Raw genomic sequence first — 72089 nt, 5'->3', positions numbered from 1 at the left:
CATGAAGAGAACGGTGGCGGCTACTTCTCCGTGTTCGGAAAACGGAGCATGGAGATGGGGGAAAGGGGGTGTTTGAGCTGGGAGCCAGAAAACCAAACTATCCTTTCACCCTCCCCACTCAAGATGCTGTCTGTTAGGCATATGATTGCACTCTAATTATATATATAATGAAGTTGGCATTGCCTTAAAACTAGGCATGTGCTAGGAGGTTGGAGTAGGGTTGCATTAACGGAGCTCCGATCCGGATCCGGAGCTCCGAGCGGAGCGGAGCGGAAATGGGCGGAGCGGGGGCAGGGCGAAGCGGCCCACTCCGAATATGGCGGATCTGCAAGTGAAGCGGAGCGGGGGGTCCGTGCACACCCCTACTTAAAACAGCCCAGGGCAAGAGCCCTACCCAAGTATCAGCCCTGGTGGATACATACAAGCTGGAGCGTGTTCAGAGGAGGGCAACCAGGATGATCAGGGGTCTGGAAACAAAGCCCTATGAAGAGAGACTGAAAGAACTGGGCATGTTTAGCCTGGAGAAGAAAAGATTGAGTGGAGACATGATAGCACTCTTCAAATACTTAAAAGGTTGTCACACAAGCTGAAACTAGTGCCATGCCAAAATCTGTGCTCTAATTTCAGAAAAGTTTTCTTCCCTCATGAAAGAGGCTTTTATTTTTTTTCCTACCTAATTCTCAAGGCATTGTATAACTTATTTTAACTTTCTTTTGGTAGTGTTTTTGAGCTTACCTAATCATTGTGAAGTGACAGAAGGTGCTAAGTGTTATTCTTTCTATTACACATAACTTCATTGCCCAACAGTCTCCCAGGCTGCCTGCACTTCCTGATCTGGAGAAGAAGTCTCATGGGAGAAATTAACTGATGATGTTTCGCCTGGGCTTTGATTGAAGTGTAGGAAGCCAAGGCAGCTACAGCATGCTGGGAAGATGATTGTACAATGAAAGACAGGACACTAACAGATACTCCTTGGCTACCTCATAAGTAAGGTAACCGAAACTTAACCCATGAGAATTTTTCCAATTTTTTTTTCTCCTTTGTATTTTTTTTCAAAAGCAATTCATTTTCTATCAAATTGAATAAGAATGTTTGGAAAATGTCAAAGAAATTTTCAACACAGCACTACTTTTAATCAATATCATATTTTATCTCTGCTGGTGTTTTTATGTTGCTTTCTATAACTTAACAGGTTTTAACTCTGCTAGAGATTTTATGCTGCCTTTGTAGATCTCATTGCTTTTAGTATGTTTATTTTTGTTTTAAATTGTAGGGTGCATTTTGGGGGCAGGGGAAAAGGAGGTTTTTTTATATATTTTGTAAGCCATCCAAGGAAGTTATTTGAAGGTCAGGGTAAAATGTCCATACTAAATAAAGAAATATTTATTAGATGCTGTTTTACAGCATTGCACCAAGTTCCTTAGACTCTGTTGTATAAGTATTGCGAGTGGAGAAGGGAGCATGAATAAAGACAGGGGCCAGATCTACACCAAGCAGGATATGACACTTTGAAAATGGTTTGAAAACTGTATAGGGAGTGTGTCCTTGGCCCCAACAGTTGTCACTACTGGCATAAACCATTTTAAAGCAGTAGTGTAGATCCTGCCACAGACACCAGAGATTGGGGTAAACTAGGGCCTCTTTATTTAAACAAGGGAACTTCACCTCTTCCTGGATCTGCATGTGAAAGTGTGGGAATCTATTAGATTCTTTCTTCAGGCACCTAGCCTGCCAGTATAGGTGAGCCACTCTCCAAAGCCAGGAGTTGGGTAAACCCAGCCCCTCTCTTATGAGACACTTTGAAAGTGTGGGGAGACCGGCCTGCATCATCCCCACTCAGTACTACAGAGCTCCAAGTAGATGAGACAGGAGGGTCCCCAAAGGCAAACCATATCCTGACACGAGAGGGGCAGGACCTCCAGTTATGCCAATCACCAAAAGGTGCCAGTGTGCTCGCTGTCCCTATTGTAATATGCAAATTCCCATACACCCCGTCAATCTATTTACTCACCCTCCGCTAATCGCGATTCCAGTATGGAGTAGGCAAAAACCTGCGGTAGGTAAAATTCCTACTCAGCCCCCCTCCAAAGGGAGTGACTGGATAATGCCATACTAGTTAAAGGGAGGGAGGGTGGGAGCCGGAAAGCGAAAGAGGCTGAGGTACAGCAGGGCAGGCCTTTATAGGTTCTGCTTCCCCCATGCTTCATGCTGCCCATGTGTACCTTGCATGTGCAATGTCTTTCTTCCCCTCCTTCCCACCCACAAAAGTCACCCCTGTCCAAGCCGTTCCAGCTGGGCAGGCAGCAGGCTTGTGCAAATTACCAGTAGCCATGGTTATCATAATTTGTGTTACTAATCACAAGTATTAACAAGTATTCCTATATCTATTTCACAAACAGAGGATAGGTACGGTATGTTGTTGCCAAGATTACAAAAATAGCAGAGCCATCATAACTTGGAGCCATAGGACATCAAATGCAGCTTCCTCTGCAGAGGAAGATTGCTTGATTTTGTATTTGACTGTTTAAAAGAAAGAGGGAAATTCTCAGAAGTTTTGGCTCGGCATATATTACAGCTATGGAGTGTGCAGCCCCCTCTGCTTTCCATAAGAGAGGCAGACCGGTTTATGTCATCCCTTGAGATCCGGAAATGAGTGAACATGTATAGAGTAAAGTGGAATGAAAGTCACAGAGTATTTCATTGTATTGTTTGATGTACAGAACATTTATGCTTATAATAAACTTCTGTTCATGCAGCATTTGTGTGTGTGTGTGATAAAGATTAGGTTGCATAAGGGCAGTGGTCCCCAGATGGCGGGTTAGGAACGGATGCAGAGTTAGCTCCTGAGAACTGGTGGAATGAATCATCAAGTTACTGGCTCAAGTCTTGGTCAGTCGCAGACATAATATGGACCACACATTTGTAATGGCTGGATTGTAGGTTTTATGAACATTGACAGATAAGGTATAAAGAAAAAAGATATGTATATTAGAGAAATGATTTAAAATCTTAATAAAAAGGTTTAGGGAGTCAGTGACAGTATACAGAAGAACAAAGGAAGAAGCTCCCAGATAACTGATTCACAGCAGAGGCTCCAACTTAACCAGACCTCTATGAAAAATCCGTAGCATAACGGCTTACTTTCATGGAATAGCAAAAATGCTTGAAGTATGATATTTGTGTGTTTTCCTGTAATGTATAAGAAAAGAGCATGTATAAAGGGAATATTAAACAAGAGGCTGGATGTTCCTACAACACTGGATAACTGAAACATCATGAGATACTTTGCATGTGTGAATGGACCATCAAAGATGTAACCATACAGAGAAAACATGCACATCATCTGAAATACAATGGATTTCTGTATCCTCTTCCCTTCCCCCCACCCCCCTGGAGTCAATTCATACACTAAGTTGCCAGTCACCAAGTGTGCAGTAATAATTAGGTGTCGCAAAATCAAGTGACTTCACATACATGTGTGAACCATCATGCTTTCCCCACCTGCTCTCCTTTCATTGTGCCTCGTGTCTTTTTAGATTGTAAGTCTAAGGTCAGGGGCTGTCTAATGTAGGGTGACCATATTTGGGAAACCAAAAAAGAGGACACCTAGTGTGCGTGTGGGGAAGCAGCTTTCTGAGTCCTGCAGAAAGTACGTTATTCCCCCGCCACCTTAAAGAACCCGATTGGAGTGGAGGAGGGGAAAGGATTTCATTCTGCACCACCACGATCCACTCCAATTGGGGCCTTTTCTATAATGTCCACGAATGACCCACTTTCCCCTTTAAGACCACAATTGGAGCTCGGGGTGGGGGAATGATGTGCCTCAAGAAAGCATGTCATTCCCTCCTGCCATACTAATGGCAGCCTTAAAGGGGAAGGTGTGTCATTCCAGGACATTATTGAAAATTATAGAAAATCCCCCCTGACACCATGGAAAGAACAAAAACCAGGACAAATCCGGGGAAATCCTGACAGTTGGTCACCCTAGTCTAATGATTGATTCTTGTAAGCCACTCTGAGCCTTTTGACTGAAGAGACAGATAAAAATGTTTTGAAGAATAAATAAATAACTACATTTTTGATGTGCAATTAAAAGCAGCATCACACAATTACTTAGGCAATGTGCTGCTGCCCACCTGACTACAGTTCCCAAGTGGCATTGTGAGAATGTGTACGCACTAAAACATTACAGGTTAATTGTGTTTTCTTTTTATTTGAAGTTTTTATTGCCTGGATGTAAACCATTTCAAAGAGTTGGAAAGGCAGTATGTTAGATAACAAATAAATATAACTCCAAAAAGTGCTCCGATAAGTGCATCAGAAGAAGCATGCAAACTAGTGCCCCCAATTTTATTTGAGCTGATGGGGGGTGGGTGGGTTGCACATCGCTATTTATTTAAAATTATTTATAAAATAATTTCATAAAATACATCAGAGTGCCTTATAAATTGAAAATATTGTAATGAAACAATATATATTTAATATATACGTAATTTGGCCTTTGGCTGACATATTTCTGGGTGAGATGTTCAAAGTAAGGCTTTATACCTAGCTTTATTGATCTATATTTGATCTCTTTTGGGGAAAGCCAAAGGCCACAATTCATCCAACACAGGATTAAATGTATTTAAGCTCATCAGTCTTGATGGACTTAAAAGCATTTAGGCCCTTTCTACACCTAAGGGTTATCCCAGGCAAATCGAGGGATCATCCCTGCCTGCTCCCAGGATCCCCTGTGTGGCATTTGGATGCACAGGAATGATCCCGGTATGATCCTGGGGGAAAAGGCAGGTGTAGAAACAGCCTTATTTATCTTCTGGCATGGGTTTTTTTTTAAAGAGAAAAATGTATGCTGGATTTGTCTTGGGATAGGTCCAAAACAGCGCTGTTGCCATAGCCCTGGTTCAATGTTTGTTTATTTATTTACTACATTTCTATACCGCCCAATAGCCGGAGCTCTCTGGGCGGTTCACAAAATGTGACACACAGGGCCTTGCTAGACCCTGCCGGATAAGCCGGCAGGGAGGCGGGGCGACAGCGCGTTAACTTTAGCGCACGCCGCCCCGCCTCCTAGACGGCCGACGCGCAGGGACGATGGAAGCCCTGCAGCGTCGGCCATTTTTTTTGTTTTGTTAAAGGGGCCACGTGCGCCCCGAAGACTGCGGACAAGGTAAGGTTTTTTTTAAAATTAAGCCCCCTGCCCCCTCTTTCCCCGCCCTCCCTCCCCCTCTCCCATGTCGCCCTGTGCCAGCCCTCCCTCCCCCTCGTCGCCTTGTGCCAGCCCTCCCTCCCCCTCTCCCGTGTCGCCCCCCGGGATCCCCCCCTGGCCCGATGGGCACAGCGCTCAGCGCTGTGCCCAGTCCGTGGCTTTTTGCGGCTACTCGCGAGTAGCCGCAAAAAGCCACGGAAGTCGCTAGACGTTCCGCAGCCCCGGCCTCAGGCCAGAGCTGCGGAAAAGGCACGCCATAAGCAACTTCGCTTATGGCGCGTTAAGGGAGGCTTCGGTGCGGCCTGGGGCCGGATTCCTCTGTGCGTCATGTGGACGCACAGCAGGGAAAACGGCCCTCAAAGCGCGCTAAGGCCTCGTCTAGCAAGGCCCTCACTCTCATGTGACACACACTCATTACCACAGCCACACGGGGTAGATAATATATGACCTGGGTGTTCCACGCTAGTACCCACTGACACGGAACCCCCCCTCCTGTGATTTCTCCCCTCCTCTTTTGTAAGTGTGAAATCATGTAACTCGTACTTCTGCCAGATCAAGTTTAGGCATTAAGTGCTGGGTCCCATGCGACTTACCCATGCAGGAAATCTGAATATGTAAACTGGGACCTAGCATTATTACTGCCAACAATCTGAAGCCTGCAGACTCTTGGCTTCATCTCTACCTCTGCCTGTAGGGAGACCAGCTGCCCAGATTCTCAAATACTGAAGGGAACATACAAAAGGTGTGGTTAAAGCATAACTCAGATGAATAAAGGTTAGTTAAAACCATACTTCAAGGGACTGAAGGTCAGTTGGCCAGGTTTAAACTGCACCCTATGAAACAGGTCAGATGCTCCATGTGCTTCTTCTTCTCCTCAGTTTTTCAACACCTGTGAAATTCCGAAGTGTCATTATGTTCTCTCCATACCTGCCAATTTTTATTCTTTAGCATAGCTCTTTTATAGATGTGCCAAATGCTCTGTGTATATTTTTATCCTTTTAAAGACAAGCATGAAGCATGCTTTTATAACCAGTTTCCCCCCACCCCCTACCATGGCAACAGACACACATTTATAGAAACACGTGCACAGCTACAATTCAGGGTGACAGGACTCCTTCATTTTTCCTACATGAAGATAATTTCTATGTCACAAAATATTTGTTTATAGTACCCATGAAATGCAACCCTATCTGAAGACAGTGCCAGAAACTGGTGAATGTAATGCCATTTAAAAAAAAAAAACAGATCCAGGAATTTATTACAGGCCAGTTAGCTTAATGCCTATTCTGGTTAAATTGGTGGAAAGCAGCATTTTTTATCAATCATATAGAAGGACATGTCTTGCTGAAGAATCAACATGGCTTCTGAAAAGCTAAGTCCTGCCACACTAAGCCTTTTAGAACTGAACTACACAATATGCTAATTGTGCAGCATGAAGGTGAGGTTAGTTTTTCTTTACTCTAGTGTAAGTACATGCAGCCCAGAACTGTATTAGGACCACTGAACACTGGGAGAGGAGAATTAAACCCTCCCCTCCACTGTTTGCTTCCCCAAATTCTCACCCTGTGCCCGATTAACAACAACAAAACACTGGGGGGGGGGAGTAGACACTTCTCCCAGCCTTAAGCTGGAGAAGGGATGGCGAAATTTCATGAATCAAACAGTGGTTCTGATCTAAATCCCTACTTGATTACCAAAAGGTGTTTGACTTCTGAGCAAATATGGCAGTGATGGAATAAGGGAAGAAGTCCCTTATTGATGAGTAACTGGTTAAGAAACAGAAAGCAGAGAGTACGAATAAATAGATAGTGCTTGCAATGGAGGGATGTAAACAGTGGGACCATTGCTTTTTAACTTATTTATAAACCAGCGAGTTAGCAATGAGCAGTGAGGTGGGCACATTTGCTGACAACAACAAATTATTTGTTGTAGAACTAAAAGGGACAGTAAAGAGTTCTAAAAGGATCTCCAAAATGGCACTAAAATACAAATGTGGTTCAATGTAAGCTAGTGTAAAGTGGTTCACATTAGGTCAAAAAAATCCCACCTTTACATATATGATGATAGGGTCTGAGGTGACAGTGACTGAGAGGAATGTCGTGGTTGTGGTGGAAAAGCTCGATGAAAATGTAAACTCAGTATATGCCTGGCTGCATGCTCATTTATCTCTCCCTCCCTCTTCTTCCCTCTTCCCTCCGGAGAGGCACCATTCTTGCATGCGGGCATAATCAACATCAGCAAATTTATGAATGAGGCTCTTTCCTCCGTGTGGAAGGAGGCTCTGTTAACTTGGAACCCCCCAACCTAGAATCTTTTCCAAACATATGCCAAAGTTTTGTGCTAGTTTTGTGCCGCAAAGCCCGAGTTTTGTGCCGCCACCAACAGCTGTGTATTGATACTTCAAGCGGGGGTTCGTAGTTAAGACACCCAAAAAATGAACTTTGTCATAGAACCTCCAAACCAGTGCCAAAGCTTTGTGCTAGTTTTGTGCCATGGGGGAGCAGGGCAACCTTTTTTAAAAAAGAAAAAAACTTACCTGCGCGCACGAGCGTTCGTGCGCATCCACTTCTTTATTTAAAAAAACAAAAATGGGGGCGCGACGGGGCTTTCTTTTAGCTCGTCGCGCCTCACATGTAGCCTAGGGTGAGATCCCACGATATTTGCATCGTGGGCTCTCCCCTCGTCAGTGCTGGATTTTCAGGTAGGTCTAGCAAAGACCTAAGTAATGTTTAGACAGATGGAACTGCCAGCTACATCTGCCAGGCAAGAAGAAGGGTCAACTTTCCTTTCAATCATTCTAGCATATCTAGGAAAAGGTGCTTTGCACAAAGGACCCAAGAACAAAGAGGTGGATGTGTAAAGGAAGACCAATTTAATTGTCTACCAGCTACTCACTCTAATTTTTCAGCAAGCAAACAGTTTTTCAACATTCTAAATGGCACTTTACATTTTAAGGTGGCTTCAGGGTAGTCAAGCAGGAATAGCAATTATAAGAATCACAACATACATAGCACATACATTGAGTTAAAAACAATTTCATACTAATGTATGTCTGCTAGTGTAATGGGACTTTCACCCTCTCTCCTTCCCAGTGGAGCCCTCCACACTGCCCAAAAATATGGAGGTTGCGTTTGCGGGCTGTGTGGCAGAGAGGGAATCACCCCCTCCCCAATCTGTGAATGGAAGCAATTCCATCAATGGAATGAAATCATAGGATTGAATCCATATGTACCATTCATTTTTTGCCACTTTGTGAAACCTTATGGCTTATCCTATTTAGATGCCTATATGGAAACCTACATACCACAATAGAAAAGCACAATTCAAGCAAGATCAAGTGTCCCAGTGATTCTATGAGTTTATATACAAACAGACACTTGTTTGTGACATTTCTTCTCAAGATAATTTTTAAATTATTAAATGGACCATTAGCCTGAATCTTTATTAGGCAGATTCATATATTCTACTTTATCTCTAAATTAATTTGCTTTTTGACAAAAACCAACCAACCAAGCAGAACCCCATATATATCTATGGGGTATATAGATAGATAGATAGATAGATAGATAGATATAGATATATAGGTATGAGTACTTAATTGGTCAGAGATTTATGACCTTTCAACTGTTCTTTCTGCTCTGCCCTGAGTTTCACTTGTTCATCTCCATTTTGGGGCCTTTTAATCTTTTGAATTACATGATAAATGGCTCTTCAGTAACTTCATTAAATATAAATTCTCAGGGGAAGCTGGTGAAATGTTGCACTGCAATATAAATTGCTGCATTATATCTGACAGCATTGCTGATGCATCGGTATATCAGTATTTTTTAAAAAAAGATAATTAAAAATATTTCCCCAAATAGTATTGTGGGAGAAGTTTGCGGCAATATTTATTCCATCCATTCCTGGATTTTATATGTTATGATTGCAAAGCAAACTCAGTGCATAGTAAGTAACCAACTGTTCACATGTTCAGTTATACTGTACAACTAAGGGCCTATGTAGACCATTTTGTTATGCTGATGAATGTGTGGTCAGTTATCTCAGTTTTATATTGTTAGTTACGCACTCTCCATTTCTGGAGTAATGAGAAAAAATGGGGCAGTGCTATAGGGTATACTTTCCTAGGCCTAATCTACACCAAGCAGGATATTGCAGTATGAAAGCAGTATATAAAAGGCAGGAGCCACACTACTGCTTTATAGAGGTATTAAAGTGCACTAACAACTGTTGGGGCCCATTGACACATACCATATACCGTGTTCATAGTGCTATTTCCTGCTTGGTGTGGCTCCTGCCTTTTATATACCACTTGCATGCCACTTACATACTGCAATATCCTGCTTGGTGTAGATGAGGCCCTAGAATGAGAGCACAGTGGAAACTTATAGGTTGCTGTCAAACTGCTGAGTTATAATATTTCTGATGTAGTTGTCCTGTCTTCTTCCAGACCTAATTTGTGGTAATATTTGTCACTTAAAAAACAATTACAGTGTCAACCTGCTCAGCCTAGGGTGGACAATGCTAATGAGGCTCTGCATGCTACTGGCAATTTAATTAAATGTTTCCTACTTGTCTCTTCCTTTGAAAGCTACTACTACTTTTCAGCTATCACTCATAATTGTTTCTTTCACATTAACCATGAAATCACTGAATTAGCCTATTAATTATGTGGGCTTTAATTAATCATTTCCTCTTTGCAGCCAGAAAAATGTCTCATTAAATAATAATAAAAATAATAATTAATTATTTATTTTCAGTACTAACACAATCATCATCATCATTATTCCAAGTAATCATTGGGGTATTGGATTCCATACACACACACACAGAGTGAGAGAGCGCAAATTATTTCTATAGTTCTACAGGGTGCACCCTGACTACTCATAAGCCTCCAAACTTGGAGGCTTATGAGTATCCAAGGCAAAGCGAGTTTATATTTCTATAGGAGCCTGGACTACACACTTTACTTTTCATTGTTATCAGTCACTTTTTACATCAACATAATACAACGATGGGTATAGCTTGAGTTTTGAACTCAATGTTGTTTTGAAATCACATCCCCCCCCCCCCCGGAACTGCATATTTTGGCTGTGGCTGCACATTTTGTATATGCAAAAACAAAACAAATGTATCTTTGCTGTTCTAGAAGAAGAATACTGAAATTCCACTGTTGGACAATACTTTTATTAGGACCAACCAAAATGCCACAAAATGTACAAACCTTCAAGTTCTCCAGAACTCTTCACTTGGCTATGCGGTACAAAAAGCAGGGAAAGGGCAAAAATTTGGCCAGGTGTTACAGCCATGTGGTCTGCAGTTTAGATAGACCCAGTCTCAAAATGGAGATTTGCACTCTGAATGATTTAGTCAGTGGTAGGGGTGGTACCAGATGGAGATTTTCTACCACCAGAAGAGAGACTTTGCACTAACAGTTCTACAGCCTCAAATTTGGCCTCAAATGACTTTTTTGTTTTTAACCTAATGCACCACCTAAAATTAATCTTCGGCTTTGTTAATATAAGGACTGTCATTTCTCTCTGCACTTCTGCTTTATGCTATCTGAGGAGCCTGATTACAGCTGACCTTCGTGTGTTCAGAAATGGAGACTAGACATTGCTTCACCTTCCCAAAATTACATTTCATTTTATCCATTTATTACATTTTTATAATATCTCATAGCTGAAGCTATCTGGGCTGTTTACAAAAATGCATTGCTAGGTGTAATCTGATACATGCAACACCTACCCCTGACTAATTCATTCTGACTGCAAATGCCCCATTGAGAGTATTTTAAAACAATCACACTGCATGTGTTAATTGCTCACCAATGCAGTCATGACTGTGTTATCACCCAACAACATTTTATGAATTGCCAGTTAAGGTAATTATCACTGTCTGTACTTTCTGTATCTCAATTCCCTCTGTCTCCACCACCCCTCTGCCACCAAGCGTGTATAGGAATCAGGCAATTTGAAGTTAACAGCTTGGGCCTCTGATGAAGTAGACTTGGGGCTCATCTACACCAAACAGGATATTCCACTATGAAAGTGGTATGAAAGCAGTATATAAAAGGCAGGAGCCACACTACTGCTTTATAGCAGTATTGAAGTGTGCTGCAGGATGAACACTACTGCTTTATCGTGGTACTGAAGTTCACTGACAACTGTTGGGGCCAATGACACATCTACACCAAGCAGGATATAACACCTTGAAAGTGGTATGAAAGTGGTATGGTATATGTCAATGGGCCCCAACAGTTGTCAGTGCACTTCAATACCGCTATAAAGCAGTAGTGTGGCTCCTGCCTCTTATATACCGCTTTCATAGTGGAATATCCTGCTTGGTGTAGGTAAGCCCAGTGTCCACAAAAGCTTATGCCATAGTAAAGCTATTAGTTTTTAAGCTGCCACAAGACAAGAAAGAGTTATTGCTACAACAGAGTAACATAGCAAACCCTCTTGAAATTTAGTCATGTTTTTTTCAGATTTCTTAAATTTGTTTAAAATTAATTTATGATATTTTGAACTTGTTATACTGATACAGAATTGAATGTTTTATCTTATAAGCCACCTTGTAAACACTGTAGGTTTGAAAGGCAGCGAAGAAATGCATTGAATGAATAATAAATGAATAAATGCATATTTTAAAGAGATATTCAAGATCCTTTTAATTTGAAATTTCTTGCTGTCTTTTTATCATTATCTTGGTTTTTATCTGTTGGATCTGCTGGGTTTGTTTGTTTAACATTTGCTTATTGAGAGTTGCCTTGAAGCCATTTTGATAATAGGCATATAAATTCTATCTGTCTATTGATCTGTCTATGTGTATATCTAATAAACAAATATGATTGATTCTAACCAATGCTAGTGCCAGCAATCAAGCCCCAGCAAAAACCCATGTAATATTTTCCTCTTAATTTTGTGACTGGTTCAATGAGTTGCAGTAGCCCACAGCCAGAAAATAGGATGTGGTGGATGTGCATCAACCCTGGCAATCTTTGAACGATTCCTCTCAGTCACAGCAGTACCACTGGGAGGAGAAGGTGTGCAGGGCTGTGGTTCTCCAGTCCCAGGCATAGTCGGGGTCTGGGACTGGGGAATATCATCACAGTGCCCTCCAGTACTTCCTAGTGCCATAAAGCTGTGAAAAGGACCCTGAGACAATGATCAAGGTAGATCATTTGTCATTGAAGATCTACGTTTTGACATTTTCTCCGAAAAATGGAAGCATTTGGAATCTTAAGGTGATATATCAATGACCAGATGTAATTGCTTTCTCTAAAATATGGCATTCTAAATAGATCTCCAACTTGGATATATGTAGCAAACAATATAATTTATGTAGAGGCAATGAATTTGAAAAGTGAAAGAGAGTCTGTGATATATAGGTGGAATTCGTCTTCTTATATGTGACTCATTTGGGCTTATTTTCTTTTAGTAAACTTAAATTAAACCCCAAGTGATACATGATAATTGGCTGTATTTAAACACCTGCAAAGCCTATCTGTGAGATTGTGAGTAACACGGCAAATACCACAGGTTAAAGCAAAGTAGGATGGAATATTTTTTTTATTGCAGGCATAGCTCAAGTTGAAATGACGTTTCATTACTGACGACGCTGTCAACAACTTTTCAGCAATCTGTCCTATCTCTTTTCCTGTTATACAGGGAGCTTGTCTTGATTATAAAAATGTAATAAATAAATAAATAAATAAATAAATAATAAATTGATTTTACAAATCAGCATTGGCACGCAAACTGGCATACAGGTTATAGCAGGGGCGCAGAACCTCAGACATGTGGGCCAAATCCAGCTCACCTGGGGGCCAAATCTGGCCCTCGGGGTGGGGGCCAGGGCCAGCCCAAGACATTTTGCTACCTGAGGTGAACAACAAGGTGCCACCCTCTCCAATTCCATATACAAAAGCCGATTGGACTGTTTCTTCAACAGTGACAACAGAGCATCCTCCTCCACTGCATGAAGGCAGCAGGTTAGCTTAGGGAGTCACAGGGCAGGCTATTTGCTCTGTCCTCTACCATCTTGCTGGTGCCTTCCAGCCTCTGCTATCTGAGGTGACCACAGCAGTTTGCCTAATGGTAGGGCTGGCCCTGTCCAGGGTTCTCCAGAGGGCCATGCCCCTTTCCCTGGACCCCTCCCCCACCCTGCAGTCACTTTTAAAAGGTTAAAATGCTTCTCCTAAGGCTTAGTTACTAAGAGCTTTAAGATAAAATATGCTGGTATTGGTTCGGTGACCCCTTTGCCTTCGGACCAGCCCCATTTTGCCTTTATTCCTGCTCACCACTGGAAAGTAGCCCCTGAGAGCTTTTCCGAAATGGAATTCAGTTCTAGGGCTGTAAGAGGTTCCCCATCCCTGGTTTATGCAACGGCTTTTCGTATACTCTGTTATCATAAATCTCATTATGTCCGCTTTCCCCATTGATATTTGATCTATGTTTGGGACCCCTGGGTTGTGCAATTATACAGAATAGTAGTATTCACAGGTTTGTACATGCTGACCTAGAATGTAAAATTCTTCTTTATGCTGATGATCTTTTATTGTTTATTTCTAAACTCCAGGCATCTATTCCTGCTTTGATGAAACTGATTAACACCTTTGGTGATCTCTCCGGTTACTCCGTTAATTGGTCAAAGTCAGAGTTGATGCCAATTGGAGGTAGCATATTTCCTAGTGTGTTGGGTAATGGCCAATTTCGGTGGTGCCTCGATTATATTACCTATCTGGGAATGCTCATTCCAAGAGATATATCTGAATTGATCAAAATAAATTTAAATAAACTGATTAGTGAGATTAGACGAGATATAGATTGATGGGCATCGTTAAAGTTGAGCCTGTGGGCTAAAGTCAACACACTTAAGATTTATTTATTTATTTATTTAAAACATTTGTATCCCACCCTATATCATTAGGATCTCAGGGCAGCGTACAGATAAAAGCATACAGTATAAAACAACAGAGCTAAAAACAAATTAAACCATGAACCTTATACCTCAAATTCTTTATGTTATGTATGGGATTCCTTTACTTATACCTGGCAAATATTTCCAACAATTTAATGCTTTGTTTTGTAATTTTTTCTGAGGTTCTTCTCCACCTCGAATATCTCTGAAACAGATGCAGCTTCCAATTAAAGAAGGTGGGTTTGGTTTTCCAGACCTAGCTTTGTACTATCAGGCTTAACTATTGGCTTGTACTAATTTCTGGTCATCTTCTGCTCCCTCAGAACTGCCACCATGGTCAGTTCTGGAAGCCTTATGGTTAGAACCTCTTCCCAAATGGACAGCACTCGGTTCTCATTATATTAGAATAAGTAGTCCCCCACTTACAATTCTGGCTGCGAGAGAGACATGGCGTACAATACCACATCAATTACAGTTTGATCCATTCTTTCATGCAAAATTGACTATATGGGGAAACCCAGATTTAAAAAGTGGAAAGAAAGCATTTCTGTGGAGGACATCGATGGATAAGATGATTTTTACTTTGGATCAATTAATAGGCTCAGATTATGAGTTTTTGTCCTTTTCAGACTTGTGGGTTAAATATAATTTACCTGCTATGGCTCAATGGCAATACTTACAATTGCAACACGTGCTGGAATCTAGGTTTGGCCCAGCTGCTTTTACAGCTTCAGAGCCTCCAGCATTGTTAGAAACACATAACAGCTGAACTGACACATCAATCCATATGTATTTAATAGCAACAAGTAAATATGATACCCATAGTTTAAGACTAGATTGGAATAGAGAATTGGAGTGCCCTATCTTGCCTAACCAATGGACAGTTGCTTTAGCATCTGTATCTGAAGTGTCTATGGATTTCAGGTTACATCTTATTCAGCATTTTTTGTTTGTTTCTGGGTTCCACAACACCTTTTCAATAAGGGTTTCTCTAACTTGTATAATTTTTGGAGATGTAATGCTTCTTTAACTCATATGTTTTGAGTTAAAGATATGTTCTGAGTTCATCTAATGCTTCTTTAACTCATATGTTTGGCAATGCCCCATAGTTGTCCATTTTTGGGAGGAGGTTATAAGAAGGATAAACTTAGTACTGAAACAATCTATAATATGGAATAATGTGCATCTCCTCCTAAATTACCTACTGGCTTTTTGGAAGTTAACACATGGTCAGTACAGATGGATCTTCAGAGCCCTCATGAAAGCCAAAAGACTTATATTATCACACTGGAAGAACAAATTCACACCTCCCATAATGCAATGGATCAAGGACCTAATAACATTATCAACTTTTGAATGAGTGTTATATAGATGCAACTTGCAAGTGGATAAATATACAGATATTTGGTCTGATTTTCTTGAAACCGTTGTATAACCCCCCTTCCTTTTTTAACAGTACATACGATGGAAAATGATGATAATTTTGTATACACAATGTATGGGATTTTACCCATTTCCTCTTCTGTTTGTTGATATCCACAATAAAAAAAATCATAAATCTCATTAATTTCAATGGTTCTTTTGTCAGATACAAGTGTGCCATTTTTCTGTGGCTGAATCCTACACTGCTCTGGTAATGTTTGAATAACAGAATCATATGATAGGCAGACTAGACCACGTATGATCATATGGAATCACATCAGCCTTCGCCTTCCCAACATTATTGGCTTCTGAGGCAGAATCCTTCAAAGGTGAGGGTTGTTTTTTTTTAAAAAAAAGACCCTGCTTCCTCCTCCCCGATGGGCACGAAGCTCCTGAAGAGCTCTGTGCCCCATGCCTGGTTCCCGGCTCCTCATATTCACTCACAAGGAGCCAGGACTAAACCAGGATGGCTGCCCACACGTCCCGTGGTCTTGGGATGATCCCGAGACCATGGGAAAAGTCAGGATTAAAGCCACCCCAGGCCATGGCTAGACCAGGCCTATATCCCGGGATCATCCCAGGTTCATCCCTGTGCATCGAAATGACACACAGGATCCTGGGAGCAGGCAGGGACAACCCCTCCATTTGCCTGGGATAATCCTTAGATCTAGCTAAGGCCCCAGTTATGCTGGGAAAAGGGAGGGATCATCTCTCCCTGCCCTCGGGATCCCCTGTGTGTCATGTGGATGCACAGGGATGATCCTGGGGCGATCCCTGGGATAATGAGTCATGTAGACATGCCCCAGGATTGTAAATCACAGTTTGATCTTAGTTTAAGACATAACGGAAAACTGCAGTTTAAAGTGATCAGGACTGAAGTGCCAAAGCAAAGGGAAGAGGTGAGGGGGAGCAAGTGGGCCTAACACCCATTTTCCAGCCTAATAAATTATGGTTTAATAAGGAGGTTATTGTATAAAAGGCCCAATTACTTCAAAGTTTTTAGAAAAGTGTTGGGATTCAGCAAAATGTTGCAAATTCAGCACATGTACATGCCAATCTATAGAACTGCCTTCTACTGCTTCAGAACTTAGGTTCATTTAGCCCAACGTTATTTTTTTCTGACTAGCAGCCATCCAAGTTCTCAGGTCAACATCTTTCATAGCTTTGCTTTCTGAGATCCTGTAAGTGGAGATACCACTGAATGTGGGACTGTATGCATGCAAAACATAAGAGCACATCAAATTGAGAAGAGCCTTCAGTGTGGTGGCCCCCTCCTATGGAATTCCCTACCTCTGGAGGTCAGGCAGGCGCCAACTTTGTTTTCCTTTTGGCACCTCCTGAAAATGTCCTTGTTCTAGGAAGCCTTTCCTTAATGACTAGCCACGGTTCACAGTTCACCTATCATTTTACTTTTAAAAATCAATTTAAAAGTGTTTTGTTCTGTTTTTATTGAATTTTATCTTGTACACCACCCCAACATATTGAATGGTGAGCGGTATATAAATATTGTAAATAAATAAATGAATTGAGATGAGCACAGTGTCTCAACTCTTTGTTAAATCCAGTAAAGAAAATAGCAGATTTGCATCTCTGTGCTATGAATTTAGTACCACTTGATGATAATTTAGCCTCCACACTGCTATTTATTTTTTACAAGCCAGCCACGATGGATTTTTATAGCACTTTTAAACAACTCTCTCGCCCATAAAATTTATCTCAGCCATACTTTGCAGTAATTACATATGTAAAAGTTAGGGATGAAAGAATCTGTCGGTTTCAGTTTCTCTCAGTTTCTAATTTTTCCAGTCACTTTTCCACATCAGTTTGTGATTTTTTAAAAGAACAAGTCCACATGGGTCTCTGAGTGTGAGGAACCCCAGTGACGAAGCATCTCAGCCCTAGTGACAAAGCATTAGCGCACAAGTGAGTTCAGCACCTGTGCGAAGAGAAGGTAAGTGCAATTTCTTAATTATCCTTTAAATTATATCAGGATATTGTTTACAACTCATAAATTATCAGATGAAGCCAAAACAAGAATACAATTACAGTTGAGAGCTGAATACCAAAGGGGAATCCAGAAAGAACTTGAAGATCTTGCAGCCTTGCTCAAACAGAAATTCCTGAGTGGTTGAAGAGAACCACAGTCAGATATTTAAACCAATCCCAGGCTTAAAATAAAAGCAATTCATAGCTCTATATTGACAAGAGTCACTGTATAGGACGAGCTGGTGGGAGAGATATGAACAAAAACAGTACCAGCTTGCTTCAGTTTGGGCTCAACGTAGGCTCAGGTTTTAGGCCTCATAGAGCAGATAATTAAATAAAGCACAGAAAAAGTTTCATTACAAGTCTGAGAGTTGAGCTTATCATTTAGTGTTTGTTTTTGTTTTTGTTTTAAAAAAAACACCACACAGGATAAAAGAGCCATCACAAGTCTGAGAGTTTAGCTTATCATTTAAAAATTTTTAAACACAAGAAAAAGGACATATTCCATGCTTATCTTTTAGTTTTTTAAAAACCACACAAGATAAATTACCCACCCTAAATTTAAGATTTCAGCTTATCATTTAGTAAAAACAAAAACAGAAAAAGTGCTATTGTCCCCGAGACCAGAATGCTCAGGGTGACCTTGAGATGGAACATGAAATTTATTTATTTAATTTATTTAAAACATTTATATCCCGCCCTATATCAATAAGATCTCAGGGCGGCGTACAGATAAAAGCATACAGTATATAAAGCATCAAATATGAAATTGCTGATCTTCTAATCAAAATATGCAACGTGTCCCTAAGATAGTCTCTAGCCTTAGCTAGACCTAAGGTTTATCCCAGGGTCATCCCTGCCTGGTCCCAGGATATCCTGTGTGTCATTTACATGAACAGGGATGACCCCAAGACAATCCCGGGATAAACCTTAGGTCTAGCTAAGGCCTCTGTACCAGAGGATTGGAAGATGGCCAGTGTAACACTCTTGAGGTCTAATCATTTGAAGCTGAATCCCGATAAGACAGATCCTCTTTGGATTGGTGGTTCCCAGGAACGGGGCATCCCTGCATAGTTTATCTGCCTCCACTTGCAGTGGGAATGATCAAGCAGCAAGCACCAGCATGTTGGTTCACTCGTGAACAACCTGAGCTGGTGTCACATATGAACCTGTGCCTTGTGCTTCCCTCCTCCATGTGCTCCTTTTCTCTTTTTCCAGGCCTAAATAGATCTGATAATTCCTGAGTTTATGGCCTGAATGGTAGTTTTTGGAACCATTATATTTCCCAATGAAGTACATTAAAACATTTAAATCTCATTTTCTACAAATTATCCATTCATTTTAAGAAAGAAATTGAGCTTGTCTTTCCCTTACTCCTAATGGACTACTTACTGTCTGGGGAATAGTTTCCAGGACTGTTACTTGCACTTTGCAATGATTGCAGCTCCAGTCAAAGGAAGGAGATGAAAGAGAACTGTTTTCTTGGCTGTCTTTTAATAACGCAGGTTCATCAAGGTAGGTAATAAATCGTGTAAATGAGCAAACAAAAATATAGACAATCATGTCAAGTGTACAAATACACTGCTTAAATTTACATCACTTGGATGAATGAGCGATGAGCTAGAATTTAGAAAACTGAGGATGAAACGATTCAAAAGAAATCCCAGCAGACCTTAGGTAGCTGCAGAGTTTTGCTTTGCCTTCATTTCAGTTTCTGAAAGTTCTAGAAAATAATATCTGGGGACATGTGCTAGACCTCCCAGCATTCCAGGAGGGGGGGGAAGGATCTCGCAATTTTATGATTGCGAGATCCTCCCCGTCAGTCCACACGTGGCCACGTGACGTCCCCAGAGGAAGAGGATGTTGCGCCTGTTATTTTGGGTTTTTTTTCTTGAAGATGGGCGCATGAGTGCTCCATTGAAAAGGTGGTATTTTTTATTTAAAAAAGACCCCGCTCCCCCCTCCCACCCCCAATGGGCATGGAGCTCCTGAAGAGCTCTGTGCCCCATGCCTGGTTCCTCATATTTACTCATGAGGACCCGGGACTAAACCAGGATGGCTGCCCACACGTCCTGTGGTTTCGCAAGATCTTCGCCCCTCTGTTGCGCTAGACCGGTAGGTCTAGCTGAGGCCCATCTCTGTACCAGAGGATTGGAAGATGGCCAGTGTAACACCAAGCCGGGATTAAAGCCATCCTGGCTATACTGGGAAAAGGGAGGGAACATCCCTCCCGGCCCCTGGGATCTTCTGTGCATCTTGTAGACACACAGGGATGATCCCAGGGTGATCCCCGGGATAATGAGTTGTGTAGACATGCCCTGGATCTCAAAAGTCCTATTGTTGAACTTCCCAATGTGCTCTTGTTTTGGTTCCATTATGCAAGTATTGCAGACCTGAATTTGAATTCCTTCTTGGTGCTTCCCTGCATAGACAAGATCTGTCATTTCTCTGCAATTGAAAAAAAGGAGGGGAAACATTTATTTATTTATTTATTTAAAACATTTATATCCTGCCCTATATCACTAAGATCTCAGAGTGGCGTACAGATAAAAACATACAATATAAAACAATAAATATGCACAGTTAAAAACAAATTAAACCATGATCCAAGTTAAAACAATATATAATTTAAAAGCAGTTAAACAGGTTAAAACAATGTGCCAGTGAGTTTAACCATCAAAGGCTTTGTTAAAAAGCCATGTTTTTATTTGACCTCAAAATGAAATCAATGTTGATGCCAGTTGGGCCTCCAAGGGGAGGGCATTCCACAGTCGGGGTGCCACAACAGAGAAAGCCCTCTCCCTTGTCCCAACATAGCGTATATGTTGCATTGGTGGGATGCGGAGAAGGGCTTCTCCAACAGATCTAAGGTCTCGGGCAGGCATATATAAGGAGAGGCGCCCTCTCAAGTATCGAGGTCCCACGCCGTTTAGGGCTTTAAACGTCATTACCAACACCTTGAATTCTGACTGGAAGTGTATAAGCAGCCAGCGCAATTCCTTTAAGACCGGTGTTATGTGGTCTCTGTAAGATGCACTAGCTGCAACTTACGTGTTGTCTTCAAGGGCAGCCCCACGTAGAGCGCATTGCAGTAGTCTAATCGGGAAGTTACCAATGCATGTACTACTGTGGCTAGGTTGTCCCTGTCCAGGAAAGGCCGTAGTCACTTGGCAAGAAGCAGAGCGCCTGTTTTCCATGCAGAATGTCCCAGGTTCTATCCCTGGCATCTCCAGGTAGGACTGGAAAAATTCCTGCCTGAAACCCTGGAGAGTCACTGCCAGTCAGTGTTGACAATACTGAGCTAGATGGATCAAGGGTCTGACTTAGCATAAGACAGCTTCCTATATTCTTAGCTGTGCACTTCATTTGCTACCCCAGCAGATAAGAGAAGGTGTCCCTTTCAAATTACATTTGGGGACACACATTTTCAGATACCACATCTCACAGATGATTATTGCCAGGGACGCATTTATCTTGGATTTTGCAATAACAAGTAGCTACTGTATATTCTACTATTGCTGCCATATCCACACAAATTGAACCCTATAGCTGAATCAACTGCCTCTATATGATAAATGTGTCTTCTTCTGCCATCTCTCTTTCCACAGAACATTCACTGGGATAGTTCTCATTCCACTCATGTCCACTTCCACAAAACCCACTCTCATCCATCACTATCCGTATCTCTCCTCTTATTCATACTCTCACCTAGAGCATGTGAGTCACAGGCATACACTGATGTCTCTGGATAGCCTTTAGTTACAACTGAATTCTTTATGTTTATAATATTCTTTCTGTACGTCTTTGATTACCACTGGAGGGCAGTAGGATGATGAACATGCTTCAGTGTGACAAGGATACTCTGAAAGCCAAACATTAGTGCATCGGCTTGCTACATCATTTATGTTAATCTATTTCACTACATTATTTCTTAGCTCCTGTTAGTGTGTTACAAACCAAGGCATTCCTGCAGCTTGAAAGTAGTTGTATTTATTTAACACATCGATACCCCACATATCCTTGAAAAAGTTTACAGAGGCATGCATGGGGTCATTCCATTTTATCCCTACAGAACCCTGTGAAAGAGGGAAGGCTGGGAGATTTTGCTCAAGGCTACCCAGAGACTTTCATGGGAATGAACCCAAACATTCCATCTGCTGTGCCATACAGGATCTATTTTTAAAAGAAAGCAGGTCAATGGGTGCTGAGATTGCCAGATTTAAAACATCAAGGGCACTCTGACAATGTAATCCAGACTAAAAGTACCTTGACTTACCTGTCAGAATACAATACAAGAGTCGGCAATCTGTCACAGTCCTAATGTTCTTGGACTGCAATCCCCATCAGGTCTAGCTAGCATAGCCAATGGTGAGGGATTATGGGAGTTGCAGTCTGACAACACCTGGAGGGCCACAAGTTTCCCATCTCTGATATTATAACATACAATGCTGACATTTGAAAAAGAAAACGCAAGGACAGAATATAGGGACTCTGACCTCTGCTAGATGAGGGTGTCAGAGGGTGACGATCTCGCAATTTTATGATTGTGAGATCATTGCCCTCGTCTACACGCGAAGCACAACATCCAGGAAGGGAAAGGACGTTGCGCCCGCCTTTTTTTTTAAGGGAGATGGAGCGCACGAGTGCTTGTGCGCAAAAAGGTAAGTTTTTTAAAAATAAATAAATTTCTCCGCTGCTCCCACCCCACCCCGAATGGGCACAGAGCTCCTGAGGAGCTCTGAGCCCCATGCCCGGCTCCCGGCTCCTCGCAGTTACTCGCGTGGAGCAGGGACAAACCATGACGCCCGCCCACACGTTCCACGGTCTTGGGATCCGCAGAAAAAGGGGGCTAGAAGTGTAGGGCGAGATCCTGGGGAAAGGGAGGGATCATCCCTCCCTTCTCCCAGGATCCCCTGTGCGTCATGTGAATGCACAGGGATGATCCTGGGGTGATCCCTGGGATATCGCCCCATCTAGCTATGGCCTCTGTCGATTCCAAATCCTGATCTAAAATTCTGATTGCTGAATCTAGCTGCATGGTAACTCTGTAGGAACACGGGAAGGTATTCCCTGTAGGAATGCTTACCAGAGCAGATTGTGTGTCCTTCTAGCTCAGCCCTGACTTCTTGGAGAGCAACTCCCCAGGGGCTCAGATAGACACGTTTCCCATCCCCTGCAATACGCTGACCCTTTCAACCCTTGTAACTGCAGAGGCCAGGAACTACACCTGGAACCTTCTGCATGCAGATGGATTTGCTGTCCAAGATTAGAAAGGTCAAATTAGTCCAGCAGATACCGTATAAAGACATTGCACCAGTGTTGTATCCCACAGCTCAGCTGTGCATTAGTGCACAGCAGTTGTACAATCAACACAACACCACATGGTGGGATTGCTTCTGTCCATTGTATTTCTGGGTGCAGCCTTTTGGAAAGCAGAGGGATGGCTTTCCATAGGAACAGAGACTCACTCTAGTCAAAGTTTGACTTCACAGAGGCAGTGAAACAGGGAGACTGTCAATCAGAAAAAGAACATGCAGCCATAGGGGTGTGGTGTAGTGGCTAAAGTGTTGGACTGGGAGTCGAGAGATCCGGGTTCTAGTCTCCGCTTGGCCATGGAAAGCCACTGGGTGGCTTTGGGCCAGTCACAGACTCACAGCCTAACCTACCTCACAGGGTTGTGGTTGCTGTGAGGATAAAATGGAGAGGAGGATTATGTATGTCGCCTTGGGTTCCCTGGAGGAAAAAAGGCGGGATATAAATGCAATAAATAAGTAATAAATAAATAGGGGCATGGTCCAGGCTGCCCACAGCATCTGTTAGCCGGAGTTTGCATCTCAGTGAATTGAGGTTAAAAGCCATTTCCAAACTGACCATATTTATACGCTGGCAGAAAGCCGCTGCTCGATTAGCCCCGCAACTTTGGTGTATGCAGAATGTGTTGGTGAGAGATACGGCCCCGTAGCTGTTTCTTTCTGCTTAAACAGATAAATGTTCTTCTGTCTCCTTGGAGAACAATGTTAATTATAGGGAACCACTCATCCAAGAGCCCTATGTTCCAAAGAGCTGTACATGCAGCTCATGATTAGTGGAAGGTGTTTTTCCCCTCCATGCATCATGATGCAGCATCAACTAGAAAATCAACAACACATTGCTCAAAAATGTTCAAAACCGTTTTCTTGAAAAATAGTCAGTTTTGCTAAGTCATTGTGCCCCTTTTAGTGAAACTTAACCTTTCAGTTATGTCATGACTTTTTTTTTAAAGTTATGCCACCCGTGGTATTTAATAGGATATTCATCCTGCCTCATGCACTACACATATTCAAATATTTTAAGTTCAAATATTCTTCAAATTTGTGGCTGTATGGATGCAGCCTTAGTGTTATTCTTTACAACCCAGAGAATGATCCTTAGATTAATTTGCCTTAGGCTGTGTCTATACCAGCCCGATAGTCTGGGCTGGCGTGGCACCAGAAATGGGCATGGAGCCACAGTGTGCGGCTCTGTGCCCATCAGGGGAGGGGTTGGCAGGGAGAGGTTTGGGTGGTGGTTTTATTTTTAAAAAAATACTCACATTTTCGATGGAGTGGGGCCTCGCTCTTGCATGACTGGCCCCGCCATTTCAAAAAAAGAAAAAAGAAAAAAGTGCCCATGCCGTCCCAAGACATGGCACAGGTGTGTGGACCCAGGTGGAGGATCTCAGAACCAGGAAATCCCGAGATCCTCCCTCCTCCCTCCTGGAAGGTCAGGAGGTGTAGAAAGGGCAAATTTGGGATGACAGGCCCTTGCACTTCACATAACAGCAGCATGGAATGTATTGGGATTAGTAGTAGAAGCCTAAAATCTGCACACCTCTGATATACAGAACCTCAATAGAAACCATCTAAGCAACCCTGCTGTGCTCCAGGGCAGCTTTCCCAACCAGGTGCCCTCCAGATGTGTTGGACTGCAACTCCTATCATTCCCAGCTAGCACAGCCAAATGTGTCCAACACATCTGGGGAAGGTTGCTTTAGGGGGTGCTGACTTCAAAGAGAACATGGGATGCACAGTTTCATACAGTCCTATCTCTTTTTCCATCCCAGTTCTGAAAATGTGTAAATAATGAGTTTTCCACAAAAGTGCCACAACCCTTCAATTTCCCTCTCTCCCCCTCCCTTTCCTATCCAAGATAAGTGGACTGGAAAAAACATATATTTCTCACTGCTTAGAAAAGAAGATGAAAAAAGAAAAGATGAGAAGAGCCGTTTTACTGTGAACCAGCAGAATGTGCTTAAGCTAAAAGCAGTTAACATTTGATATCCTGTAATGCTCATGGGAGGTTACAGATTTTCTTATTGAATTTCCTATAACCCAATGTTTCTTTAGTTATTTAATATAAATGTTTATAGATTTCCTTTTTCTTTCCCCCTTTCCCTTTGCAGCAATAGATTTACCTGGAGATATACAGAAAAAATGCAGAAGGTAATTATGTGTGAATCCTTTAAGCTGATGCACGCACTAACTTCTCAGAGTCAAACTACACAATGGCTGGGTTCACACAACCCAACAACTCATCATGGGTTACTGTGTTGTTTGAATGCAGCACATTTTTTGCAGGGTTGGTTAACATGTTGTTTGGATACAATGCATTTTCCACAGGGCGGCTTGTTAATCATGCCACATGGTTTGTTGTTTCTCAAACATGCCACCTTGTGAACCCATAGCTTGTCATTGGGTTGTTCAGGGTGCTAACAAGCTGGTTATTGAGCACCCTGTGGAAAATGTGCTGTGTTTGGATAACATAGGGTGACCATATTTTGGAAACCAAAAAGGAGGACAAGATGGCTGCCCCAAGGGGGCGTGCCTACTGCCATGCCCAGCCCCCAAGGGGGCGTGCCCACCCAAACATGGCCTTGGTCACATGTCTGATTTCACAGCACACAACTAAGACAAACCTGTTCTATGTAACATCTTAATGTTAAAATCACTGAAATAAAGAACAAGTGAGGGACTGCAGGCTCTTCACATCTGTTCACCTGACTCTAGCAAGTGCAAGCCTCTCCTGTCAAGGATAACTATGCACTCACAGAACCTGGCCTTGTGGATCATGCAGCCAGCAGGTGCTCTCCAGAAAGATGCTTTCAGAGAGAACGCGATCCAGACACACTCAAACAAGTCAAGCTGAGCTACACTATGTTGGGACAATTCTGGGACAAGGCAATACTTTGCAACCAACCAGACATAAGTCATAAACAAAAAAGAAACACACACACACCTAATTGACATAGTAATACCTAATAATAAAAATGTTGCAAAAAAGGAAGAGGAAAAGAGAAGAAAATATACACCACTGGCTATGGAAGTTAAAGAACTATGGCAACTGGGAAAAGTTACAATTATTCCATTAGTCACATCTGTCACCAGCATCACATCAACATTTTTTAAGAGTAAACTAGGCCTACTAAAACACATCCACACCAACATCCAGAAAGCAGTCATACTTAAAACATGCTCAATAGATAAGAAATTTCTGAAGCAGTAAAAGACAGCATGATGTGGCAAAGCCTGTCACATTCATCTAGAAAAAAACCACAAGCAAGAAAAGAGACATAATAATGATGGCAACTCTGTTAAATTTTTTTAATTTTTTTTTTAAAGAAGAATAAACAATTATCAGCAATTGCTACAAAACATACATCATGCCAATTATATCAAACAAATTGAAGGAAGGTCTATGGCTCAAAATGCATTATTTAATAGGAATATCACCACCAAATCATCCCCCACAAATTGCAGCAAACTACAGCCCTCCCCCCCCACACACACTGCAAGCATGCATCCATTCATAGTCAAACAACCAGGCATCACATCATCACATACACGGCCAACACACACACACACACACACACACACACACACACACACACGATTACCCATTCCAAAACACACTCAAACAACCAGGCAGCCTCACCCATACACTCCCTCTTTTACTCGCACACACACACACACACACACACACACCTTGGTCTTACCTTCTCCTCCTCCTCCTTCCCCCCTTCTTCAGTGCTGGGGGATGCTGGAGGCCCAGGCACTTGTAGTGGGGAGTGGACTGAGCCCTGCCCCCTGTCTTGCATCGCCCTCATGCTGACAAACATGAGGGTGACATGAGGCAACGGGCAGGGCTCTGTCTTTGCTTGCCATCACAAGCGCCTAGGGCAGGCCCAGCTGCTTGCGACAGCGAGTGAACTGAGCCCTGCCCCCTGCCTCACATCACCCTCACACTGACAAACATGAGGGCAACATGAGGCAACAGGCGGGGCTCCGTCTTCGCTCGCCCCGCCACTTGCAACAGGGAGCGGACAGAGCCCTGCCCGCTGCCTTGCATCCCCCTCATGCTGACAAACATGAGGGTGACATGAGGCAACGGGCGGGGTTCCATCACTCGCCGTTGCAAGCACCTGGGGCAGGCCCAGCTGCTTGCGATGGTGAGCAAACTGAGCCCTGCCCTCTGCCTCGCATCGCCCTCATGCTGGCAAGCATGAGGGCGACGTGAGGCAATGGAAGCCCGGAAATGTGATCAGCAGCCTCAGCAGCCGTGTTTTGCTGGACATAATGGGAAAAATGGGGTTTTCACCATGGATCAGGTTTGCCCCCCCTGATTCCGGACATGTCCGGGGAAAAACGGACATATGGTCACCGTAGAATAACAAAATATCCCACTCTGCAGAAAAAATGCTGCATACAGACAACATGATAACCCACCCTGAGGAAAACACACTGTGTTCAGACAACACAGTGACCCACAGTTCAACAACAACCCATGACATGCAGCTCTCTTTGCTTTTTAGTCACAAGTAAGCACACAAGTTCCTAATCTGGATCAGGCCCATGCACACATGTAGGGAGAGGTTTAAACAAAGAAAAGAAAAGAGCCTCCACTGGTGTCAATAGGAGGGAGGGAATTTTTGGAAAATAAGCAGGGGAAAGGTTTTTAATCTTCCCTATCTGTTCTGGTTGGAATCAGTTCCCCCCCACTTACTTGTTAGTAAAAACAAGAGAGGATCAGCTGCATGCTACTTATGTAACGTTTCATATAGTTTGACCCTGGATGATGGAATATAGGGGGCAAGCCCACTGCTACCCATGTAGGACTCTGGAAGAAAGAAATTGTATCCCGACATTTGCTTGCTTTTACAGGTAGAGGGTTCCATAAGCCTGGAATCCTCCTAGTTTTCATCAGAACTGAAGCATACAGAGAGAGAATGTTTAAATCTTCCATCCCATGCTGGAATTCCATCAAAAATGCATAAACACCCACAACGCAATGCAAAAAACCTATTTCTGTAGTTGTTTGTAACATGGAGCCATTTTCTTGGAGGATTGCAATGCCGGAGGGAATAGTTAAAATCTCTCCTCCCCATGCTGCTGCAGTCTCAATAACAAAGACACTCCCACACTTAGGGCTTCTTTAGATGAAAGCAAAATCGTGTTTGCTTACCAGTGCTTTGCTTCTTGCTTCTCTTCCACAATTGTAATGAGCTGAATTATATGGTAAGAGAAGGGTGACCACATAGTCTGTAACTGAACAGAGTGGGGGACTAGATGGACCCTTGGTCTGATCCAGCATGGCACTTTTTATGTTCTTATGAAAACTTGCCTGCTCATATACTTGAATGGGACAGTGCCCTCTAGAGGGTGTTTTTAGCACAACTTCAGATATTTCAGAAGAATTGTTTTTCAAAAAATGGAATAACCAGGGGAAAGAGCAAGAGACATGCAGGAGGTTCACGATATCATCAAAAGGAGCTGCAAACTTCTGTGAGTAACTAGTCTTTATAATGATTTATCTTGCTTGTATGAAGGAGCCCTATGGTTTTTGACATCACTGCAATTGACACATTTAATGTAATGTGTAGTAAACTGTTTCCCTTTGGCTGCTGCTGTTTCTCCAGAGGAGACGAATGTGTGAGTTCCCTATCCTGACAGGATTCTGAGCCCTAGTCTGGGTTTGCTCATTTAGTGTTCCAATAAATGTTCTATTTCATACCCATCGAGTTTTGCTCTTTTTGAATTGTTGTCGAAAGTGTGGATTTTGGTTAATACCAATTATGGATTGTGCACATGCATCCTCATACTATAATAAAAACAACTTTAAGAGTCCCCACCGTTTGTGATCCTGCAAGACTTCTTAAAAAACATTTTAGGTATTACATTTTTTTTTAAAAAAAAAATCAGTTAGTTGTTGATGATGGTGATGATGATGATCATGATGATAAACAGAACATTGGTTATAGAGTGATTTAAAAATATAATAAATAAATAAAAACAGTATATGCTTTTAAAAGAAATTAAGATAAAGCAAATTGTATATTAAAACAATTAAAAGAAAAATGGAAAGAAGGTTTAAATTATTTTAGGGCACAATCCTTATGTATTTTTAGACTGAAAAAACATGTAGACATACCATTGTGCCCTTAATTGTTTTAAAGTGTCTTTCACAATAGAATAAATTGAGGAAAGAACTAGATTTTAACATGTTTTGTTCTTCAGAATCCAGAAAATCTGGGGAGGACTTTTGCAGATGAGATTCTATAAGCTTCCCTAGTTTCTATATGATGCATCTTCCTGAATTTGGACTTTTCCTATATACAAACACTGCCTTTAAATGAAAACATTTGTGAACAGGATGTTAAGCAGAATGGTGGGAATGACTTGCATAAATACATTCAAAGTAAGTATTACACATTCACGGTGCATTTTTCTGGCGCAACGATAATAACCTAGAAGGATTCGTTATAGGCTATGGGTTAAGTAGGATGAGATTGTAAAATAAGCACATTCATATGACAAAGTGTAATGGCTGTTGTGGCATCAACAAGTGACCAGTGCAGCAGAAAAGTAATTTTCCATATAGAGAGCCAACTTGCTGAACTGGTGAGTTGTTGTTGTATATATATATTTTAAAAGCAATGCTGTAGTAGTCTGTTCCTTGAGGATTATACAACATTAGCAGCTTGACCGAGGCTGTGAAGGCATATTATAAGTCATATCCTTTCTAATGTACAGATCAGACAGAGATGTAGAGTGGTCACATTGCTGCAATCCATGACATACCATTACTTTCACCATCCCACAGTTATCTCCACTTTCTGCCTTCTTCCTAGTGTTCTCATTCAGTGGGCAGGTGAGCAGGTTTATATTTCTGTAAGCACAGTCACTCTCCACAGGGAAAATTACTTTTCCATTGCCTCTGTATGGTCTATTATAGAAAAAAAAAGTAAGTTTCTGAGAGGCAAAGTCATGGAACTATGCAGATAAAAGCTCGCTGGATTCTCAAGATCGGCAAGCACTTGGAACAGTGTAATCCATGGATGCCCCCATTATGCACCCTACCCCAAATAAATGAAAAGTTACATTCACATCCCAATAGTCATGGATCACACTGAAGAGAAGTGGGTCCTATGTAGAGACAATCCCAAGAAATTTTGCTGCCTGAAATGAAGCTCAAACAATGCTCTCCCCGCCATGGGCTAGGGGCAACTTTTTAAAAAGCCTCCGTGCACCATTCAGGGCCAAAACAACATTACTTTAAATGTGTGTCTAGCAGCTATATTTTTCCCCTCTTCATTTTTATTCTAGAGTATGTGCAAGGCCCCCGACCAAGATTTAGACAATAGCATGAGGGATCGGGGGCTTTTAAAATCCAAACCGAGGACCCTGTGCCTACTCAAGAGTAAATATGATCAAGAGAAAATATAGCCGCTTTATCTGTTTTGGCCCTCAGACACCAGCTCCCATCTTCATCTAGCCCCCCCCTCCCAGCCCCATAATGGTACTGGCTTGCCCGCACGATGCTGTGTGTGCATGAAGCCTGAATAACCTGACAATGGTTGTTTATTTTTATGTCGATTGAGCATGTGGAACCACGTGACTTTTCTTGCTCAGCAAACATCCTTATAACAAAAAACAAAATAAAGTTAATAGTGGGGCAAAGCAGAAAGGTACCAAAGGCATAATTGCCATCCAGATTAGCTATAAATATTTTACTACCCCAGTGGTGGAACTGATAAGACACAATAATATTTATAATGCCACATAAGCTGCATTGATATTTTTCCTTTTTGTACAGTGATATATTAAAATCATAATGTACTGTACACGCTGGACTTTTCTCCGCTTGCATAATATGTGCTGACAGAACTGAAATATTACTTTGTTATTGATTTAGCTTCAGTCCTGGGTTATATTATCGCTTTATTTTATGAATCGTTTTACATCAAGGAAATAAAACAATCATAACTTTTGAGAACTGCTTTGAACTTTTAGATTCCCCCAGTACTTTGCAAATTCCATCATGTGGTATTGTCTGGTATTAAATGTCCATAACCAATGATAGGATTGGACGTAGAAAATGAGATCAAGGACCATCAAAACGTTGGCAACGTGACCTTCCTGGACCATCAAACTGCTTCCTGGCCTAATCCCTTACCTACATTTTTCAGGGAAGCCAACCTCGTTGCCCACCCTTCTAGTCAAACTCTTGAGAAAGATTATTCAGCATGCATTCCTATGCATGTTTTGACAGAAAAAGAGTCCTACAACTGTCAGCATTCCACGCTAATGAATGCTGGACATTGTAGGACTGTTTCTATCAAAACATGCATAAAATTGTGCCCTCAGATGGTGCTATATAAATAAATAAATAATAATAATAATAATAATAATAATAATCCAGCAGTAATCAGGCCTACGGATGTCAGTGTTGAATAATTAGATGCTCCCCTTGTTTTTAAATCTCTGGTCCAGTGGAGCACCTGATCATCAATGGTCATAACTTGTACGGTGCTAATGACAGAATTTAAATCTCACAGAAAACTCAATATAGTTTTAACGTATAACGCATTGCAATCTAAAAACAAATAAATTTCTCTTAAAACTAGTGGAAAAGAGCTTCTGTGAACTAAAACACATAATAATTTGGAGCCGCTGTCTTTGAAACCATATTTTAATTTTCTGGATGCAACAGCGAGATAGCTCTATGGGTTCTACTGAGAGCCCAGCAACTTCACTCCCTCAACTGTCATCTAGCAGCAGCCATTTCACCTGGGTGAAGTAGAGGAAGAAGTGAGAAAGCCAGGCCACTCCATCAGTTTGCCTGACAGAACAGGTCGTTGGACTGCGCTCATTCAAGCTGGCCATTATTAGCACTTAAGAACTGGTGCTTGAGTTTGAATGTTTTCCTCTTCCCTCACCATCCGCTTCTCTTTTTGTGTCCATCCTAATAATAATAATAATAATAATAATAATAATAATAATAAATGTATTTCTTACCCGCCTCTCCATTTTGATCGAGGTGGGGAACAGCAGTAAGTATAAAATACATAAAATACTGATTAAAACATTGTATACATTGTTAAAACATCCTTAAAAAAAATCCTAAAAAAACATCCTAAAAGCATCCTTAGATTATAAGCCTGTGAGAAGGGACTCATTTGTTTGTTATTGTTTTTATTGATCATATGTAAGCTGCTCTGAGATCTTTTTTTGCTAAAGACAAGGTAAAAATGCTTTAAAGAAATAATAAATAAAAGCCTAATTTTTTTGAGCCATTATATTTTCATTATGAAATCAATTCTCCAGCCCTGGCAATAATACTAGGTTTAAAAAAATGCATGCTGAAACCTTTAAATCTTAGTCTTAGTGAGCTACTGTATCAGGTTACTGTACAGTGATTAACTGAAGTCCTGTGTCTCTTATTTATTTATTTATTTATTTATTACATTTCTATACCGCCCAATAGCCGAAGCTCTCTGGGCAGTTCACAAAAATTAAAATCACAAAAAACATCCAACAGGTTAAAAACACAATTACGAAATACAGTATAAAAAGCGCAACCAGGATAAAACCACACAGCAAAGTTGATTATAAGATTAAAATACAGAATTAAAACAGTAAAATTTAAATTTAAGTTAAAATTAAGTGTTAAAATACTGAGTGAATAAAAAGGTCTTCAGCTGGCGACGAAAGCAGTACAGTGTAGGCGCCAGGCGGACCTCTCTGGGGAGCTCATTCCACAACCGGGGTGCCACAGGGGAGAAAGCCCTCCTCCTAGTAGCCACCTGCCTCACTTCCTTTGGCAGGGGCTCACGGAGAAGTAGATGATCTTAAGGTCCGGGCAGGTACATATGGGAGGAGGCGTTCCTTCAAATAACCTGGCCCCAAACCGTTTAGGGCTTTAAATGTCAATACCAGCACTTTGAATTGGGCCCGGACCTGGACTGGCAGCCAATGAAGCTGGAAAAGGACTGGCGTAATGTGATCTCGCCGGCCAGTCCCTGTTAGTAAACGGGCTGCCCTGTTTTGTACCAGCTGAAGCTTCCGGACCGTTTTCAAAGGCAGCCCCACGTATAACGCATTGCAGTAAGCCAAGCGAGAGGTTATCAGAGAGGTTATGTGTCTCTCACATCTAGGGATGGAAGAAAATTTCATTTGGGTCACATTTTGATAAGAACTTGCAAAATTTGCGCTTCTAAAATCAATATGCAAACCAGAATGCAGTTAGTTTTCGGTGTTTGCATTATACAGTATTTTGCAATGCAGCTGTCTGAACAAAAAAAACATGCACAAGGAGGCACATATTAGGGGAAAGTGCATAACAATGTGTATGTAAGGAGGAAAATGTACCAAAAAAGATGTAAGGGAAAGCATCTTTCAAAGAATTTGTATATTAGGCAAACCTGCATACAACATACATAGATAGGGACAGATGCAAATGAAAATGCATATCCAGTTATGTGTGGACTTAAAAAAAAAAGACACAGGGGAGATCTACATTGGTATAAGGTCATTTTGTCAATCAGTAAACATAATATGTTATCCCAATTTAAAACGTTGCTGAGCACATGTAGGTATTAAGACGTTTCTTACCGTTTTCCTCTCCGGTAGGAATGCAGCACTCTGGGCCACACAATGTATGTTGTAACGTGTCCCCCCCCCCCAATTCCCTGTCTGGTTATTGTTCCTCCCACTTCCTCTTTTCTTCCACTGTCCCTCCTCCAAGAAATGGTGAAGGATGACGGTGGAAAGATTTCCCCTCTTTCCACACCTGGGAGCTCCTAAGCAGGAGCCATGGAGGGGGGGAGGGAGCCTCCAGGCAGCGTTAGGGGATTTACTTTACTCAAAAGCAAATCCCATTGATTTCAGCTGCTAACGTGACCTGCTGCCCCTTGGTCTGTGCTTGGAGGGGAGAGAAACAGAGAGAAGAGGGGGCTGGAAAGATTTCCCTTCTTTCTGTGCCCTTTTCCTAGGCACAGACCAAGGAGCAGCATGTCATGTTAGCAGTTGAAATCAATGGGATTTACTTTTGAGTAAAGTAAATCCACTAACCCTGCCTGGGGTCTCCCTCCCTGCTTGCTTGCATCTTCAAGTTCATGAACTACAGGTGTGCTGGTTCCCTTACTCAAAAGTAAATCCCATTGATTTCAACTGCTAACATCACATGTTGACTTACCTTTGAGGAAAGCCCATTTAACAGAGAGAGTCTTACTTCTGAGTAAACACACATAGAACAGTGCCCATACACATGCAGATCATGGAAGGGGGGAGAGAAGTTGTGGCTGCAAAGAGGAACATGAGGTAAGAAAAAGGAAAAACAGCTGCTACTTTGGGCGCGGAAACACAAGAAACACACCCCAAGGAAGGTGATTGGCTAAGGAAAAGCATTTGAAAAAAAGGAAGGTTTCTTACGATGCAATTGGCCACATAAGAGAAAATACGACATATGGTTAAGATCAGAAAATAGAAAGACAGAAAGAGTAAGCGATACAACATTAGAAGGCAAGCGTCATGTAGCGAGATAAGACTCAATCTATATAAATAAAAATGTAAATGTTTGTTTGTTCCTAATCTAAAATCTCTGAAAGTTCTTCACCGATTGCTTTGAAATTTTGACACAACGTTGCATTTGAATACGCACGTGTTTTTATGTAACTATATTATATATGGGGACAAAAGTGTGTCTTAGAATCGAAGAAATAGGGTATATAAAAGCCCAGAGGCCTCCTCCAAGCCACTTACGCAAACAGGAGAGCAGTCATTGTGACATCACCAACCAGTAGGCCAATCCACTGCCACTGCCTCTGCCTTCTCTCCTATTTGCGTAAGTGGCTTGGAGGAGGCCTCTGGGCTTTTATATACCCTGCCTAGCAGAGGGGCCAAAACCCACTAACCTCCTCACCACACTTGTGACAGGTAAAAACATTATTTTTTTGAAAAACATCACCATCTGTTGGACGTAAAAGCAACACATGCTATACTACATATTGTACGATTCCCCATATATAATATAGTTACATAAAAACATGCACGTATTCGAATGCAACGTTGTGTCAAAATTTCAAAGCAATCGGTGAAGAACTTTCGGAGATTTTAGATTGCAAAACATTAAAAAAGGAAGAAAGACAAACTAAAAAACAAAGGTAAAATTTTAAAAACTAACGAAATATTTCAATTGAAACACAGAAAATTGGAAACATTGAAATGGAATCGTACAATATGTAGTATAGCATGTGTTGCTTTTACGTCCAACAGATGGTGATGTTTTTCAAAAACAGGTGTGGTGAGGAGGTTAGTGGAGATTCTGCATATGGTCTGCAGAGCCTCCATGGGATCCTCCTGGAGGGGAGACTTGGCCTCCAAACCTCATCCCCTCATGGAATTCACATGGTTATCTCCAATCTGAGAGTGGGCATGCAGGTGGTGAGGGACATTGTGTGATTTTGCATGGCATATACTGCCCAAAGCCAGCGACTCAGCCAAAGCTGGGAGGAGTAACTTCACAGAGAAAGCTGAAATGGGTGGGGAGTGAGGTGATGATGTCAGTGGCCATGGCCACACCCACTGACATCATCTGGCCCTGGAGGGTCTGGTGGGAGGCATTTTGGCCTCCAACCAAATAGTATTCTGCACCCCTTATCTGGAGGGGGGTATATTTGAGTTTGCCTAACGCTGAGTGTAAGTCCAAGTACTTTTTCTATGTAAGAAAATGAAGGGCAATTTCAAAGACGTCCTTTGCACAAAAGAAAAAGCTTACTTTGATGTTGTTGCTGGGTTAGTTTTCTTTCTTTCTTCCCCCCCCTTTTTTTAAAGAAGTACTTCACCCGAGGTTGGTTCATTGAACAGACCTCAAAGAAAGACTTGCTCTTCACCTATCTTTGCCATTTCTGGGGAGCAGGGCAAGACAGTCTTTCCACATTATTTCTTTTCTGCGCCTCCCTTTGAAATATGGTGAGAAAACACTTTGATAAGTTTTCATTCTTTGCTTTGCAAGATGCCAGACTCTGGACAAAATGTCTGTTTTGTGATTGAAGTGCTGCTGTGAATGAAGTGCTGTTTACAGATCAGAGTTGAGCAGCTGAAGCTTGAGTCCTTTACTGGCCCAGATCCATGGCACAGGAAAATGCACGGAGGTAGGAATGAGCAAAGGGAGCCAAGGCAGGTGGGCCAATTGATTAATGGAGTCGCATTTTTCAAAAGGTGGCAAAAGATCAGCTTGGCATTTTTTTCTGGAAATGGAGGGATATGTAGAGCTATTCTATCCTGAGGACCATTCGCTTAAGTTGCAGGTGTGTGATTTAAAATAGGACAACACAAAAAGATACAATAATCTCAGGTCTTTATTAATGAAAAGGCCAAATGCATTCCAGCCTCTTTCTGCAATATTAGGGCTTCTTCAAAGGGTTATAAAATGTCTTCAGAGGTTCTTATAACAGATTGTCTTGTGTTCTAAACATTGGTGAAGTTTACAGCATTTCAAGGGAAGCACAGGCAGCCTGGTGCTTGCAATCACATTTGTGTGATTGCTTTTCTATGCAGTAGCTGTCTTGGGTGTGCATTGCCTCAGCTGCTGTCACCATTTTTTCTGCATCGCACCACAAACTGTCAACAGAAATGATCTGTGGCAACGAGGAGACTACAAACCACAGTGTAGAACAACTTTTTCCCAACCAACCACCATCTTGATAGGTTGGCCGATAACCTCCTGGATGGAGATAATGGGAGTTGTAGTTCAACACATCAGAAGGACACCAGGTTGAAGGAAAGCTGCTGTGACATGGAGAGACCAGAAAACTACCGCCCCCAGCTACTTGGTGCCCTTCAGATGTTTTGGACTACAATTCCCAGCATTACTGACCATTGGCCATACTGGCGAGAACTGAGAGGAGTTGAATTCCAAAACAGCCAGAGAACACCAGGTGTGTGCTCTGATACGCAGATGCAATTTCAAGTGGACTGCAAGTGGTGGCTATTTTGTGTGAATTGAGGTTCACTTGGCAGTGCTTGAATACCATGAAAGTTCAACGTGTAAGGAGGACTCAGAAGGGTGCAATCCTAAGCAAGTTTAGAGAGTAAGACAGTAAAAAGTCCTACAACTCCCAGCATGGCTGGCTGGGGAATGCTGGGAGCTATAGGACATTTCCCTCCCTATCTAATCATGTATAGGATTGAACCTTTAAAAGCAGAAAAAGAATCCTAGTCATATCCTTGAAAAAGGGGACTGCAAATTGGCTTTTTTGGCTCTTTGGTTTGCCTATGTTCTGTCAATTGTAGATAAAATTAGATTATTTTTAAATGCTATTTTTTTTGCAGTTATATGGCTATCCCTAGTCAAAAGGGATTAAAATATAAATAAATGGAATTCTTGATTTTTTTCCCCTTGGGGAAAGGAAAAAAAATCTGAATAATGTGCATATACAGAAAGCATCATTAAGACAAAACTAATAGTTGAACTGCAAAGGATAAGTGATTTTTCTACATATCTATGGCAGCTATTTACTTAAAATGTAATTACTGCTATAAATCACTGCATATACTTTATAACCTCAGTAAAATACCTAAAAAGGGTTCAGGGCTGCTCTCCAACTAATAGCATCTATTTATTGAACCAACTGCTGGTACCTTATCAACTTGTCAGTGATGACTTGTGATCTGTTTGTGGCTCATATAGTGCATACCACAGCACATTTTTTCACCTGAGGAGGAGCCAGACCAGTGGCTGCAAGTACAGTAGCACTGTGCTGAATTATTCAAATTATTTACTTTTGACCATCCATTGGTGAGGGAGGGTGAAAATAATAATAATAATAATAATAATAATAATAATAATAATAATAATTTCTTACCCACTTCTCCTCTGGATCAAGGCAGCATAGAATACAAAAATATTATAAAATATATTTTACATAAAGCTAATTAAAACATATAAAACCAATACATTATTAAAATAACAGCCAGACTTGTTAAAATTCGACTGGGTAGGCCTCCTGGAAGATATCAGTCTTTATAGCTTTTTATATTCCGAAAGACTGTTGAGTTGGCAAATCTCTCCCAACAAAGAAACTGCACCCAAAAATTGTGAGAAGGGATGAGAATTTCAGGAAAAAAAAGTCTCTGGGGGCTAGAAAAAGGAGGTGGTGGAGGGGTTCGTACTTGCTCCTTTTACTATCCCCTTCCTCTCCAGCTGCTTGAGCTTCTTGGAAAGCCTCATGGAGGACTTCACCATGACACCTTCCATTGGGGCTTTCCAGTGCTTCTGCCTGTTCAGTTTCTAAAAGCTGAGCAAGGCATTTTGGTCTTGCTTTGTCGCTATTAAAAGTCCTTTTAATAACAGCAAGAAGAACAAGAACATCAGCAACAGGAATAACAACAACTCCTCCCTCAGCTTTTAGGCACTGAGCAGGCAGCAGTAATGGAAATACTTAGGGGAGAGAGACCTGGTTAAGGGCATCTCTAAACGAGTGATTTATAGCAGTTTCGTGATTGGCCGCTCATGGAAGTTTGCAGGTTCATTACATGACATAATCAACAGCCAGGATGTCTCTCATGGTTTCTCCTGGTAATCCTGTATAAAACACACAAACAAAAACAAATAAACACACACACACACAGACACATTCTTCCAGTATCTAATTTATACAGGATTTATTCCACCACTAGATGGCACTGTTTTATTTAAAAGCATAGGCTGTGTAATACCATTCGGTTTTCAATTCAAAAATCACATGGTCACTGTTGGTTGCTGTCTGAAGGAGCCCATAGTGAACGCAGAAAGACCTGAGAAAAAGAAAGCCAGGCTTTCTTGCATTTTTTTTTATTTCTTAATGTATAGGGTGACATATGGAAAAGGGACTGGGCTCAGGTATCTTTAACAGTCGTGTAGAAAAGGGAATTTCAGCAGGTGTTATTTGTATGCCTGCAGCACCTGGTGAAATTCCCTCCTCATCACAACAGTTAATGCTGCAGATACAAAAGAAGGCAGGGCTCCTGCAGCTTTAACTATTGTGATGGAGAGGGACTTTCACCAGGTGCTGCATGCATACAAATGAACCTGCTGAAATTCCCTTTCTATACAACTGTTAAAGATACAGGAGCCCTGTCCTCCTTTCCATAAGGTCAACCTATTAATATAGAGATGCTCTAGGAGGCTTTCCAAAAAGCTCAAGCAAGAACGGGGAGGAAATGGTAAAAGAAAGAGCACCTATGAGCACCCCAACTATCTCCTTGCAGTAAGGCAAGCCCTGAAGCCCTGCAGCCAGAGAAATCTCTCAGACATTCTCCATATCACAAGTGGTAGAAAACAATGGCCCCTTAAGCAAGGAAATGAAGAGGTGGAGAAAGGCAGGTGGGGTTTTGGCACAGCACCAATGTACAGCATAGCAGGGTTCTAGGTTTGTGGTTCAGACAAATACTACCAAGCCATTTCCTCTGCAGGCATCCCGGTGTGATGCTGTATTCTGATTGTAGCACACCAGCAAAGCTAGCCAAAACACAGCCAGCCCTGATCAAAATCCAAGGGTGCATCACCAGGAAGCAAGATCACTGACCATCCTGGTCTCACCAGATGAAAGAAGCCGTCACTGTGAAATGCAGACACACATGCAGGCAGGAATAATGGTAGTCTGCAGTCCACAGAAAAATACTATGAACTCAGAAAGACAAGGCATGCAAGGTGTCAGGAATTCAGGAAAAGCAAAGAAAACCAAATCACACTCTAAGGAATGCATGATGCTGCCTTATACTGAATCACACCATTGGTCCATTGAGGGCTCATCTACACCAAGCTGGATAGTCCACTATGAAAGCAGTATATAAAAGGCAGGAGCCACACCAAGCAGGATATAGTGGTATGAAAGCAGTATATGGTATGGAATATGGCACTGGTTTTAAACGTTTGAATTAGGGCGTTGCTAGACCAGGCCTTAGCGCGCTTTGAGAACCGGTTTCCCTGCTGTGCGTCCAGATGACGCACAGGGGAATCTGGGCCCAGGCTGCACTGAAGCCTGCCTTAACGCACCATAAGCGAAGTCACTTATGGCGCGCCTTTTCCGCAGCCCCGGCCTGAGGCCGGGACTGTGGAACGTCTAGCAAGGGCCGTGGCTTTTTGCGGCTACTCGCTTACTGCGAGTAGCCGCAAAAAGCCACGGACTGGGCACAGCGCTTAGCGCTGTGCCCATCAGGCCGGGGGGATCCCGGGGGGGAGATGGAGCACGGGCGACATGGAGGGAGATGGAGCACGGGCGACACGGGACATGGAGGGCAACACAGGGGGCGGGGAGGGAGGGCGGGGAAAGAGTGGGCAGGAGGCATGGGAAGGGATCAGGACCCGATGAGGGGTTTAAGTAAAAAAACCCGGCTTACCTTCTCCGGAGTCTTCGGGGAGCATGTGGCCCCTTTAACAACAACAACAACAAAAATGGCTGACGCTGCAGGGCTTCCGCAGTCCCTGCGCATCGGCCGTCTAGCAGGTGGGGCGGCGCACGCTAATGTTAGCACGCCGTCGCCTCGCCTCCCTGCCGGCTTATCCCGGCAGGTCTAGCAAGGCCCTGAGTTGCATGTATTTTATTTTATTTATTTTTATTTTTTTAATTTTTATACCGCCCAATAGCCGAAGCTCTCTGGGCGGTTCACAAAAATTAAAACCACAGTAAAACACCCAACAGTTTAAAACACAATTACGAAATACAGTATAAAAAGCGCAACCAGGATAAAACCACACAGCAAAGTTGATATAGGATTAAAATACAGAGTTAAAACAGTAAAATTTAAATTTAAGTTAAAATTAAGTGTTAAAATACTGAGTGAATAAAAAGGTCTTCAGCTGGCGACGAAAGCAGTACAGTGTAGGCGCCAAGCGGACCTCTCTGGGGAGCTCGTTCCACAACCGGGGTGCCACAGCGGAGAAAGCCCTCCTCCTAGTAGCCACCTGCCTCACTTCCTTTGGCAGGGGCTCATGGAGAAGGCCCCCTGTAGATGATCTTAAGGTCCGGGTAGGTACATATGGGAGGAGGCGTTCCTTCAGATAACCTGGCCCCAAACCGTTTAGGGCTTTAAATGTTAATACCAGCACTTTGAATTGGGCCCGGACCTGGACTGGCAGCCAGTGAAGTTGTAAAAGGACTGGCGTAATGTGATCTCGCCGGCCAGTCCCTGTTAATAACCTTGCTGCCCTGTTTTGCACCAGTTGAAGTTTCCGGACCGTTTTCAAAGGCAGCCCCACGTATAACGCATTGCAGTAATCCAAACGAGAGGTTATCAGAGCATGGATAACTGTAGCTAAGCTATCTCTGTCCAGATAAGGGCGCAGCTGGTATATCAGCCTGAGCTGATAAAAGGTGCTCTTTGCCACTGAGTTCACCTGTGCCTCAAGTGACAGTTCTGGATCCAAGAGCACCCCCAAACTACGGACCCGATCCTTTAGGGGGAGTGCAACCCCGTCCAGGACAGGGCAAACATCACCTCGCCGGACAGAAGAACCACCCGCTAACAGTACCTCCGTCTTGTCTGGATTGAGTCTCAGTTTATTAGCCCTCATCCAGTCCATTACCGTGCCCAGACACTGGTTCAGAACAGCCACTGCCTCACCTGGGTTTGATGAAAAGGAAAGGTAGAGCTGGGTATCATCCGCATATTGATGACACCTCAGTCCACATCTCCGGATAACCTCCCCCAGCGGCTTCATGTATATGTTAAACAGCATAGGGGATAAGATAGAGCCCTGTGGAACCCCATGGCTTAGGTGCCACGGCACAGAGCAATAATCCCCCAGCACCACCTTCTGGAATCGGCCATCCAAGTAGGAGCGGAACCACTGAAACGCAGTACCTCCAACTCCCAGCTCAGACAACCTATCCAGAAGGATACCATGGTCGATTTATGGTGTTTTTATTTGTGTTGTACCCTGCCTCGATCCAGAGGGAGAGGTGGGTAACATATTATTATTATTATTATTATTATTATTATTATTATTATTATTATTATTATTATTAGTCAAAGGGCCCCAATAGTGGTCAATGCACTTCAATACCACTATAAAGCAGTAGTGTGGCTCCTGCCTTTTATATACCGCTTTCATAGTGGAATATCCTGCTTGGTGTAGATGAGGCCCTAGTCTAGTATTGTCAATAATGCCCAGCCCATAGCTTTCCAAGGTGTTAAACAGGATTCTTTCCTAGATCTACCTGGCGATACCTTGGGGTGCAGAGATGCCTGTGGTTCAATGGTACAGGGAGACATCCTTCTGAACGTGCAACTCCTTTAGTATTATGCCATGAGAAGCCAATCTTAGACAAAATCATTGTAGTCTTATGGAACTGTAAGGGGGCAGTGGGCAGAATGATATTCTGGGCAGTCATTATCAAGAACACAATGCTAGTGGAAGTAGTCAAAGCAATTCTTATATTTTTATGCCGAGTGACTGCTCCCGAGTCCAAGCGTCCCAATTTGCAGCATCATTAGAAAGGTACAATTCCCAAAATTCTTTGTAAGGATGCTATCATATATAAACTGCTATAAAGTTGACGCATGTTTATAGCGTAGCTACAACCTTAGTAAGTACAAGTGCATGAGGTTAGGGATGAAACAAAAACGCAGCTGTATCTGAGAGAGGAAAGAGACGGTCAAATCACCATGCTCAGCATTGCTGGGACCAACTGCCATTTGGCTCCACCCTTCCCAAAATGGTGTCCTTAGCCTCCTTCTAGGTCACCAGAAGAAAAGTTATGGCACTTTTTAAATCATGAAAGACTGGTGTCTGAGTTTACTCCTTTCCTTTTCCCTCCCCATTCCCTGTTCCTTTTGTATCTTGTCTATTAGATTATGAGCCAGTGGATGAGAAAAATATTGTTTCTTAATCTCTTTAAGTAATAACAACACAACTGAGAATTTCAAGCCTCCCCCAACCCCTTCCATCCCTACTGCTTCTTATGCCCTTGAGATGCATTTTAGGTACACAGCCATTAAAACTGATAGAGGTGACATTCACTGATTCCACCTGGTCCCAAATCTGCCAATTTAGTGCAGGGATGAACAGGTGAATGTAGAGGCAGCTCATTTGGACATTGGCTTAAGCTGCAGATAGAGGATAGCAAAAGGAATGGGTTTGACCCTTCCTCCACCTTATGACCTGTATCTCAAGTGCTAGCTTTGGTTGAAGGATCTGCTTTATAATCCTTATCTCAATCCCAGTGTCAAAGCCGTAAAGTGTGTTATTGTCATAATTAAGTGAGGGAACTTAATTAAGTGAGGGAACTTAGGCCTTCGCTAGACCGGGTGAAATCCCGGGGCGAACCCCGGGATCGTCCCTGTGCACCCACATGACGCATAAGGGATCCCAGGTTCAGGGAGGGATGATCCCTCTCTTGTCCTGGGATCTCACCCTCTCTTTTGGGCCCACTTTTTCCGCGGTCCAGGGCTGAGCCCGAGACCGTGGAAAATGTGGCCTGTTGCCATGGCTTCCTCGAGCAGAGCCAGGAGCTGTGCCCATCGGTGGTAGGGTGGGGGGAGTGGGAAAAGTAATTAAACTTAAAAAAACCCTTACCTTTAGCGCATGAGCACTCGTGCGCTCCTTCCTCTTTAAAAAAAAAGGCAGGCGCGATGCCTCTCCTCCTGAGGTCATCGTGCCTCATGTGTAAACGGAGAAGGATCTCACGTTAATCACAATGTGAGATCTTCCCTCCTCCATCGTGGACCATGAGGTAGGTCTAGCTAAGGCCTCAGGTTGAAGGACAGTGCCTTAGCCTAGGTCACCTGAAGAATCCATGGATGAATTGGTACATAGTCCTGGATCTAAACCCATTCAAATCTCCCTTCAGCATAGTAACATCACTCTTTTATTAGGAACTAGAGAGTGCTTTCTGCATTGGAAGGAATAATTTAATCTCAGCCGGTGAAACCACCATTCAGAGTGATGTGAAACTAAATGGCATGGGGTGGGGGGTGGGGAAGAGAGATAATGCTGCAAACCATTACAACGACACTGCAAATAATAGCCAGGGCCCTTCTGAACAGATTGCAAAGTTCATTGGCTTCTCTTCTCCTTTAAATTGCAAAGAAGAAGAGTGGGGAGCAGAAAGCTAAGGGTGTGTCATGTACAGCCCATAGTCTGCCAAATGAGAGGACACATATCAGAGTATATTCACAGGCAAGCTTAAATGTAAAAAGAGAGGTTTAATAAACAAAAGGATTGCTTCTTCTCTCCCAGGGGCAAAAAGCAATGAATAAAACATTTGGCAGGAGTACCAGAGCTTGGCAACTTATATATTGGTGGCGCGTGGAGCAATATTAACCCAGAGGAAAAAAGGGTTTTGTCTCTATCCAAATGTTCAACTGGCTTTCTTTTATTAAATCTCTCATAAATGATGTCCTGATAGCCACACAGTTCATGTGGTTTACAACAATCTGGAATTCAGTTCACTGTAGGGTGACCACATGAAAAGGAGGACAGGGCTCCTGTATCTTTAACAGTTGCATAGAAAAGGAAATTTCAGAAGGTGTTGTTTGTATATATGGGAAACCTGGTGAAATTTCCTGTTCATCACAATAGTTAAAGCTGCACGTGCCCTGCCCTCTTTTAAAACTGCTCACTCTAGTATAGCTCCTGCACTTTAACTGTTGTGATGAAGAGGGAATTTCAGCAGGTTCTCCATATATGCAAATGATACGTACTGAAATTCCCTTTTCTATGCAAGTGTTAAAGATACAGGAGCCCCGTCCTCCTTTTCATATGGTCACCCTAACTGGGCTCGCTCCTCAAGGCTGCAACCTTCCATTATAGATGGTGCACATAATGCTCAGCACGTAACTAGCGCACCTAGCTAGTTTTAGTTAAGTGCACAGAATTAGGAACTTAGGAAGCTGCCTTATACCAAGTTGGACCATTGGTTCATCTGGCCCAGTATTGTCTACATCAGCGATCCCCAACCTGATGCACTCCATATCTATCTATCTTTCTTTATTCATTTATTTTACTACAAATCCCAGCATTTGTCCAAAACATATGGAGGGCACCAGGTTTGGTGGGGGAACTGATCTACAATTCTACAATTGAATTGTTGTAAACTGCCCAGAGAGCTTTGGCTATGGAGCAGTATAGAAATGAGATGATGATGATGATGATGATGATGATGATGATGATGAATCCATGGATGAGTTGGTACATGTGAAGGACTGCCCAAAATGGCTGCAGTCTTGTTCTGCTCAGCTAAGTCTTGTCTGAATAACTGTGCGCAAACTGTCTAACTTGGCCCAGGCCTCTGAGTCAAAGGGAGTGAGCTGGATAGTGTTTCTCAAGGTCAATCGCATAGCTGGGTAATTCGTTGCACCCAGCCCTGCATTTCCAACTCCCACCACAGCACCTGGGGGGTTATCAGGGTTAATTGGGATGTTGATCTGTTTCAGCTGTGGGAAAGAATGCTTTGATGGAGTGGATCTTGCTCCTTAGGGAGGGGCCCCTAGGAAGGGCATCGGTTGGTGGAGACGGGTCACGGGGCCTGTCGACTGGCAAAGGGATAAAGAAGCCAGTAGCCGGGACTCACCATCTTCCTGCAGGCTACACGTGTACTAGATGGAAGATCTGGTCCGAGCTGGGGGATGCTGCTCAGGGTTTAGTTAGGTTTTTTTTATGTTTTAAGTGTCTGGATACTTTGGGGAAGACCGGCCATGGCTGCGGCTGATGTTAGAACGGGGTTAATGGTTTTATGGTGTAATTGCTTGCTGCTAACCTTCCCTTTGTATTTTACCTTATTCCCCCCTTCCCTCTCTCTCCCTTCACCTCAGCTTTTCCTGCCTGAACAGAGCCTTACGAGTTAGATTTTAGTTTGTGTAAATAAACCTGCTTTGGTCCTTAGTGTGTGTGTGTGTGGTTTTATTCTTCAAAGGGCTGGCTCTTCCTGGTTACCGGGAACCTAGATGTTTGGTTGCAGGGGTGCTGGGGGGACCCTAGCATTTCATTCACAGTACATACTCCTGGATCTAAGCCCATTCGAATCGCATAAAAGCAGCATTAAAACTCCCTTTAGCATAGCAATGTCACCCTTTCATTAGGAACTACAGACTGCTTCCTACATTGGAAGGAATAACTTAATCTCAGCCAACGTAACCACCATTACGAGTGATGTAAAACTAAATTGCAAGGGGGTGGGGGAAGACATATAATGCTGCAAACCATTACAACAGCACTGCAAATAAAAGCTAGGGAGAGCTTCAGCTATGGGGCAGTATAGAGATGATGATGATGATGATATGATATGACTTAAACCACTTGGAAAAAGCGAATTCTGTGGGATTCGTAGAAATCTGAACTCATTTGAATCCGTTGTGGATTTCTCCAACATGTGAAGGATATGTTTAACTGAGGAGTTAAAGGGAATTTGTAATAAGAGACTAACAGAAGCCATTTTCACTTGACAGTCACAGCTGCATTGAGGCAGAAAGTGAGCACAATCCTGACCCACCCCCCTTCCAGTCATTCAAGGAATGTGCAAAGAGTACTAAAGCATTGAACTTCTTTTAGCCTGAGAGCTTCACCTTTGGAGAAGATTTTTTTTTGCGGGGGAGGGGGCAATCTAATAGTGGGGAGTGACAAAGGCAAAGGGGATTGGGCCCCCAAACCAGCTTTTACTGCCAGCAACTACGCCTTCGGAGAGGCATTTCAATGTTTTAGAAAGGAGAAGAAATTACACAAAAGCTGGAAAACCACCCAATGATTGGTTGTTGCAGGAAGAGCAGAAACCACCTGGTGTTCTGGAAAACCCTGGAGGGTCCGATCGGGACCCCAGGCAGGCCATATTAGATTCTTGGCCAATTTAATTTAATGTTAGTCTCACCAGTTTATCTTCTGGGAAATGAGGATTTTGTGACCAACCACACCAAACATGGCAGCCGTTTTATGAATGGGCACACTCCACCCCCCCCCCCCGCAGCAGCCATTTTGCAAGAGCACCCAGAACACTCTCTCAAAATTCCAAAAGTGCCTACCCAACACAGAAATGTTCAGGTAGAGGGCTGTTCTAGGGTGTTTACATGCTATACGAGGTATCGTGAGAGAATAGATCATATGAAACAGCATGAGCCAATTATACTTTAATAGAATCTGAGATATTTACAGCTGTAACACACACACATGTGTGCACACACACACACACACTCACACCATTTTGCTGTAGCACATTAACTATGCATATTAGTTAAAGGTTGGGAGAAGAAAATTATACATGGCCAGTTTAAAAAGCTTTCAAGGATCATTTTAACGTTATAAGAAAATATTTCTGGAGGCTATCAGATTTTAGATTGTCTCTGAGGATTTATTTGATGCTTGGTCAAAGAGGCCTGGTAGCAAGGAAAGCTTTTGATTTTAAGGGTAGCAGACCGTGGCCCAAAGACTGAGCAAGATTTATGCACAATGACAAGATGGAAAATCTTTGTAGAAAGGTTCGGCTAGAGGCCTCTTGGATCCACTTTCCAAGGCTTGAGAGAGAAGGAGCATTGTCAAAGTAGTTGGCATGTCAGTGTGTACTGGGTTGTTGTGGGTAAATCCCATCTTACTTCACTATGGTATTTGCACATAATTGGTTTTCTCTGATTGGTACAATTTGGACCCACTTTCCAGCCTAGAAGTGGCTTTCCTATAATGCTCACTATCTGAGTAGCCAGTGTGCTCACATGTTTGATCAAGAGTTGGGGGAAGGGCCATAGCTCAGTGGTAGTCGGAGAGTGCATGTTTTGCGCACAGAAGGTCCCATGGTCAATCACCAGCATCATCAGGTAGGGGTGGAAAAACTCCTGCCTGAAACCCTGGAGAGTCCCTGCCAGGCAGTCTTGACAATACTGAGCTCATAGGCAGCTTCCTTTGTTCCTAAGCTATCATGGCAAATATTGAACTGATAGTGGTGGGCACTAAAGTTCTTCTCTAAAGATCTTTCAGTGTAACCAGCAAGCTGCGCAGCACAATGACTTGAATCCATGAGATTTAAGTTAATCAAGTGTAACTCAAAATCCATTCATTTCAATGGGTCTACTTTAAGTATGATTAAATCTACTTAATTCACATCCAATGACGCATGTGAAATTTCTTTCCACTGAACAAATGGTCTACACCAGGGGTTGATAACACTTAGCCCGTGAGCTGCATGCAACCCTCCTTAGGCATTTTTGTGCCCCTTGTAACTGCCACCACCGAATTTGATGTGGCACCAGCAAAACAACAACAACAGTGATTTGGGAAGAAAACAACGTGCACAAAGAGTGTGGGCGTTGTCTGGAAGGAGAATGATGTTCCTGAGAGCCTTCTTACCAGCAATTCTGCTGATAAAGAAAGTACAAGCTCCCTGCATGCCTGGATTCCTTCTAAAATTGTGTGTGTGAGCAGGTGTGGTTTTGCTTTCATGGCAAATTCAATGGTGGCACTGGCAATTCTGATGGTGGCTGGTGAGGGGTCTGCCCTCAGTGGTTTCTGGGGGCAATGCAGCCCCAGCAAGTTGCCCAACTCTTGATATAGAGTTGCCTAGATCAGGGGTAGGCAATGTGGGGCCTGCAGGCACCAATGTGCCCCTGGACACCTTTCCTGACATCTGCCAGGATGCTTTACTTCTCTCATTTTAAATTTTTTTAAAACACATTTTCTTATCAACTGCTGGGACTGCTTTAAAACAGATTCTTGTTGGTGTTGAAAATGGTGAGATCAAAGGAGTTGTACAGTGTTTTGGGGCTCAACCCCCCACCTCTGCCTTGTACTGTGTCTTTTGACTAGGTTGCTTGTCCTTTGCCATTCCTGCCTTGCCAGCCGTTTTGTGGTGGTGCCCAGGATTGTTATCAAGTTATAAAATTGCCAAATGTTCCCACAGCCCCTGAAAGGTGGCATACCCCTGACCTAGATTGCAGTCCCTGTATAGACTGTCCTTCTAGATTGGGTCCCATGTACACTTAGTAGTGCTGCACACAGGGAAAGGCTGCATCTAGCATCCACAAGATTTATTGTTTTATATTGTATGATTTTATCTGTATGCCGCCCTGAGATAGTGATATAGGGTGGGATACAAATGTTATAAATAAATAAATAAATAAATAAGAACATATACTGCTCTCTAAGAAGTGTTGTACAACGATACAGCAGCTGTGGGTGCATCAGTCTTACAATGGTGTTTCCTGCAGGCAACACTTAAATTGGAGTGACAAGGTGCTCATCCTCATACACCTGTGTGTACACCATTGGGAGCCCCATATTGATGGGAGTTACATTCTGAAATGACAGCGTGTTGTAGGACAGCCATGTATATTGGCTGAGTTGTATGATATGTTCACATATCAGGCAAGCACCTTCTTGGGGACCACTGATCTAGAGACTTCCACATCATCCATAGTTGACCCTTCCAAACATTACAGCCTTGGTGACATCGGGAAGTAGGCACCAGGGCAAGCTTGTAAAGCTCGCTGACTGCCTAATTCAGAATCCAAGTTTCATTAATCTTCTCCTGCACTTGCTCTTTCCACTTCTCTAAATAGGGCTGTAAAATATTAGAAATTTTAAACATTTGATGTATTAATAAGTCCTTTTCATATCATTAGCAGTGGATTTGTCACAGAGTCATAAATTCATGTTAATGGGATGTGGCACACTTTTAAAGACAAATGTACTTTTAAATTAATCATTTGGTGTTAAAAAAAAATGGAAAAGCACTTTTCTTTTAAAATGATGGACGGGACTATTGAAAGCTTCAGTTGTCTGAGTCAGTCTCTGACAGCTGATCTAATGGTGTCTGCTGGACCAAATCGAATTAGTTTTCCAGTATGGTACACCCAGCATTCGAGAAAGATGAAACCCTTAAGGGTTAAAAGAAGGGGCGTGCTTTGTTTTGTGTTCCCTGGTGAAAATGAACTTTGGTCAGAAACACAACCCAGGACTATTGTCTGAAGCTGATCTGAATTTTCATGAGTTCATTTCCATTTTCCTGTCAAATGTGCATATTTGACATGGAAGGGTTTTATGGTTGTCGTTGTTGTCCTTATAGAGGTACACAAATCAGAAGAAATTGGTCTCTTAAATGAAATGTCTCTTAAGCCAAACAACACAAATATGGTATCAAAGGATACTTTTTTATTGCCCAAACAGTCTAAGTCAATAACAAGCTTTATCTAAGATGAGTCAGATCACAACCATTCCTAAATACACACAAGTTATAATCACTAAAAGTACAATGAAGATAATAGCAAGCATATTGCTAACATAGTAAAACCTAAGTTCCTAACACAGTAAAACCTAAGTTCCTAACACAGTAAAACCTAAGTTCCTCTTAATCTAACAATCAATATCAAACATTCATATTTATCTAGATGGAGGGCAAGGTTGGTAAAGCCAGCCTAAGCACATATGGCGGGTTTCTCGTTCTTGCAGGAGCTCTCTCAAGCTGATCAAATCCTGCTCTTCCATGACTCTCGTGATGCCACAGAGCTCATCCTTAGTTTTGGAGCTGATCATACCACCATTCCCATTTTTCTCAATGTAACCAGGTCTATCTATGGCCTGGGTGGGTGTTACTGATACCAGTAACACCCAGGCCATAGATAGATGAGGGCTTATCCCGGGAATCATCCCTGTGCATCCAGATGACGCACAGGGGATCCTGGGGGCAGGGAGGGTTGATCCCTCCATTTCCCTGGGATTTTGCCGTACCCTTCTAGCCCAGTTTTTCCATGGTCCTGGGCTGATCCTGAGACTGTGGAACATGTGGCTGGGAGCCGCAGTTTGTCCCTGCTCCTCATGAGTAACTGTGAGGAGCTGGGAGCTGCACAGAGGGCACAGAGCTCCTCAGGAGTTCTGTGCCCATTGGGGTGGGGTGGGGTGAGTAGGGATTTTTTTTTAAAAAAAACCCCACTTACCTTCTGTGCACAAGTGCTTGTGCACTCCATCTCCTTTAAAAGAAAAAAATGGTGGCCATGATGTTGCGCAATGCGTGTAAACAAGGGTGATGATCTTGCGATCATAAAGTCGCGAGATCGCCTTCCTCCGACCCCCCTCGTCTAGCTGAGGTCCCAGACAGAGCTATCCCTGTTAAGTTAAACTATATGCTGCTTCCAGCACTTGACCAATTCATTTGTGGCAGCCTCCCTCTATTTCCAAGAATATATCCCATTACTCATCATTATTATCTCACAACATATACATACAGAACTAGACACACCTACAAGATACAATAAAATCCAATCAGTTATATCCACTATAATTCATGTTCTGTTACAAGATGGTTGGCATATCTTCTCCCCATGCCCCCACCAATTATTCATACAAGAGCGAACAACAGAAGATTATTTTGCAGAGAGAGCAAGAAAGAGAACCCTGCTGGGAGTTGAAAGCATCTGGGGGTGCCTCTCTCTCTCTGGAGACCTAATGTGGGGCAATGGGATTACTCTTTGAAAGAATGCTATGGCTGTTACTTCCAGTTATTCTGAACTTGTAGGTTTGTAGCTTGTATACCTGGAAGACAGTAACCTTTTCTGAAGTATAAATAGTCACATGGGAAAGAGATGAAAAGAACATGGTTATTCATAGTCCCTTAGATGCCTATGCAAGGTTTTAGATCAAACAGAAACCATTGTCAATTGTTCTGCATCTTTATTTTCTTCCATAGAGCCTGTAATGTTGGTTTTACTTTGCCTGTTAATGGATGCAAAGACAACTGTTCATATTTTTTTTTAAAAAATAGTAAAATAGTAAAACAAAACAAAAAATTAGTAAAATACTAAAAACAAAACAAAAAAGAAGCTATATAGTCTGCCTGTTCACTATCTATTTTACTAGTTAAATTTGAAAGCCTTGCAGAAGCATTGCTCTGAGTGAGATAGAAGGATTCTGAAAGACTATTAAGGATTCTTGAGCTCTGTATTTAGGTGGCATTCAACATCTGGTCCACTTGGTGGGTATTTTCCCCACCCCACCCATGTATGAAAGCAAGCAAGCACACAACTTCACACAAACCCTCTTCGTCAGACACAAGGAAAAAATAATTATAACTGCATTCTAATTCCAGGCTTGGCTTATCTAACACTTATCACCCTTTTCCATGCAGCAGGAGACTATAAACCCTACAAAAGCTCTTTTATTTGATCACAAATGCAAAATTGGTGAACAGCAGTAATTAAATTTTCACTCCTTCTTAATTGAATTTGTGTGAGGAGAGAGAGGGGGGTGGGAGAAAGCAGGCTTTTAGCATAGAAGAAGCTAAAGCAGCTTCTGACACCTGACTTCATTTATACTTAACCAAGTGCTTTATGCGAACATAACCATATCGAGGGAAAGATTGTTAATTTTCATAGGTATAACCTGGGAAGCCAAGTGTTGGCTGAAGTCATGCTCTGCCAAAAACAGCATAAATGTACTCATGCTGATTTAAAAGCAAACCAGGGCCTTAGCTAGACCTAAGGTTTATCCCGGGATCATCCCTGTTCATGTAAATGACCCACAGGATATCCTGGGAGCAGGCAGGGACGACCCCGGGATAAACCTTAGGTCTAGCTAAGGCCCAAGTCTGTGTATAGACTGCTTTTTGTCATGTTATGGATTAATCAGCTAAGATATATATATATATATATATATATATATATATATATATATATATATATATTTAACAGAACATAGAATAGTCCCCTAACAATTGATGTCTAGACAGCTGTTATAAAAAAGAGAAAGAGAAAAAAATGAATAATACAATTTTAGGGAAGAAAACAAGACAAGAGAAAGAAAAAAGGGGAAAAAAGAAAAAGGAAAAAGTAGAAATAACTGAATAAGTAAATATACTAATTAATAAGTGTGCTTCATTTGTTGTTAGAATGTACAAATGCTCAAAGCTAAAGCGGGCATATATTGTTGTAAGTCCGGTTATGATTTATGTTGAATGACTCTCCAGCATATAGCATAAAAAAATAGTGGTTCTTTTTTTCCTTGGATTAGAAGCAAATTTTTTCCAGATATTGCCGCAGAGCATACATTTTGGTACCCTGCAGACCTAGGTCTACTGTAAAACAAGCAAACATACAACTTTTCAAAGTTCCAAAAGAAGAACTGTCATGTAGGTTACATTTCAGGCAGACGATAAGCACTGAAAGAGTGAAAACTGCGTCTAGTCAGGAAAATGGTTTTGTTGTTGTTGTTGTTATACCTGTCATTTGTATTTTATGTGAAACTAAAATGTCAGTTGAACATAATAATAGACAAGTGAGACTAAACAACATGTTGCAGTGTGGAGAGTTACTCTTCAGTAACAGGCCCTTTCCCAGGATACTTCATTCCATTCTTCCCCTCCTCAGTTTTCTATCTCTCCGACCCACTCAAGATTCTGCCATAACTGAGCATATTCAGTCATCACTGTACTGTTTTGGATCTTCCCTGTAGATCCCCCACCCCCATTTTGTGTGTTTAGTTCTGTTTCAGCTACAATAAGATCCACATGAGGAGAACATCTATCTATATTTGTTTATAAAATCCCATGTGTTGTTCACCTTTCTGCACTACCAATAGTGAATATATTTCTTGTGTACTTCTCCTGTTTAGGTAATCAGTTTCATGTTCTATTATTATGAGAGATGGGAGAGAAAAGTCTCCCTAGCCACATTGTCCACACAATGGATAATTTTGTACACCTCTATCATGTACAGCCCCTTGTTCCAGCCCTTTGATCATTTCAGTTGCCCCTTTCTGCGCTTTTCACAGCTCTACTGTATCCATGAATGGAAACACACATAGTATTCTAAGTCTGGTTGCACCATAGATTTGTATAAGTGGAGTATGATCTTGGCAGATTTATTTTCAATTCCTTTTCTAATTATACCTAACATGGAATTTGCCTTCTTCACCGCTGCCATACACTGGGTTGACATTTTCACTGAGCTGTCCACCTCAACCCCAAAATCTCTTTCTTGGTCAATCTTCATAACCTTTTGCGACTTTAGACAGGAAAAAATCCTACAACTCCCAGCATTCCCCTTGTTTCACATCTAAACATGCATGGTATTGTGTCCTTAGTTTTAAAATAGAATAAACAGCATATCTAGTGAGATGAAGTGTGTCACTAATACAGTTAAAATATAAATACCATTTGAATTCTGATAGGAATAATGTAGAAAGATTCTGATTCTCTTCTCCTCTATCTATCCATGCTGATAGGAAACCTCAACTTGTTCAGAATACAGCAGCTAGGCTGTTCATGGGGATTGTATCAGAGATCTACCCAATTGCTCAGATTGCCTTTGGAGGCTCTTCACTGGAACCTCCGGTGGTGCAATGGGTGGCTACCAAAGAAAAAGCCTTCTCTGTAGTGCCCTCCCACCACTTGTCTATGGAATACCCTTCCCAGGGTGACCTGCCTGCCATCTTCACTGTATACATTTAGACGCCAGGTTAAGACTTCCTCTTTAAGCATTCATTTAACCTTTAATGTTTTAAAATATTGTAATGTTTAATGTTTCATTATTTGGACACATGAATTGTATTTTTCTTATTATTTTTATGGTGATGCTGTTAATGTTGTTGTTTGGTTTTATGATTGTAAACCAGAGGGCATTTGCTGGTTGTGTGGTTTACATATCTAATAAATAAAACATAAATAGCACTTAAAGAACTTCACTGGCTCCCAGTGGACACAATTAAAACTGTTGGTTCTATAATGTACTAAATGGTGTGGAACCTGAGTATCTAAAGGACTGTCTTTTCCCATATGAACCTGCCCATTTATTAAGATCATCAAAAGTCTGGCTCTGGGGTTCCTACTTTTTGAGATAAGGTGGGTGACTACCAAAGCTTCTCAGTTGTGTTGTCTCTTTTTTGAAACTCCTTCCTTATATTGGTTCCTACTTTGTCAAGTTTTAGATGCCAGTGAAAAACTTGAGGGAGTGCCTCTCCCTGCTGGAGATTTGAAATCTGTTGGAGGAGTCCTCCTCTGTGTCCTACCAACATGAGGCATACATTTTGTTGGGATGTGGGAGAGGGCTTTCTCTGTTGTGGCACCCCTTGGAGGCCTGACTGGCGCCGACACTGGCTTCATTTCATGACTTTTTATCAAAGGCTTCAAGGGCTAAATTCCCCATGGTTACATGTAATTTTAATTGATTTTAATTGTTTTATTCTGAAAGACTATTAAGTCTTTTAATTTTTTATACCATTTTTAATTCGTTAATGATTTAATACATTTTTAGCTGTGTAAATTATTTATGTTTATATTGTTCTGATTTTATCTGTATGCCACCTTGACATCCCAGTGATAATAGGGCGAGATACAAATGTTTAATTTATTTATTTATTTATTTATTTATTTATTACATTTTTATACCGCCCAATAGCCGAAGCTCTCTGGGCGGTTCACAAAAATTAAAACCACAGTAAAACACCCAACAAGTTAAAACACAATTACGAAATACAGTATAAAAAGCGCAACCAGGATAAAACCACACAGCAAAGTTGATATAAGATTAAAATACAGAGTTAAAACAGTAAAATTTAAATTTAAGTTAAAATTAAGTGTTAAAATACTGAGTGAATAAAAAGGTCTTCAGCTGGCGACAAAAGCAGTACAGTGTAGGTGCCAGGCGGACCTCTCTGGGGAGCTTGTTCCACAACCGGGGTGCCACAGCGGAGAAAGCCCTCCTCCTAGTAGCCACCTGCCTCACTTCCTTTGGCAGGGGCTCACGGAGAAGGGCCCCTGTAGATGATCTTAAGGTCCGGATAGGTACATATGGGAGGAGGTGTTCCTTCAGATAACCTGGCCCCAAACCGTTTAGGGCTTTAAATGTCAATACCAGCACTTTGAATTGGGCCCGGACCTGGACTGGCAGCCAATGAAGCTGGAAAAGGACTGGCGTGATGTGATTAAATAAATAAATAAATAAAAATATTGTTTATGTGGGCATTTTAATGGGGCTAAGCTAGTTTTAGTGGTTTCTGTTGTTTTGAGATGTGACTGTTTTAAACATATTACTGCTGTTTTTCTTTCTTTCTTTTTTTTACTTTGCAGCTGCAATTTTAATTTATTGCTGTCTTTTAAATTCATTTAATGAAAGTATTTACTAGATTGCCTTCATTTTTTTAAAAAAATGATGCTGCTGTTTTAAACATTTTTGTGATCTATTCTGAGAGCCGCAGCTGAAGATGGACCTAGAAATGTCATTAACTAAGAAACTAAACAATCCTAACTAAGTGGCAGATCACTGACCAAGATGGTGTGTGTGTGGTGCTTCAGTTTGAGGGATTAAATGGAAAGGAGGAGCAGCTGAGCTTGGGAGTGTTTGGGGCGTGGCCCTTCACAGGAACAGGCAGAAGCTAGCTGAAGGCCCATGCAGCTGATAATAATATCCAATCACCACACTCCCCATAAAAGACTCCCCTGAATTCAGAAGCAACTATTGTTTTCGTGCTTTGTCTTCGTTGCTTGTATACCAGCTCCTTGTTCTTGCCTGGACTTATCCTGACCTTGGACTGGACCCTGACTATGTTTCGACACCTTCTTGATTCCTGTATTGTTGACCTGGCTTTGGACAGATACTTCGGCTTTCGAACATGGACTGTTTGTTGACTTTCCCCTCCTGCTTATTGAGTGTAACACTGGTGATTTACGACAGTGTGGGGGACTTACTTTTTGTCCCTGCCAGTGGTGGTTCCCACCAACCCTTGGAACCAATGGGAGGGAAAATTCCTGATCCTTTGGTGGAGGCAAAGTGCACAATCCTGGGGCCTTGTGAGAGAACAGAGGGGCTTTGGATCCAGCAGATCCCAGGTCAACTCTGCTTGTATTCCATATAAAGGGGAATTGTGGGTCAGTTATGTTTCTTCCATGTGTGGAGGAGCTCATGCACTGCTATGTGAACAGAACTCCATGTCATACACATCTGGGTGTGTTTATTTGAATCATCTTAATTAACTTTCTAACTAACCTTTAGGCCCCACCTCTTTAGATTCATGAAACATCCATTAACCCTTCTTTGTTGAATGCCTTTTCCTACACTGTGCAATGTAAAATTAACAAATACTGCTCAGATTCAAATTTTGGTTGGTGAGTGGGTAGAATATTCTCACAAGATAATGCCGTATAGAGAGTTACTTGATAGAAAAAGGATGTGTCAAGCCTTAACTATTCTGAAGAAGGCTAACTTTCAAGTCTTATTTATGAGATATAAAGTATTGATTTAGGACATGATTTTCGTCTGGGGGCTCTTTCAAAAACCCTTTCCTTTTGATTTAAAGTAATGTCTGGTTTGGTTCTGAGGCAGTTGGGTTTTGGAGCCAAAGGACTTGGGTTCTTCTCCCTCAGGGGGTGGCACCTGCCAGAGCCTTATGTGATCCTTGCTGATATACCTAGGCTGGATCTACACTACTGCTGGGCTGGATCTACACTACTGCTTTAAAGTGCTTTAAAGCACTTTATAACAGTTTTGACAACTGTATGGGGAGTGTGCCCTGGGCCCCAACAGTTGTCAAAACTGCTATAAAGTGCTTTAAAGCAGTAGTGTAGATCCTGCCCTGGAGTTGCCCCAGTCCTGGAAGAGCACCCCCATCCCCTCAGTCATCATGTCCTTCTCCCTCACCTGTCCAATGTCACCACACTCGCTGCTGCTGCCATCGGCCCTGCCATCGATGCCAAGTGGGTAGGTCTATGGAAATGGGCCGCTGCCATCACTCTCCACAGTGGTTTGCCCCCTGCCACTTTGCGATCTATATTTGCGGCATTGAGATTGGGTGGCGGTAGGTGGGCAGGTAGATGGCACCTGCTTGCTTGGCTCCGTTTTCTCTCCTCAGCCTGGCTCCTGAGGTGGCGGGGGTGGGCGGCAGTCACAGCCACCCAACCAAGTATCAGCTACCATACCTTTGGCAGGCTGCTGCCTGCATCTTCTGAGAGGCACTTCCCTCCTCTTGTTGATGCGGGCAGTTCTGGCAAAGGCATGCTGGGCTTTGTAGCTGTTACAGAGCACCATGTACATTGATGGTGCTATATAAATAAATAAATAATAATAATAATCACCCATGTGGCTGCATGCAATACCCCAAGATCTCTGTTACGCCTATACCTCCCAGCATGCCTTCAGTTGCTAGGAGTTGTAGGCATGCTGGGAGGTATAGGCATCAGACTAAGATAAGTTTTAAGTTATAAAAAAAAATCCACAAAGAATTGGATTTAAGGTTTGTTTTTTTAAACTTTATACACGAAGATCTATCAGCATCAAAAATTTCTAGCTTCTATCTCATCAGGAAGTGAGTAAACATTTCCAAACATACAAACCTCCACACATACTTTCAGCTTTATAGGTAGAGATATTACTAGTATCTAGTCTGCTGTTTGGGAGTTGGTGTATGAGGCCTTAGCTAGACTGGGCAAAATCCCTGGGTGAACCCCGGGATCATCCCTGTGCATCCACATGATGCACAGGGGATCATGGGATAAGGGAGGGATCATCTCTCCCTTGCCCAGGGATCTCGCCCTCCACTTTGGGCCCGCTTTTTCCGCAGTCCCTGGCTAAGTCCGAGACCGTGAAATGTGTGGCCCGTTGTCGCAGTTTGACTCAGCTCCATGCGATTACTTGCGCGGAGCTGGGAGCTGCGCAGCGCTCCTCAGGAGCGCTGCACCCATCAGGTGTAGGGTGAGGGGAGCTGGGACATTTAGTTAAAATTAAAAAAAACACCTTAGCTTTGTGCAAGACCATTCATGTGCACCATCTTCTTTTTTTAAAAAAAGGCGAGTGCAACACCTCTACTCCTGAGGTCGTCATGCCTTACGTGTAAATAGAGGAGGGATCTTGTGTTAATCACAATGCAAGATCTTCCCTCCTCCATCGCGGGATAGAAGGTAGGTCTAGCTAAGGCCTGAGATTCTTTCAGTACATTATATTCTGAGATATCTCACAAGTCTCAATGCCTAAAGACAAAATATTATGAGCAGTTAAGATAACATGCTAAAATTGCTGGATTTAGCTATCATTGGTCCCTGCCACCAAACCATGTTTGATAGAAACATGGTTATTCCACTATGTTCAGTTATCACAGTAGCTTATATTAAGAGATCAAACTGATCTCTCCTGACCTTTATTTTCTTGACCTGTCTACTGGCTCGGCTTTATTGAAACATTTTGTCTGCTTCCCAGGTTGTTCTTTTCAGCTTTTAATAATCCCTTCCTTTCATTTGATCTGACTTGTACAATACTGAAATGGCAGCAGCTGCAGTGTTAACAGTTTTAAACCCACTGTCACTGTGAATATTCAATTTGTGACAACATATAGTGAACCTTTCTGAAGTCAGCACTTACAAGAACTGTTAACAAACATGGAATGCTGTTGCATCAAGATAGCAATAACAGTAACTTGAAAAGCTGAATTAATTCTAATCACACATAGTTTTTCTTTTTTTAAAAAATACACAAGCAACTCTTCCTCCCCCAAACATATATAATATTTTAAATAGCTAGAACAGTATTTGCTAAATGGTTATTTATTTATTTATTACATTTCTTAGATACCTTTCAGGGCAGAAACTTTCCCAAGATGTCTTACAACCACACATAAAATAGTATGTTTAATTCCCCTAGAGCTAAAATCAGTGTTATCTAATCTAGTAGCTGTAAACTGCAGCTGCTTTGTTACCCATGTATACTTGTCTCATTATAGAGGTCCCTGTATTCTCCATCAGGGCTTCAATTTCCATGGTAAATGTATGTTGCCCTAGAACACTATACCATATTTCTTTGATTGTAAGACGCCATCAAATCTAAGGCGCACACTACTTTTCAGTGCCACCAACAGGGAAAAAAAGCTTTGATTCGAAGAAAAAATAAATTTCTCCAATCAGCCAGCAAAGCAATTTTATGGTACATACACGCAGCGGAGGGGGAGAGGAACAGAAAGCGAGTGAGACACAGACATGCGCGTGCGCACCCACACGCACACGCATAGAGGCAGGTTACATGAATGGGAAGCAGGAACCAATCGTCCCCTGCCTGGGAACGGACAGCCACACATGCATTCAAAAGCTGGTCTGCACCATTCACACGGACGGGAGGGGGTGGGCGGGCGAGCCCAACCAGCGTTGCTCAGGTGATTCTTCTGCTTCCCATCTCCTTAACAGAGGCGAGGCCGAGCTCTTTGGCAGCTCGCTGGCCTGCCGGAGCTGGGCTCCCTCCCAGCCGGCTCCCGGCGGCAACGTTTGAGATGCTCCGAGATGTTGCCCCTCTCCCCCCACCCGCTTCTCTCTCCACTCCCTTCTCTCTCGCTCGCTCTTCACCCCTACCCTCTTTCCCCGCCTGTCCCGCTGCAGACTTGGCAAATGTAATTACCGTATTTCTTCGATTCTAAGGCGCCATCGAATCTAAGGCGCACCCAATTTTTAGAGCTGTTACTTTAGGGAAAAAAGTGCGTCTTAGAATCGAAGAAATACGGTATATTGATTTGTACTTTGGCATAACTTTTTACTATTGATAAAGTCCTGCTGTATATGCTCCCCATAATGATAAAGAGACCAAAATATGTTTTGAAAAACATTTAGGAGTGATGGCAATCACCCTTCTTTCCACTACTTTTAGTGAGAGGCAGTTACCCAGGTATCCAATCCTAATCTCTGATGAGTGTGTCGTTTGGTCCTCAACAACATGCTGTTTCATGACAGTTTCATGTTTCTCCTTCTCTCATAATAGTAGAACCCGAGGCCATCCCATGAAGCTGATTGGTGGGAGATACAGGACTGAAGTCTTTTCCACACAGTGCATAGTAAAAGTATGGAATTTGCTAACACAAGACATAGGCCTTTGCTAGACCAGGGGTTAGCCCGGTGTGAGGCCTGGGCTTGCCCCCGTGCATCCAGATGATACACAGGGTCTCCCAGGCCCAGGCAGGGGTCAACAATTGTAGCCTGGTATTTCCCGTGGGTCTCGGGCTGGGCCTGAGACCACGGGCGTGTAGCCTGGTCCACCACTTTTCCCGGCTACCACAATTAAAGCAGTGGATGGGGTGCAGTGCTCCGCAGCAGCGCTGGGCCCATCGGAGCCAGGGGGGGAGATGGGGGGGAGATCGGAGCCGGGGGAGGAGAGATGGGGGGAATCGCAGCCACAGGGGGAAAATCAGGGCCAGGGTGGGGGGGAATCGGCGATCACGGGAAGGGGACATCGGAGCCAGGAGGAAGAGCGGGCAGGGGCAGGAGGGGACATTGGAGCCGGGGGGGGGGAAGAGCGGGGCAGGGAGGGAGTGGGGAGAACACTTTTATTTTTAAAAAATGGCTTACCTTAGCGTACGAGTGTTCATGCGCATCCGTCCCCTTTAAAAGCTAAACAACATGGTGGACGCAACGGGGCTTCTCTGCAGCCCGTTGCGTCTGATGTATGGAAAGGAGTGACAGCCTGTGCTATTTCTAGCCTGGGTTGGCCCCTCCTCCCACACAGATTCTCAGGTAGGTCTAGCAAGGCCCATAGTGATGACCACCAATTTGGATGGCTTTAAAATGTGATTGGACAAATTCATGGAGGAGAAGGCTATCAATTGCTACTAGACCTGATGGTTATGTGCTATGTCCAGTAGCAGAAGTAGTAAGTCTATGTACACCATTTGTTGGGGAATATGGGTAAGAGGATGCTGTTGCACCTGTATCCTGCTTGTGGGTCACTAGTTGACAGCTGGTTGGCCACTGTGTGAACAGAATTCTGGCTAGATGGTTTGATACAGCATGACTCTTCTTATGTTCATTGTTTTTGTCACTTGTTAGGATATCTTACCTCATTTGATTTGATTTATTACATTTATATACCACCCCATAGCTGAAGCTCTCTGGCCGGTTTACAAAAGTTTAAAACAGTGAACATTAAAAAGTATACAAAATTTTAAACCATCAGAAACATAAACAGTATAAAAACAACTTCATTGTCCAAATTCATTTTCATTTTGAGTGTTAAAGCCATACATAATCTAAGGCTAGAATACCTTAAGAACGTCCTTCTTCTATATGAACCTACCTGAGTATTATGACTAGAATCAAAGCTCTAGCTTTGTAACCATCACTATCAAATGTATGGTAGGAAGGGGAGTCTTTTTCTAAAGAAGTGTCTAGATCAGTCTTCCCCAACCTGGTGCCTTGCATATTTATTTTATATATTACATATATCCCACCATTTTTCCTTCAAGGAACCAAAGGCGGCATATACAATCCTCTTCATTTTATCCTCACAACAATAACCCTGTGAGGAAGGTTGGGCTGAGAGTCTATGACTGGCCCAAAGTTACCCAGTGAACTTTTATGGCCAAGTGGGGACTAGAATCCAGGGCCACAGCTAGACCTAAGGTTTATCCTGGGATCATCCAGGGTTCGCCCCTGCCTGAGCACTGGATCCCCTGTGTGTCACCTAGATGAACAGGTTTGACCCCTGGATGATCCAGGGATAAACCTTAGGTCTAGCTATGGCCCAGATCTCTCGACTCCCAGTCCATCTCTCAAGCCATTACACCACATTTGTGTTGGAATACAACTTCCATCATCCCTGACCAGCCTGACCATTGCTTGCCTTTCATAGGACAAGCCAGGACCAATTTGTTTCAGCAACCATTTGGTTTCTGATAGATGGTTAAAATATCCATTTTGATCTAATGATGCTTCCTTTTAAGCTTCTATTTGCTTTGTGTGTCATTTTAATGTAATTAATGTTTTAATGATAGCTGGATTATTATTTTTTTTGCATTTCTAAATAAGATAATGACTGAGTGCAAATATATCAAAATAAAGCAATAAATGCAAATGTTTAGTCTTTGAAGCCTGCTGTTTTCTTCATACCTTCTCTTTTTTCAGATTAGAAGCTGAAGTATATCACTATGGATCAGAAATAGAAAAATGAAAGATTCAATCCACTGGAATGTGCTATCTCCAGTATTTGAGGCAGTAAGCCTGTGTGCACCAGTTGCTGGGGAACATGGGTGGGAGGGTGCTGTTGCACCATGTCCTGCCTTGATGGTCCCTGGTCGATGGCTGGTTGGCCACTGTGTGAACAGAGTGCTGGACTAGATGGACCCTTCGTCTGATCCAGTAGGGCCCTTCTTATGTTCTTATGAATGTTATCCATTGAAATGGCTTATTGGTGACTTATGCCTTTCATCTTATACCTCAGATTTTCATCATGGAATACATGCAAGATTTGGAACTACATGAAACTTTTTTTACTCAGATGTCTATCCTGTGATTCACTAGCTATGTTGTTCTTCATGACCCACAGTACCAAAAATTGTTCACTTTGTTATCGATTTTGCCAGAGCTGAAGCCTTAAAATCATCAGGAAATGAAGATATTCAGCAAGTCATGGGTAGTGGCCGGCACACTGGAGAATGACTAGTTTATTATAATAATGTAAGCAAATATTTAAAAGGGGAAAGTGAAACTGTGACTGCAGATAATAAACAACTTCATTTTACTATTCACTACCTTCACTAAAGATTCCTTTGCATTACAAAAGCTGTTAAATCGATTTTGCACCTCTGCGCCCACAGACAAAATTGTAATTAGACAATTGCACCTGTCAGATCTTGACAGGTATAAAATTATAATGCCAATTATTTTCTGCGAGTCAATAGGCAACAGTCATTTTGAACAAAGTAGATTTGGGGGAGCACAGCCTTCCCTTAGATACAGCAGTATGTCAATTCCCTAAACAATGCGCAAATGTAAATTATATTTTGTAACAAAAAGGGAGTTGAAGAGAAATGGAATTGTTTATTTAATTAGTATTGTGGTTTGTTTTGTTTTAAAAAATCTATCCTGTCTTTTGTCCCCTCAAAAAGGCCCCCAAGCTGTCTTCCAGATATATAAAAAAAGAAAATACAATTAAAAATGAGAGAAAAACAAATGCAATGAATCAATTAAAGCTGTGATCCTATACCTTATTACCTGGGAGTAAGACTGATTGAACTGAATGGCATTTATTTCTGAATAGGCACAGGATTGCGCTGTTAAAACAGCAGCAAGAAAAGAGCACAGTGGTCAATTGAAGGCAGGCTAGACCATTCCATCAGGTAGTTAAGATGGAAAACTTCTACTTAAGTTTAACTGGTGTTCACACTTACCATTTGGCATCATGGCACTTAGCTGGTTTTAAATATGGTAGGATAACACATGAACAAGGTCTCATATGATGTAAATGTGTGTCTATAACAACCATTTAGTACAACATCAGTATCTCTGCAGCCTTCTTCTGTATCTTGGGGTCTCATGCTTTTAAACATAGTTTATTTCAGGATAATTAAGGGTGCAATCCTATGCATCTTTAGTCAGAAAAAAATTCCTACAACTTCCAGCATTCCCCAGCCAGGGAGTTGTAGGAAAGGGTGCCCAGATACAAAAGATGACAAGACTCCTGTAGATTTAACTGTCATGATGAAGAAGGAATTTCATCAGGTGCTATATGCATATAAATGTAGGGTGACCATATGGATAGGAGGACAGGGCTCCTGTATCTTTAACAGTTGTATAGAAAAGGGAATTTAATATGAATCCTAGCGAACCTAGACCCCCAATGACTCAGGAATCCTTTTGGTCAGAGGTTCTAACTTAACCTGCATCTTTTTCTGTACCAAGTGCGTATTGAAGGAATGAACACCCATGCTTTTTATAGTGGTGCTGTGGGAACATTTATATTGTTGTTGAGTGTTTTCTTTTACTCTGTGTGTTTATTGTATTTGTCCTTACTTGAAAATCAATAAAAACAGTATTTAAAAAAAGGGAATTTCAGCAGGTGTCATTTGTATGCATGCAGCAGCTCTGCCCTTTTTTAGATCTGGACACACTAGGGCTGGGCTCCTGCAGCTTTAACTGTTGTGACGACAAGGGAATTTCACCAGGTGCTGCATGTATACAAATGACACCTGCTGAAATTCCCGTTTCTATATGACTGTTAAAGATACAGGAGCCCTGTCCTCCTTTCCATATGGTCGCCCTAAACATGCATAGGCTTGCACTCTAAACATTTTGGTACCTAAACCATATTGTCCCAAGACATCTTGAATATATTTGTGAAACGTATCACCCACAATGGGTGAGAGCTAAACTAGAGCATTTATTAGTCTGCTTCAGAGGCTGCTGAGTGGTGGGAAGTTCGTTTTTATGCTGTCCCAATAAGAGTTGACCAGTCCATGCCATTTTCACATGTATTCACCTATAAATCCAATCTGTACATTAATCCTGGAGGTTCAGCTCAGCTCAGTTCATATTGGAATTCAGAAAGATTAAATTCCTCCAGCATCCTTAATTCTCTGAAGGTATCTTGGAAACTTCAGCTAGTAGTACAAAAAGTATGGCATGACAAGCATATGTGGGTCAAAACCAGCCAGTGATATTTGCAGACAATTGGGTCAGTCTCAGATTGGATGTCCCAATCCTTGCAAAGATACTTCACAGTAGAATAGTACTGCAGCAGAAGAGATATTTTAAAGTAGGACTGCAGAACCTCAGGCCCAGGGCCCAAAATTTATGTATTTGAATGTTACGTTTCTATCTGGTTTCTCCCCACAAGGAGCTAAAGGTGTACATGATTCTCCTCTCCATTTTGTCCTCACAACAACTCTATTAGGCTGAGGAGTCAGTGCCTGGTGCAATCCACTGAGGTTTGCGGCTGAGTGAGGACTTGAATCCAAGTTTCCCCTATCCAACAGTCTAACCAATACATCACACTAGATCTCAGTGTAATGCTCAATTGCTATGCTGGACCAGCTACAAGGAGTGTATTTCACTTGTATGTAAACAGCTACACTAGCTGCTGGTCCCTTTCCCAGTACAAAACAAAGTGCTGGTTGTTATCTATAAAGCCCAGAATGGCTTCGGATCAGTGTATCTGACACTTAAAATCATCAAAAGCCCTTCAAGTCATCCCATCATCTGCGAGTTGGGCAGATGATGACCAGAAAGTGGATATTCCCATTCTTGGCACCTAGAATTTGGAATGCTCTCCCCAGAGAAGCTCACTTGGTGCCGACTTTGTTATCCTTTTTGTGCCAGGCAAATTCTTTTTATTTGCCCAGGCATTCCACATTGATGTACAGTTGACGAATTGCATTTTATGACTTCCATTGTATTTTATTGATTGGTAATGGCTGTTGCTTCTGTGATTTAATATTTGAATTTTATTCTAGTTGTTATGACTAATGTTTGAATTTTATTCTAGTTGTTCTTAGAGTGTTCACCGCTGTAGGAGCTTTATGATAAAAACAAACAAACAAATAAATATACATTCTGTGCCAGCACACCATACGGCCAGCTGAGCCTATCAGTTTCAGAGGCTGCACTATCACAAGCACAATATGAGATAGATGTTGACAAGCCCAGCATTGTGAGGAGGGAAGTATACCGTATAGGGATAAGGAATCTTGGATGCTTTATAACTTCTCAATCTAACAGCAACAGCAATTACTGTAATTTTGTAAATTACATACTTTTCCATATTGCCTTTAGAATTTGGTGCTTTGAAAACAAGGGTTTAAAGGAACACTGTGTTCTCAGCGGTTGATATGCTCCTTTTAATAAGAGCATGCAAATAATAAAAATGGTTATAAACATGTTTTATTATAGCTTGACAACACTGCTGAGGCAAATGGCATATCTTTTTCATTGTGAAGTGGCACAAAATAGGTCTTGATAAATGCAGCAAGGAATGCTTTCGAGCCGAAAGATGCAATGGAAAACTAGCACAGGTTAAGCGACAAAATTGTGCCTTGTAAGTGTCAGGGAAAATTCTAGCTGTTGATAATTCACTGTCGAAATACAAATGGATGGAAGAGAATCTTTTAGAGGAGAAAAAGGAAAAGTTGAGGAAAAAATGCATGCCATCACATAATAGGGCCTTTGGTGTATAAAGTTGGAAAAGGGATCTACACAGACATGTTCAGTGACTACTTCTCAGTTTTGGAAACCCCTTTCTCCAAATATTCAGCAAAGCAGGAATTCTTATAGCCATGCTCTCATATTTTAATACATTGTATTTATTTAAGCATTTTTTAGATTGACTTTTATAGACTTTGTTCTCTCGTCCTAGAGGGATGGAACAAATTAGAAATAAATTGTAGAGCTTGAATAATCTTGTGAGTGTCACATTCATTTTGGAGCAGTTCTTGGAATGAAAGACAAATTGAAGTTAGTTTTGAATTAGTGATAAGAATCATGAAAAGTAAACTTCTTCAGGAGGCCAGTGTAATATCCAGACTATAAGCCAAACAGCTTTCCTGTGTTCACTGAGACTTGTCTAGCAACAAAGAAGATGGAGAAGCAGTGTTGAAGAGGTGAACAGAGAAAGAGGGGCAGTACAAAAATGACAAGAAGCCAAGAAAAAGGGCGGCTAAACTTACAATAAATTTTAAAATTATTGTATGATATGGGATGTCCAACTATATGTTAAAAATACTTATACCTGCACAGAAATACAGGAGGATCAGCCTAGGAGTCCCATCAAGAGCATCTGGATTAAAATAAAAGGAGAATGATAGTCTACTACTGACCACCCAATTAAGGAGAAGATGAGGATGAAACTTTTGAAAAGAAAATTGCTAGTGTTTCAAGGAAGTGTGATGTAGTAGTGATGGGGGACTTCACTTACCCTGATAACTGTTGGGAGACAAATTCTGCCAAAAGTGGCCCTTCCAAGAAATTCCTGACAGAAAGTGGAAGAAGGAACTACAGGATTGGCTATCCTTGACTTGATACTGACTAATAGGGATGGCTTAGGGCCTTGCTAGACCTACCTCAGAATCCATGTGGGAGGAGCAGCCAGCCCGCGCTAGAAGTAGCACAGGCTGTCGCTCCTTTCCACACGTCAGACGCAACGGGAAAAGGAAAGCCCTGTTGCGTCCTCCATTTTTTAAAAAAAGTTAAAGGGGCCATATGTGAAGGAGCGCACCAACAAAAAGGTAAGTCATTTTTTAAAAAAATTAAAGGGTTCCCTGCTTCCCCTGCGATTTCCCCCAATGTCTGATGCCCCCCGCTCACCCCCCTCGCTTGCTCACCGGCTTGCTAACCCGCTCGCTCACGTGCTCACTCCCTTGCTCGCCCACCCGCTTGCCTGCTCGCTCACCCGTCAGCTCACCCCCCTGCTTGCCATGTCTGATGCCCCCTCCACCACCACCCTGGCTGCGATCTCCCCACCCTGGCTCGGCTCTTCCCCCCTCATCTCTCCTGCCAGGTCCGCTCTTCCTCCCCTGGCCCTCATCTCTCCCCCTCGCGATTCCCTCGACCCTGGCCCGATGGGCACAGTGCTCCTATGGAGCACTGTGCCCACTGCGCAGCTTCTCCCGGCTACTCGTGAGTAAGCCGCATAGCTGGGAAAAGCCGTGGAACCAGCTAGACTTTCCGCAGCCCCGGGCTTAGCCTGGGGCTGTGGAAAACCAGGCCACAAGTGGATCTGGTTATCCCAGGTCAAGGGAGGGTTTAGCCTGGCCTGACCCCGGGATCCCCTGTGCGTCATCTGCACACACAGGGGTGAGCCCGGGTTTCAGCCCGGGCTAAACCCTCGTCTAGCAACAGCCTTAGTGGATAAAGTGGTAGTTACAGGAACTCTAGGGGAAAGTGACCACGTCATATGTGAATTCTTGATTTTAAAGGAAGCAAAAGCTGAGAAAAGGAGTCCAGGATAGGTGGGAGTTTTTTAAAAAGGAAATTTTAAAGGCACAATTACAACCTATTCCAACAAGGAAAAAAGATAGAAGACAACAGAAGAAACCAATGTGGCTCCACAAAAAGCTTAGAGATGACCTGAAAACAAAAAAGGGCATATAGGAAGTGTAAGAAAGGCCAAGCTACAAAAGAAGAGTACAGACAGATAGCACAGAAGTGTAGGAATGGCATCAGGAAAGCTAAAGCTGAGACGTGCAAGGAATGTTAAAAGCAACAAAAAAGCTTTCTTCAGTTATGTGCATAGTAAAAGACAGAGGAAAGAAATGGTGGATGAACTGCATAATGAGGATGGTAAATTGATAACAAACTAAGAAAAGGCTGAAATGCTGAATTCCTACTTTGTCTCAGTCTTCTCCCAAAAGTGGGTCTATGACACCCCTGGAAAAAGCGAAGTACAAGCTGAAGGGGCAGGATTGCAGTTTGAGATCGATAAACAAATGGTCAAGGAACACCTAATTTCTTTGAACAAGTTCAAATTTCCAAGGCCCGATGAGCTGCATCCTAGAGTAATAAAGGAGCTGGCAGAAGAACTCTCAGAGCCGCTGTTTGTTATCTTTGCGAAATCATGGAAGATGGTTCTGGATGATTGGAGGAGGGCTAACGTTGGCCCGATCTACACCAAGCAGGATATAACACTTTAAAAATGTTATGAAAACAGAATATGTAATGTGTCCTGGGCCTGAACAGTTGTCATAACCATTATAAACCGTTATAAGCAGTAGTGTATATCCTGCCGTTGTCTCTATCTTCAAAAATGGCAAAAAATAGGCACCTGGGAATAGACCAGTCAGTCTGACATCCATCCCTGGGAGTTTTTTGGAGCAGATTATAAAGAAATCAATCTGTAAGCACCTTGAAAACAATGCTGTGATTACAAGAAGCCAGCATGGATTTGTCAGGAACAAATCCTGCCAGACTAATCTGATCTAATTCTTTGATCAGGTAACCTCCCTTGTGGACTGTGGGAATGCTGTGGACATCATATATCTCGACTTCAGCAAAACTTTTGACAAAGTACCCCATGACACTCTGATCAGCAAACTAGTTAAAAGTGGGCTAGATGGAACAACTATTAGGTGGATCCACAGTTGGCTACAGAATCAGACTCAAAAGATGCTAATCAATGGTACCTTCTCAAACTGGGGGGAGGTAACAAGGGGGGGGGTACCGCAGAGCTTAGTCCTGGGCCCACTGCTCTTCAACATTTTTATTAATGACTTGGATGAGAAGGTTCAGGAAATGCTTATCAATTTTCAAAGGACACAAAATAGGGTGGGATAGCTAATACCCTGGAAGACAGAAACAAACTTCAAAGTGATCAGCGTTGGGCTGAAAACAACAGAAACCAAATGCACAGTAGCAATACTACAAAGAGAAGGAAATTGGATTTGTAGTAGATCACAAGCTGAATATGAGCCAACAGTGTGATGTGGCTGCAAAAAAAAAAAGCAAATGCTATTTTGGGCTGCATTAATAGAAGCATAGCTTCCAAATTGTGTGAAGGTTCTCCTCTATTCAGCACTGGTTAGGCCTCATCTTGAGTATTGCGCCCAGTACTGGGCACCAGACTTCAAGAAGGATGTAGGCAAGCTGGTGGGGGTTCAGAGGAGGGCAATGAGGAAGATCAGGAGTCTGGAATCAAAGCCCTGTGAAGAGAGACTGAAAGAACTGGGCATGTTTAGCCTGGAGAAGAGAAGATTGAAGGGAGACATGTTAGCACTCTTCAAGTACTTGAAAGGGATCTCTTCTTGATCATCCCTGAGTGCAGGACATAATATAAAATTAGGTTGACCATTTGGAAAGGAGGACAGGGCTCCTGAACCTTTTAACTGTTGCATAGAGATGACACCTGCTGAAATTCCCTTTTCTATGCAACTGTTAAAGATACAGGAGCCCTGTCCCCCTTTCCATATGGTCACCCTAAAAAAATACAATATAAAAGCACAACCAGGATAAAACCAGCAACAAATTTAAAATACAAATTTATAGGCCCCTTCCAACTCTACTATTCTATGATTCTGTGTTTGATATATTGCGTTCTTTATAGATAAAATCTTATTCCACCGTCTCATTGTAATAGTTTCATGGTGCACAATGTTCTTTGTGAAGTTTATTCTTGATTTTAGAAACTTGCTAGTTTGTTCTCATTTGTCATAAATGTTCCCCATTGGCTCCTGTACTTCAAGACCTTTTCTAATAAAATAGCAATTCAACACTCCTCAACAATCATTTGAGCATCAATGATCATTTGAGCAAATATCTAAGATCCATTATTTGTTGTTTACTTAAGTAGCTAAGAAATTCTCTGGCAATATCTCTGAGTTTTCCTTTCTGAAATCTATATTCAAGGGGCTGAGCTAATTATCCTTGTTTCATGAGATCAAATTCAATTTAGCAGCATCATTTCAAATGATGACATTGGCAAAAAATTAATAGGGGAACTTGACTGGGAGGAACTGCTGGAAATATTTCAAATGCATTGCAAATTATTAATAGAAAACTGGAGACTATGGGCATCATACACTTAATAGTATAGATTACATTTTGTATGTGAATTGCTATTGATGCTTTAAAAAAATACAGTAGTTCATTACATCAAGACATTATGCCAATCTATATTTTTAACTGAACACATTGGCATTTTTGATTGCAATTTCATTATAGTTGTCTGATCAGTTCAAGTCAGCAACAAGAAGCTCCATTTAAGTGTTACATTCAACACATATCCAGTTCCTGTATAAATATCTTTGCTGACATATCATGAGTGGGAGCCAAAGCAGGAATATCGAAAAACAGCAGGCATCTCACAAGGGTAAAAGTACTGTAATCAAAACTGTGCTTAATTATGATGACAATCATTTCACAACCAATTTCCTCTAGGGTAGAAATGAATCAGTTACAAGGCTCGAGATATCAGGGTGCATGATGGTATAACATATGTCTCAGCATCCTGCCATGGGGATGTAAAGTTATCATGTATAGCTTAGGCTTAATCTTTTAGCATCCACAAGCAGAGATTTTTTTAAAAATGGCCATTGCAGTCCAGGACTGAGAAAAGGATACAACCACATATTACAAAACCTATCTCAATTCAATTGCTGTGGTAGATTTTTATTTATTTATTTATTTATTTATTTATTTATTTAAAACATTTGTATCCTACCCTATATCATTAAGATCTCAGGGCGGCATACAGATAAAAGCATACAGTATAAAACAATAAATATACACAGCTAAAAAAAAATTAAACCATGAACCAAGTTAAAACAATATATAATTTAATTATATATTAATTAAATATATAATTTATGTTTAATATCAGGAAGAAAACTGTTTGTGTGAGGTTTAATCTTCCTCTCCTGGTGTGAAGTGGTTCTGATTCAAATCATGGGTGTGCATGCTCACACTAGAGTAAAGAAAAACCTAACCCTCACCTACAAATTAGCATAATGTGTAGTTTGGCTCTAAAATATATTGAGGGAAGACATCTGTGCCATCAATCATCAAGCCAATTGCCTTTGGATATGTGAGTCAAGGAGTCCTCAAATGGGTTCTTGTCCTCATCACCCAAGCCTGATAACTCTGGGAAGC

Source organism: Elgaria multicarinata, chromosome 3, assembly GCF_023053635.1.
Source record: "Elgaria multicarinata webbii isolate HBS135686 ecotype San Diego chromosome 3, rElgMul1.1.pri, whole genome shotgun sequence".
NCBI classification, from domain to species: domain Eukaryota; kingdom Metazoa; phylum Chordata; class Lepidosauria; order Squamata; family Anguidae; genus Elgaria; species Elgaria multicarinata.
Note: the sequence above shows the minus strand (reverse complement) of the source record.